This window comes from Arachis ipaensis, chromosome B10 (genome assembly GCF_059453495.1).
Source record: "Arachis ipaensis isolate K30076 ecotype BB chromosome B10, ASM5945349v1, whole genome shotgun sequence".
Classification (NCBI taxonomy): domain Eukaryota; kingdom Viridiplantae; phylum Streptophyta; class Magnoliopsida; order Fabales; family Fabaceae; genus Arachis; species Arachis ipaensis.
In genome coordinates this window covers 129,999,633-130,071,721 of record NC_142435.1, presented here as the reverse complement: position 1 = coordinate 130,071,721, position 72,089 = coordinate 129,999,633, and the positions used below count along the sequence as shown (strand labels likewise).

At 33.8% G+C, this 72,089-nt stretch overlaps 3 protein-coding genes, 1 non-coding gene and 1 pseudogene across 5 annotated transcripts; all 5 read left to right on the top strand.

Annotated features, from left to right (window-relative positions):
• The first annotated feature begins 3,521 nt into the window (after window positions 1-3,521).
• LOC148581711 (small nucleolar RNA R71) lies at window positions 3,522-3,629 on the top strand. Its single transcript, XR_015895758.1, has one exon. It is a non-coding gene; the product is annotated as a small nucleolar RNA R71 (small nucleolar RNA).
• A 27,628-nt stretch (window positions 3,630-31,257) lies between these two features.
• On the top strand, window positions 31,258-34,867 carry LOC148581710 (uncharacterized; annotated as a pseudogene).
• Window positions 34,468-39,960, top strand: LOC107623624 (GTP-binding protein BRASSINAZOLE INSENSITIVE PALE GREEN 2, chloroplastic). Of its 2 annotated transcripts, none has more exons than XM_016325962.3 (5): window positions 34,468-34,828; window positions 36,344-36,501; window positions 36,608-37,947; window positions 38,210-38,377; window positions 39,227-39,960. In XM_016325962.3, the coding sequence occupies exons 2-5, from the start codon at window positions 36,396-36,398 to the stop codon at window positions 39,587-39,589; spliced, it is 1,977 nt and encodes a 658-aa protein (XP_016181448.2). In that variant the 5' UTR covers window positions 34,468-34,828; window positions 36,344-36,395; the 3' UTR covers window positions 39,590-39,960. The 2 variants fall into 2 exon arrangements, with proteins under 2 accessions (XP_016181448.2, XP_020968609.2); XM_021112950.2 differs by having other exon boundaries at window positions 34,506-34,828; window positions 36,603-37,947.
• Window positions 39,961-43,625: 3,665 nt separating this feature from the next.
• Window positions 43,626-44,021, top strand: LOC107621107 (uncharacterized). The gene has a single exon (XM_016323145.1). It carries the CDS (start codon window positions 43,626-43,628, stop codon window positions 44,019-44,021), a length of 396 nt encoding a protein of 131 aa, XP_016178631.1.
• Window position 44,022: 1 nt separating this feature from the next.
• On the top strand, window positions 44,023-45,187 carry LOC148581709 (uncharacterized). The gene is made up of 2 exons (XM_088493272.1): window positions 44,023-44,497; window positions 44,625-45,187. Exons 1-2 carry the CDS (start codon window positions 44,023-44,025, stop codon window positions 45,185-45,187), a joined length of 1,038 nt encoding a protein of 345 aa, XP_088349398.1.
• The last annotated feature ends 26,902 nt before the right edge of the window (window positions 45,188-72,089 follow it).

Sequence of the window (72,089 nt, the reverse complement as noted above, 5' to 3'; positions counted from 1 at the left end):
CTCAGATACTTCTTGCAGGTTGTCAAAAGGAAAATTATCATCTATAGGAGTAGAATCATCCTTAATATGTTCAAGGCGACTCAAGTGGTCTGCTACTAAATTTTGATTACCACTCCTATCCTTTATTTCTAAATCAAATTCTTGTAACAGCAGTATCCAACGTATAAGTCTTGGTTTGGATTCCTTTTTAGCTAATAGATACTTTAGAGCTACATGGTCCGAATATACTACTACTCTAGTACCAAGTAAATAAGCCCGAAATTTATCCAGAGCAAAAACAATAGCAAGTAGCTCTTTCTCAGTAGTAGTATAATTAGACTGGGCAGTGTCTAAAGTCTTAGACGCATAGGCAATAACAAAAGGATCCTTACCTTCACGCTGAGCCAGCGCTGCTCCTACTGCATGGTTGGAAGCATCGCACATGATTTCAAACGGCTGGCTCCAGTCGGGTCCTCTCACAATTGGGGCTTGAGTTAGAGCAGTCTTCAGCTTATCAAATGCTTGTTTGCAATCTTCACTGAACTCGAACTCAATGTCCTTCTGCAGTAATCTGGATAAGGGAAGTGCTACCTTACTAAAGTCCTTAATAAATCTCCTGTAGAAACCTGCATGGCCAAGGAACGAACGGACTTTCCTCACAGAAGAGGGATAAGGTAAACTAGAAATAACATTCACCTTTGCTGGGTCTACAGAAATGCCATTATTAGATACCACATGTCCTAATACAATCCCTTGCTTTACCATAAAGTGGCATTTTTCGAAATTCAATACAAGGTTTGTGTTAACACATCTATCTAATACTCTAGATAATCCATCTAAGCAAAGGTTAAAAGAATCACCATAAACGCTAAAATCGTCCATAAAAACTTCCATACAGTCCTCAATAAGATCAGAGAAAAGACTCATCATGCACCTTTGGAAGGTGGCTGGTGCATTGCACAAGCCAAAGGGCATTCTCTTATAAGCATAAGTCCCAAAAGGACATGTAAAAGTAGTCTTTTCCTGATCCTCAGGAGCTATATGAATCTGGAAATAACCTGTGTAACCATCTAAAAAGCAATAATGTGACTTACCTGACAGGCGATCCAGCATTTGATCAATGAATGGAAGTGGGTAGTGATCCTTACGGGTAGCTTGGTTGAGACGCCTGTAATCAATGCAGACTCTCCAAGCATTCTGAACTCTAGTTGCTATGAGCTCTCCATGCTCATTCTTCACTGTAGTGACTCCAGACTTCTTGGGCACCACTTGTACTGGGCTTACCCATTCACTGTCTGAAATAGGATATATGATACCGGCCTCCAATAGTCTGGTCACTTCCTTTTTGACAACTTCCAAGATGGTGGGATTCAATCTTCATTGGGGTTGACGAACAGGTCTTGCTCCCTCTTCCAAAAATATTCTGTGCTCGCATACTTGAGGGTTAATTCCCACTATGTCTGCCAAACTCCACCCAATTGTCTTCTTATGCTTCCTCAGTACATCAAGTAACTGCTCTTCTTGTTGAGAAGTCAGTTCTCTTGCAATAATAACCGGAAGCTTCTACTCATCCTCAAGATAAGCATATTTGAGATGTGGAGGGAGAGGTTTCAATTCTAACTTTTGATCATGGGCGGGCTCTGGATTATCTGGGGCTTGTGAAAATGGCGAAGTGTCCTCATTGTCAGTTAAGAGGGTCCCCACACTTGGACCTTGTCCAGTGTGCCTCTCTTCAAACTCTTCTTTTTGAACTTCAGCCACACTTTCGTCTATGACATCACACTGGAAGATAGAATGATCTTCTGGGGGGTTGTTAATGACTCCATTCAGATTGAAGATCACTATGCAGCCATCTATTTCAAAGGAGTATGTTTCTGAAAAAGCATCCAATTTGAATTTTGATGTTTTCAGGAATGGTCTTCCAAGTAGGATTGATGATGGCTTATCTGAATCATTGTGGGGCATCTCCAAGATATAAAAATCAGTGGGGAATGTGAGCCCTTTAATGTTCACCAAAACATCTTCAGCAACTCCAGCCACTGTAATAATGCTTTTATCTGCTAACACAAAACGAGCTGCCGACCTTTTTAAAGGAGGGAGCCTTAAAACATCATATATAGACAAAGGCATTATACTGACACATGCTCCTAAATCACACATGCAATCATAAATTACTAGACCACCAATAGTACAACTAACTATGTAAGGACCTGGATCACTACATTTTTCAGGTAATCCTCCCATTAAAGCAGATATGGAACTACCTAAAGGAATAGTTTCTAATTCATTAATTTTGTATTTATGGATACATAAGTCTTTTGAAACTTTGCATATTTAGGTACCTGCTGAATAACATCAAAAAGGGGAACAGTTACCTCGACCTTTTTGAATATCTCTACCATTTTAGGATCAGGTTCCAGCTGCTTCCTGGGCTTCCTTGCAAGTTGTGGAAATGGAATGGGAACAGTGGGTTCCGTGGTGCCTGCCCCTTTTGGTGCTTCTTCTTGTGGTTGAGCTATCTCTTCTTCAGCTATGTCCTGTATATCCTCTTCCTCTTCAACATCTTCGACTTCTACCACCTCTTCAGCTGAGGCGTATTCTGGTGAGCTTGCTTCCTCCTGATTCCTCTCCTGCAGTGTAGTTCCGGACCTCAGGTTGATGGCATTAATGCCTCCCTTTGGATTGGGTAACGGTTGAGAGAGGATTCCAGTGGTGCTTGAAGGTTGGTTACTGGAATTTTGTGCTGAACCAAGCTGTGTCATAAAAGCTTGCAGAGTAGAGGTGAGACCATTTAGACTGGCGTTAATAGTGTTCACGATGGTACTTTACATGGCCAGTTGTCTTTTCTCAAAAGCTTGTAATAAATCTTCATTAGAAGATACCGAAGAATGAGTAAATTGAGAGGTTTGCTGCTGATTGTTCGGTGGTCCTTGGTTTTGCCTCAGGTGAGGTGCTCGGTAAGGTTGATTTTGCTGCCTGTTGTTGTTATTATTCCACCTCTGATTTTCCTGATTATCTCTGCCTCCCCTGTTATTGTTGTCCCTCCAATTCTGGTTTGAATTGTCCTGCCATCCATGGTTATTATTTCCACTTTGATTGTACCCTTGGTTGGGGCGGTCATAAAAGTTGTGAGTGGATGCCACCATGTTGTCTTCTTGTTGGAGCTGCGGGCATTCATCAGTGTAATGGCTGTAATTAGCACAAATTTCGCAAATTCTTTGTGGGACTAGTTGTTGGTTTTGCTGCGGTTGGGTTTGCTGAGCTTGTTGATTCAACTGCATTTGCTTCAGCAGGTTGGTCATCTCACAGATGCTTTGAGTTAGAGCAGCAGTCTCTCTGCCAGAAGATACTTCTACAACGGCTTTTGAACGGCCTTGCTTCTGTCTGTGGTTCCAAGTAGATTCAGCTAAATCACTGATCAATTGCCAAGCTTCATCAGTGGTCTTGTACTTCTTCATAGACCCATTGTTGGCACTCTCCAATGTGGTCTTATCTTGGGGCCTCGTACCTTGTGTGATATAGCTGAGTAGCACGATCGTGTCAATCATGTGGTGGGGGCATGCTTCCAGAAGATTATTGAAGCGCTCCCAGTATTCAAAGAGAGTTTCATTGTCATCCTGAACAATTGTAGAGATATCCTTCCTCAGTTTATCAGTAACTTCAGATGGAAAGAATTTCTCCAGAAACTCCTTTCTGAGTGTATCCCAGTTGGATACATTTGCTATAGGTTGAGTGTAGTACCACTCTCTTGATTTTCTCTCAAGAGAGAACGGAAAAGCTTTCAGCATAATTGAAGTTTCATCAGTGCCATCACGCCTGACAGTAGAACAGGCTGCCTGGAAATCTCTCAAGTGCTTGATAGGCTCTTGAGCAGGTAGGCCATGAAACTTGGGCATCAAATTTAACAGTGCGGTCTTTATTTCAAAATCCGTAGCTACCGCTGGATGATGCGCTTGAAACGGTTGCATTGTAAAATTAGGAGCTCCTTCCTCCTGAATGGTAACTCTTCTAGCTGCCATGTTTTCTGCACGTAAAACAACCGAATCAGTAGAACGGGGGCTGGTTTCTTCCTCAGATTCACTTTCAGATCCGCCCTCAGAGCGAGCTAACCTACGCTGTTCTCGCCTTATTCGTGAAATTGTTCTTTCAATTTCAGAATCGAATATTAGCAAGCGCGGATCAGGAAGTGAACGTGTCATTTGACGGAAGAAACATGCAGCTCATAGTAGCAAAATTAAATAAAATGCAAGTAAATAAATTCCAATTAATAAAATTAGCACTCTATTGCAACTCCCCGGCAACGGTGCCAAAAATTGATGGGAAGCAGAAGCTGGTGAATTAAAAATTTATTAAAATGGTTACGTTGCAAGTATAGTTCTTAACTCACCGAAAATCTGCCTATCAATTTAGAAATATGTCACAGAGAGTTTAAATTAAAATTACTGGGAGTTTTAAGTCCTAGGTCGTCTCCCAACGAGTTGCAGAAAAGTGTGCTATTTTATTAATCAGATGTTCCAAGAAGTTGAGCTAAGTAAATTGGAATTTAAATTGAGGAATTTTAAATAATATAAATAAAAGCTTTGACTGGGAGTTGATTTGTTAGAATCTCTATCATTGATGGAATGATTTTTAAGATTGATTTATAATTAACGGTTACTCTGTTTGGTTATCCTTTACTAGGTAAGGGAAAGTCAAACAAGTTGGAATGCCAGATCTGTTCACAAGTTGCAACCCACTTAGTTCAAAGGGATTGGCGTTGGTGACAGGATAGCAATCCAACATGTAACCCAACTACAAATTTTTCCTTCAATCATTCCAACTCAAGAGTTCCTTTTAATCAACTCCCCATCAAGTAAGAAAACTACTCACGCATTGTAAATAAAGAATCCATAGCACATGAAAGGGAATTAAAAGAAGACATGATTATTGGAATTGAAATTGAATTAAAAAGAAATAATCCTTGCATTAATTAATCATAAAAGTATCTGAATGACAAAATTGAACATAACAAAGAACATGGAACAATAGATCCAAGTTAAGAGAACAAACTAGAATGATGAAGTCTTGATGAGGGAATAACTCTTCTCAATGTTCCAATGCTAAGACCAATTGAAAATTAAAATTCTAAAAACTAGAGAGAAAAATCTAAGAGAGTAAAACTAGATCTCAAAACTACTGAATGAATGTGTCTGTTGTTTCTGCATATTCTCTGACTCTAGTCTGCTGTTCCGGGCCAAAAACTGGGCCGAAATAAGGTCCAAAATCGCCCCCAGCGAAATCTGTAGATTATGCAGATCGCACATGTCACGCGATCGCGTCCTCCATGCAGATGCGTCGCTTGCGCTTTTTCCTCTCCACGCGTTCGCGTCGTCCACGCTACCGCGTCGCTTGCGCTTTCCAATCCGCGCGGCCGCACAAGCCATGCGGCCGCGTCACTACGATTTGCGCTCCTTCGCGCGGTTGCGTGAGCCATGCGACCGCGTCACTTCTCGCTGGTTATCTCCTCAAATTCTTGTGTTCCTTCCATTTTTGCTAGCTTTCTCTCCAATCTCCATCTCATTCATGCCCTATAAAGCCTGAAACACTTGACACACAGATCACGGCATCGAATGGAATAAAAGAGAATTAAAATTAAATAATTAAAGTCTCTAGGAAGCAGTTTCAAACATGTACTAAATTTAGGAAGGAAATCTAAATGCATGCTAAATTGATGAATAAGTGGGTAAGGATCATGACAAAACCACACAATTAAACACAATATAAACTATAAAATAGTGGTTTATCATAGGGCACAAAAGGTAACGTCCTATTTTGCTTCAAAACTCACCTACTGAAGCATTGTCAATGGATTCTCAAGTACAAAAGGAGTTTGATAAAGCTAGTGCAACAACAAACTTGGAGAACCAACCTCAACAGAAGAATGATGGTTCTGCGGCGCAAGTCCACGAGAAGACACTTGGAGACAGGGGTCCATCGACGTGAGGTAGAATGATTATACATTCCAATTATTTAATTTATTTTTATGGATTGTGACCATTTAAATATTATTAGTTGGAATGTAAGAGGACGTCAAATAAGATGTCTTGGGTGCACTGTAAGGAGTTGGTACGAAAATTTCAACCAACTTTTTTTATTTTGGTGGAAACTCATATTGGGTTGAAACTATGAAAGAATTTTGGGGGAGATTAGGATATTATCCTGTAGGGATTGTAGATGTTGTTGGACACAAGGGAGGAATTTAGTTTCTCTCTGCTAATTTAAAATTTTCTTGTAAATTCTTTGGGCTATGAATCAATGTGTAACTTTGGAAATTAATAGTGGTGGGCGAAGATGGATCTGCAGTGCAGTTTATGGCAGCCCTCAAGCCACTAATAAAGTAGAATTATGGAGTCATCTACTTGATATTGGGTTGTGCATTCAGGACCTATGGGTGGTGGTTGGGGGTTTTAATGATATTTTGAGTGTTCATGAGGTGAAGGGGGTAATTTCTATTCGAATCGCAGTAGTATCTTTGCAAGTACTCTAGATTCTTGTGGTCTTTTTGATCTGACAACCTCTGGAATATGGTTTACTTGGTTCCGTAAAATTTAAGAAAACAAAGAAATTGCAAAGAGATTGGATAGAGCTTGCTGTACTATAGAATGGCGCCTTCTTTTTCAAAAAACTTTTGTTGAAGTTCTCAGCCGTTCCCACTCTGATCATTGTCCCCTGCTTATCCGATGTCAAGGAGTTCCTATCAAGAAAGGAAACCGGCCTTTTAGATTCCAAGCGACATGGGCAACGCATCCTGATTACAAGGCCATTGTTCAGAAATCTTGGGATAGTACAAACTTTGGCATCCATAGGAAGTTGTTGGGGGTTCAAGAAGCTTCGTTGGAATTCAACTCTACGGTCTTCGGCAATATTTTTATTAAAAAGAGGAAATTGGAGGCTTATTTGAATTGTATTCAACGGAAGATGGAAGCTGACGATGATCCGATTTTGAAGCACAAAGAGGAAGAACTGAGAGCTGAGTATAATCTAGTTTTGGCCCAGGAAGAATTGCTTTGGTACCAGAAGTTAAGAGATCAATGTGTTCGGTATGGTGATAGAAATACTAGCTTTTTCCATCTGCAAACCACTAACAAGGTTCATGGGTTGCTGGTCAGTGATGGGTCCTGGTCTGATGATTCGGAAGTTTTGCAAAGAGAGGTTGTTCATTTTTTCAAAAATATTTTTTGCTCTACTGAGCCTGTTGAGGTTAATTGCATGGGAGAAATTCCTATGCCATATCTTAGCCAGGATGCATATGATAATTTGTCTAAACCAGTAACAATATTTGAGGTTAAAGAAGCTCTGGATAATATGAGCTCGTTCAAAGCTCCTAGGCCGGATGGTTTTCAAGTTTTTTTCTTCAAGGAATATTGGAATGTGGTGAGTCATGAGGTGTGGCGTACTGTTCAGAAAGCATTCTTAGGGGAGATGTTAAGCCATTCTTTGTTGGAAACTTTGATTGTTCTTATCCCTAAGTGCGACCGTCTAACTAGATTGAAGGATTTTTGGCCAATAAGCCTTTGTAATGTAATTTATAAGCTAGTGACTAAAGTGCTGGTTAATAGATTACGACCATTTTTGGATGAGATTATTAGCCCAACCCAGAAAGGATTTATTCATGGTAGAGGAGCGCCTGATAATATTATTGTGGCCCAAGAAATTCTTCACTTTCTTAAGCGGACAAAGTCTAGAAAAGGAGCTCTGGCTTTTAAGATTGATTTAGAAAAGGCTTATGATAGAGTTGATTGGAATTTTCTTGAGCACACTCTTGAAGTTTTGGCTTTCCTTCTCTAATTATTTGGCTTGTAATGAATTGTGTTCAGGCCTTAAATCTTTTCATCCTTTGGAATGGGAATAGATTGGACAGCTTCCAACCTCGCAGAGGGCTCAGGCAAGGAGATCAAATTTCTCCTTATTTATTTGTTTTGTGCATGGAGATATTAGCGTGCTTCATTTCCAAACAAGTTGATGAGGATATTTAGGATGATGTGGCTGTTTCTAGAGGGGGACCTAGAGTTTCTCACTTGATGTTTGCAGATGACCTCCTCCTTTTTTGTAAAACGAAGAAAAATCAAGTTTAGAATGTTGTGCACACCTTGAAGTTGTTCTGCAAAGCTTCAGATGCAAGTGACTCTTTTTCCTACTTCGGTTTGTCAAAAGATTGATTCTGTGCTTAGATAATTCAAGTGGAGTAAATTTGTCACTCCAAGAAAATATGGAGGCTTGGGAATTAGAGATACCCAATGTGTAAATTTTGCTTTATTAGGAAAGCTTGTTTGGCAATTACTGCATAATACATATAAGCTTTGGGCAGGATGTATCAATCCTTTTGGTATCATGCTTGGCGACCATGTGGAACGCTAGCTCCTTTGGTTTCTTTTGTGCACATATCTGATTCTCACTTGAAGCTAGAAGATGTCTGGCACCATGGACATTGGTGGTGGGATATTCTTTGCACAATAATTCCGAAAGAAGTTAAACTTGATTTGATGCTCTCTGATCCTATCAAGCAGGCAGGAGATAAAACAGGTTGGTTTTGGACAAACTTAAATACTCTCACCTACTTGACTAAAAGCGGGTATGAATGGCTATTGAACAAGAAATTTGGCTGGAATGATAATGAAAATTGGCTTTAGTTTTGGCGCTTGAGAATACCAGAGAAGATAAAGTGTCTGCTCTGACTTTGTCTCAACAACGGAGTTTTCACAACTAGTTACCGGTTTCAAAGAGGTCTTGCTACTTTTGATTTTTGTCAGAGATGTTATCTTGCTCTAGAGGATATTAACCACTGCTTTAGGACTTGCCAAAAAGCTCGTCAGATTTGGATTAGCTTAAATTTGGGAGTGACCGCTGAGGACTCTAATTTAGATTTTGTGTCTTGGATTCGTTCTAACCTCAAGAAAAATGAGTTTCTCTTTGCAGCGGCCTTTTGGTGGATTTGGAGGGACAGGAACAATGACATCTTCCATCAAGATGATCCATGGAGTAAGGAGAAAATTGTTCACTTAGTTAAACATGCTGCTCGAGATTTCTCTAAGGTTGTTACCAACCAAGAACATATTATTCCTTCCTCTTTGCAATATAACTGGGAACCACCTCCAATGAATGTCTGTAAAGTGAACTGCGATGCAAGCGTTGTTGAAAATGAGCAATTAGCTAGCTTTGTATTTATTATTAGAGATAGCATGAAAATTTGGATGAAAGGTTGCCCTGCCAGTATACCTCTTTCTAGTGTTCTCTGTTGTGAGTTTCATGCTATTTGGAGAGGGTTTGTTATGGCTTGGGATTGTGAGTGCAAAGAGGTCATATATGAAACTGATAATCTTGATGTGTTTCTTCTTGTTTTGCGAGGCACAACCAGCATGATTAGGAATGTCTCTGATCTGCTTGACAAAATCAAAGAGGTGTTTCAGCACAATTGGACAGCTACTTTAGTGCTCATTCAGCGCACAGCAAACAGAGCGGCTGATTTAATGGCTAAAACTGCTGCTTTAAACAAGCAGGTGTACCTAGAGTGGTTACTGCCCCCTAATAATTTAGACATTATTATTAGAGAGGAGTGCTACTCTTTTTCTTAGGTCCTTTTTCTTTGTGTTATGTTCAGTCACCAAAAAAACATACTTTTTCTTAAATAATAAATTAAAATAGTACAACATATATGATATTAGTTGAAAATTTGAAATAAAATATAAAAAAATATTTACTTATTTATTTCTTTATTTTTGCAGATATACGGATATTGGTACAAAATCCGCAATTTGATCCGATTAGTATGCAGATCGGATCGGATCTGATAGCCTTGCGGATTAGATCCATATCTGCAATTTTTGGATCAGATTCGGATAAATACCGCAGATATGCGGATCAGATCCGATTCATAAACACCCCTACTCACACTCCTCCTCCGTTCCTACGCTCTTTCCCCGCCCTGCGCTCTTTCCTCGCCACGCTCCTCCTCGAGCTGTGCTCTTCCCTCGTCATATGCTCCTTCCATCTTCATTGTGCTCCAATTTTCTTTCGGAATTTGGATATATAACGCGCTCTTCCTTCTCTAGTAAAAGATTCTATCTTTCTAATATATATGTTTTTGTTTGTATTTGAGAGAGAAAGTTTTGTTCTTGTAAAAATGACTTTGAAACTATCATAGCTAAATAAATATAATAACTGCTATTTTCACGTACATCTTTTTAGATTTTTGATAATTTTAGTTGTGTTTACAAAATATTTGATTTGTTATTTGTTATTTTAGATGTGTTTATTTAATTTCACCAAAGAAATTTATAATATATGTATTTTCGAATGTGTTTTAAAAATATTTTATTTATTATTTATTATTTTAGATGTGTCTTGAATATAATTAAAAATTATATCATAAATCAAATAACTTTTTACAAAAGGCACCACTAAAAAACTATAAATAACACTTTTTTGGCCTCTTATGGTAAAAGATTTTATCTTTTTAAATCTATTTTTTTATTTGTATTTGAGGGAGAAAGCTTTATTCTTGTAAGAATGATTTTGAAGCTATCATAGTTAAATAAACATAGTAACTGTTATCTTTACGCTTGATAGTACCCATCTTTTTATTATTTTTGATAATTTTAGATGTGTTTATAAAATATTTGGTTTGTTATTTGCTATTTTAGATGTGATGTGTTTATTTAATTTTATCATCAAAATTATATTATATATATTTTTAGATATGTTTTAAAAATATTTTATTTATTATTTATTATTTTGAATGTGTATCTAACAATATTTAACAGAAAAAAATAAATAAATAAATAAAAATTCTATAAAACCAAGTGCATATAAGAAGATAGTGGTATATGTTTAATTGGTTTTGAGATATTTTTTTTTTCTAAAAAAATGTGTTTTTAACGTTCCAAGATAAAATAACTAACAAGAGCTTAGAAAGTTTAAAAATGAGAGAGAATTAAGGGATATAAAAGTCAAACTAAATCTTAATAGATACAATTTTTTAAAAAATAAAAAAATTAATGATTAAAAAATTATTGTAATTAAATTATTAGATTTAAAAACTGTTTAAAGAATGATATTTTAAAGGATGAATAGCGTTTCTCTAAATATATAATTTAGGGTGAATACCCGTAGGAAAAACCTTCACATAAAAATGATCATTTGTAACGATTAAATAGTTTAATATATTCATTAAATTGTTTAATATAATATTTATTATTTTTACATAAAAAGTTTTAACGAGTAATCGTATCTAATACTAAGATAAAAATTTACATCCAAATATTTTTGGGAGCCACTCACATGCATAAAGTCATCTAAAATATCTTTTTTTAAGATATTTTTTAGCAATTAAAATTCAATATATGTAATCGATAAAATTATATTATTTTTGTTAAAATTAGACCGGACAAATTAGTTTGACTGAAAAAATGACAAACCAAACTTTGAACAGGTCTAAATTAATATTTTTTTATAAAAAAAAAACTACAATACCTCTATTATAGAAAATGATTAAAATACTTCTATTTTAATTTTGAGAATTTTAAATCCTAATCATTCTCTTCTCTCTTTGCGGTCATAGAATTAGGATTTAGGATTTTTAAAATTAATATATATAAGGATTTAGGATTTTTAAAATTAATATATATAATAGAGATATTTTAGTCATTTTTTATAATAAGAGTATTATAGTCATTTTTTATTAAAAAATTATTTTTATATCGGTTCAAAGTTTGGTTCACTGATTTTTCGGTCAAACCGATTTATCTAGTCTAATTTTGACAAAAATAATACAGTTTAATCGATTATATATGTTGAATTTTAATTAATATAAAGATATTTTAAGCATCTTTATTCTGAGTGGCTCTCAATATTTTTGTCTAAAATTGATAGTAAAAAATATTAGATGACAATTTAGTCAAAGAAATCAAATTATTTAATGATTCTTAACTATCAACTTTATATAAAGACAACGACATGTAAATTTTTATTTAATACTTATTTTGTATTTTTCTTAAAAAATATTCATTTTTTAAAATTATAGAAAAACTTATTTTGTATTTTATTCTTAAAAAATCATAATTATCAAACTCGGACCAGACTGACCAGTTTGATCGAAAAATCGGTAAACCGAATCCCAACCGATCCGATCCAAACTAAAGACCATTCTTGCTATTGAATCGGTCAAATTTGGTATGACCAAATGAAAACCGGTCAAACTCGGATGAACTGGACCCATTCTAACCCACCCGGGTCTAGGTGCACCGGTGCCTCAGCAGAAGCGTGGAAGAGACGTTGATGTGGTAGTGGACTAGTAGAAAATAAATCCAAAATGGGGTGGCCAAAGTTTGAACCAAGGATCTTATCTAACAGAAATCCCAACTGATCCGATCCAAACTAAAGACCGTTTCTGCTATTGAATTGGTCAAACCCGATATGTCAGAACAAAAACCGGTCAAACTCGGATAAATCAGACCCGTTCTGACCCGCCCAGGTCTAGGTGCACCGGGGCCTTAGCGTGGAAGAGACGCTGATGTAGTAGTAGGCCAGTAGAAAATAAATCCAAAATGGGAAGGCCAAAGTTTAAACCAAGGATCTTATCTAACCGAACCCTAACCGATCCAATCCAAACTAAAGACCGTTCCTGCTATTGAATCGGTCAAACCCGGTATGACCAAACAAAATCGGTCAAATTCGGATGAACCGGACCCGTTCTGACCCGCGCGGGTCTAGGTGCACCGGCGTTTCAGCAGAAGCGTGGAAGAGACGCTGATGTAGCAGTGGGTCAGTAAAAAATAAATTCAAAATGGGGTGGCCAAGGTTTGAATCTAGGATCTTATCTAAATGAAACACTCTTTTGCTATTGAACTACATTGCTTGTTATTACTATAAGTGCTAATTAACATATATATTGCAAACATTCAGTTATATTACATAATTTTTTTATTTTATTTTAATTTTAATTGTATATAATTATTAATATAAATATAAATTTTATTAAATACTAATAAATTAAAAAATAAATAAATAATCCTTTTATTATTCACAATTTATTTTTTTATTATATGATGTATAGTAATATTATTTTTTCAATAAATAATTATAGTACTAAAAATATAATAAGTATAAACTAATTGATAAATTATTAAAATTTAAAATAATTTAAAAAATACTTATTATGAAAAAGTTAAAATTTTATATAATTATTTAATTATAACCAGACCGACAGTTCAACCAGTGACCCAATATTCTGACTGGATTAATTATCGGTTCAATTATGATAACTACATAAAAACTACAAAATGAATGAATATCTAAAAAAAAGAGTTTATGTCCTTCTCATTTTTAATAATTGAATAAATTTGCACTTTTATTTTTAATATTAAAAAAGTATATTTTTTGCTGTATTATAAAAACGAGAGGTATATCACGAAATTATAGAAGATAATTAAAAAAAATAAAAAAGTTAAATTTGGATATAAGAAATTTTAAAGTCAAATTTGTGTTTATAATTTTTGTTTAAATCAAAAGTCTAAAAATCATATTTGTGTATATAAAATTTTTACGTAAATTCTACTTAACTCCCTCTAAAATAACATAGAAGTTACTCTTTATGATGTGTCAAATTTTAATTGGTCACTATCTTAACTATAATTGGGTTATTTTGTAATTTATTCATTGAGATAGGTAATGATATAATTTCTTAAAATATCAAAACCCCAAATTGAAGCACCTTTCCACTCTTCCGTCTTCCTTTCAAGCATCGCTGTCGCGCCATCGTGACAAGAAGCGACGCCAACTTCGTCGTCGTGACGACGTTGAATTCTCGTCGTCTGAAACTTTGCCGTCCTTCACGTCATCGCTATCTCCTATCCTCTCACTCGATCCCTCTTTCTGCCTGCGGATCACTCCTTATCAATATAATTAATGGTAAGTTTAGTTATTAAATTTTTTTTATTAAAAAAAGTATCTTTATTTAATTACATGATGGAACGTATATTCATATGTAAAATATAATATAATAAAATAAATCTATTCAGAGTACTTAAAATTATAATTAAAATAAAAAACATACAAATATAATAATAAAATTTGTATTTTAAATAAGTAAACATATCTTTTATCATACATAAATTATTTAAAAAAAGAGTAAAGTATCGTTTTTGTCCCCAACGTTTGGGGTAAATTCTATTTGTGTCCCTAACGTTTAAATCGTCATATTTGTATCCCTAACGTTTGTAAAAGTGATTCAATGTTATCCTGCTGTCAATTACACATCATGAGCGCTTTAGTTTGAGTTTTAAAAATCTCTTCTTGAAGTTAGAATACAAATACCTGGGATAGAATCAATGATCAACTCCGAAAAATAGCTCATCAAATGTTGAAACTAATTCCTACAACATTTACATAATTCATTTTTCTATGGACATAATTGAATCTAAACACAAATAGTGGGTATAATATTAAAATCGAAAACATCCAAGTGAGACCTAACTGAGAATGAATACATCCAAGTGAGAATAATTGAAAAATATAATCTTATTTGTTAGTATAATTGATAGTAGGATAACATTGAATCACTTTTATAAATGTTAAGGATACAAATAGGACGATTTAAACGTTAGGGACACAAATAGGACTTACCCCAAACGTTGGGGATAAAAACGATACTTTACTCTTAAAAAATGAATAAATGGTTAAAATTAATAACACAAGTCTAAAAAGATAAAATCTAACTTTTTTACAAGTATTTTTTATAGTATTTTTATTCTTTTAAATTTTAATTTATTAGTACTTTATTATTTACTTAATAATTAAACAAATTATTTTCATAAGAAATTATTTTTTATATTATCTTAAAGAAGAGACCAATATAACACTTTAAAAAATAATGTAAAAATAATATTTTAAATAAAAAATAGTTAATATTAAAATTTTTAAATACAAAAATAAATTGTATAAATATTTAAGAGATAAATATAAAATACATGCCTAAAATAAATAAAACAGACAAAAATATTTTTCTATTTCTCAAGAGTACTTGTATTTATATGTTTTATTTATTTTAGACATGTATTTCATATTATCTCTTAAATATTTATACAATTTATTTTTATATTTAAAAATTTTAATATTAAATATTTTTTATTTAAAATATTATTTTTACGTTATTTTTTAAACTGTTATATTGATCTTTTCTTTAAGATAATACAAAAAATAATTTTTCATAAAAATAATTTGTTTAATCATTAATTAAATAATAAAGTACTAATAAATTAAAAACTAAAAGAATAAAAATATTTTAAAAAATACGGTAAAAAAGTTAGATTTTATCATTTTAAACTTGTGTTATTAATTTTAACAATTTATTCAATTTTTAAAATAATTTATGTATGATAAAGCATATGTTTACTTGTTTAGAGTACAAAATTTACTATTATATTTATATGTTTGTGATTTTAATTATATTTTAAGTACTTTGAATAGATTTACTTAATGTGCTCAAGGCGATTCAAGTGGTCTGCCACTAAATTCTGGTTACCACTCCTATCCTTAATTTCTAAATCGAATTCTTGCAGCAACCGTATCCAACGTATTAATCTTGGTTTAGACTCTTTTTTAGCTAATAAATATTTTAGAGCTGCATGGTCTGAGTATACTACTACCTTAGTACCAAGTAAATAGGCTCGGAATTTATCCAGAGCAAAAACAATAGCAAGAAGCTCTTTTTCAGTAGTAGTGTAGTTAGACTGAGCAGCATCTAAAGTCTTAGATGCCTAAGCAATTACAAAAGGGTCTTTACCTTCGCGCTGAGCCAGCGCCGCTCCTACTGCATGGTTGGAGGCATCACACATAATTTCAAATGGCTGGCTCCAGTCTGATCCTCTTACAATTGGAGCTTGAGTTAGGGTGATTTTCAACTTATCAAACGCTTTCATGAAATCTTTACTGAATTTGAACTCAATATCTTTCTGCAGCAATCTGGATAAAGGCAATGCTACCTTACTGAAGTCCTTAATGAATCTCCTGTAAAAACCTGCATGCCCAAGGAACGAACGGACTTCCCTCACGGAGGAGGGGTAAGGTAAACTAGAAATGACATCTATCTTTGCTGGATCTACAGAAATACCAGCATTAGACACAACATGTCCTAGTACAATTCCTTGTTTTACCATAAAATGACATTTTTCAAAATTCAATACAAGGTTTGTACTAACACACCTGTCTAATACTCTAGATAAACTATCCAAGCAAAGGCTAAATGAATTACCATATACGCTAAAATCATCCATAAAAACTTCCATACAGTTCTCAATAAGATCTGAAAAGATACTCATCATGCATCTTTGGAAAGTAGCCGGTGTATTACATAAGCCAAAAGGCATCCTTTTGTATGCATATATTCCAAAGGAACATGTAAAAGTAGTCTTCTCCTGATCTTCAGGAGCTATATGAATTTGAAAATACCCTGTATAACCATCTAAAAAGCAATAATGAGATTTACCTGACAGGCGATCAAGCATCTGATCAATGAATGGCAAGAGATAATGATCCTTGCGAGTGGCTTGGTTGAGACGCCTATAGTCAATGCAAAACCTCCATGAATTCTGCACTCTAGTTGTCAGGAGCTCTCCATGCTCATTTTTTACTGTTGTGACTCCAGACTTCTTGGGCACCACTTGTACTGGACTGACCCATTCACTGTCTGAGATGGGGTAAATGATATATGCTTCAAGTAGCCTGGTTACTTCTTTCTTGACAACTTCTAAGATGGTGGGATTCAATCTTCTTTGGGGTTGACGGACACGTTTTGCTCCCTCTTCTAAGAATATTCTATGTTCATAAACTTGAGGGCTGATGCCTACTATATCCGCCAAGCTCTATCCAATTGCTTTCTTATGTTTTCTCAACACACTGAGCAGTTGCTCTTCTTGTTGAGAAGTGAGTTCCCTTGCAATGATAACTAGAAACTTCTGATTATCTTCAAGGTAAGCATACTTGAGGTGTGGAGGAAGGGGCTTTAATTCTGATTTAGGCTCTTGGCTAGGCTCTAGATCATCCGGGGCTAGTGATAATGGCCAAGTGTCCGTATTGTGTTCAGAGGGTGTCCCCACACTTGGACCTTGCTCAATGTGTTTCTCTTCTATTTCTTCTTGGTGAACTTCAGCTACAGTTTCATTAATGATATTGCACTGGAAGATAGAATGATCTTTCGGAGGGTGCTTCATAGCTTCATTTAAACTGAAACTCACTGTTCTGCCATCTATCTCAAAGGAGTAAGTTCTTGAGAATGCATCTGATGACAAGTCATCTTAGCCTAGTTTCACTAGCCTTTTTCTTTTGTTTTCAATTGAATTATGCACTTTCTTGAGCCATAAGCAAGCCAATTGGGTAGATTTTCATGTTTCCTTTGATTTAATCAACCATAGATATATTAATGCAATTTCATGAGGATTTATGCTATAATTGCCACATATTATGAAAGAATGACAATCTCATGATTTTGAGCATAGCTTTGATGTGTTTGGTTGATTAATGATAGGTGAAGAAAGCTTGGAGAAAGGTTGAAGCAAGAAGGAATGGCTAGGAGCAAGACAGAACAAAAAGTTTGAGCAAAAGTTTGCCTCAAACTTTAGCTCAAACTTTCGGAATAAGTGAAAACACCCCAGGGAACAAAAAGCTTGAGCAAAAGTTTGCCTCAAACTTTAGCTCAAACTTTTGGGAAAAAAGCTTGCGCCAACGTTTGCCTTAAACTTTTTGGCAAACGTTGGCGCCATCAGCAACACACCCTGGAGACAAAAAGTTTGCGCCAACGTTTGCCTCAAACTTTTTTGCAAACGTTGGCGCCATGAGTGTGCATAAGGGGGTCAACGTTTGAGCAAAAGTTTGACCCCAAACTTTAGCTCAAACGTTGGTAGCAGCAAGAATGGGGCAGCTGGTGTAAAAAGTTTGAGTAAAAGTTTGCCTCAAACTTTTACTCAAACTTTTACTCAAGCTTTTATAATTCCCAACCCGGTTCACTTCGGTTCTCTCTCCAACTCCAAGAGCAATCAACCAAGGCCTCTATCAACCCAATTCCATCAAGAGCAAAGGCCCAATTCAAAGCTTGAAGACCATTTGAAGAAAGTGTATAAATAGCTTAGGATTTAAGTTTTAAGGGGGCTTTCCTTTAGTTTTCGTAGGGAGTTTTCGGAGAGCTTTTGGTGTTGAGTGATTTTTAGTTTTTAAGTCTCGGGGAAGGAGAATTGAATTCCCTTCCTCTTAGTTTTCTTGCTTTCAATTTCAATTAAATTTGCTTTGATCTTGGGTTGGAGAATTGAAGGAATTCTGTTTCAATCTCATCCTGAGATCTCTCTGTTCACTTACTGCATAATTGAATTTCAGTTTCTGTTAATTGCTTCTTCTTCTACTTTCTCTGCAATTTACATTTCCTTTGCAATTGCTCTTGTTGGATCTAGGAAGGCATTGAGATCTAGACTTGGTTATCTAGTCTCTTGAGTCATGAGATCTGGATTTCCCATTCTCAATTTCTCTGTTTACTGCTTTTCAAGCTCTTTTATATTTCTGTTTTAGATCCGATTCAACCCAAGGCATCTTCTACTCTTCTGTGTGTTGAATTTTACTCTTCCTTGTTTAATTTCTGCAAATCCAATTCCCAATTCCCTTTACAATTCAAGCCATTTACATTTCTTGCACTTTAAGATTCTGCAATTTACATTTCTTGCGTTCTAAGTTTCTGCCATTTAATTTATTGCCCTTTAAGATTTAGCACTTTAATTTTCAGTTCTCTTTAATTTCATGCAAATTACCCATTACCTTTATTTTCCATGCAATTTAAATTCTGCAAATCACAAATCTCTCAACCAAATCTTGATTCGCTTGACTAAATCAACCACTCAACTAAAATTTCTCAATCCTTCAATCCCTGTGGGATCAACCTCACTCCCGTGAGTTATTATTACTTGATGCGACCCGGTGCACTTGCCGGTGAGTTTTGTGTCAGATCGTTTTCCGCACATCAAGTTTTTGGCGCCGTTGCCGGGGATTGATTAGATTGACAATGATTAAGTGAGGTGGTGATCTAGATATAGCATTTTTATTTTCTGTTTCTCTAATTTTTGACTAACACACTAACTGTTTGAAGTTTTGTCTCAACTGACTACACTCAATTTTCAAGAATATCACTGTGTGTTCCGTTTGTTGATTTATATGTCACAGGAAAGAAGAGAGGCCAGAGGGAAGGATATCATTGAAGAAGGAGTTTCTGAGAAAGAAGAACACCACAACATGAAGCCGCAACTCATTACACTAATCAAGAACAATTGTTCCTATGGTGGAAATCCATTGGAGGATCCTAAACAGCACTTATCCCTTTTTCTGAGGACTTGTGGTGCTGTCAATCTCGATAGTATAAATCATGATACCTATAAGCTCTTGTTATTTCCTTTCTCATTAAAGGATGAAGCGGCACAATGTCTTGAAACCTTTCCCCAAGGAAGTATCACTAGTTGGGATGATTTGGTTGCCAAGTTTCTAGCCAAATTCTCCTCATCCCAACAAAACATCAAGATGAAAGAGGGAATACATCCTTTCATACAAGGAGAGGAAGAACCATTGTTCAAAGCATGGGAAAGATACAAGAAAGCAAGTGACAAAGTGGGTTTCCAAGCGTTCTATGAAGGATTAACCCCAGAAACAAAAAGAGCGGTGGATTACTTCTCAGATGGCCTACTCAACGCAACAGCAACCATCCAAGGAACTGCAGAGTTCAAAGACAAAAGAGCCAATAACCAACACTCATTTGAGACACCACGGAATGCAATTTCAGAAAAGGAAGTAATGAATCTTGAAGGAGTGAGGGCAATCATGAATCAAAACAAACAGCTATACCAGCAAACTCAGCAACAATTGGAGTCAATAGCTAGACAAATTGATTTTCTACATTCTGCCACAGTGAATGCACAATTTCCACCATGGAAGCCGCATTCTTATCTAAGAATGAGGGAATCTCAGCATCAGGAACAAAGGGACTTCAACTATAACAACCCTAACTTCCCAAACCTGCAAAAACACCACCATACCAACAACAATCACTACATACCACCACACTACCCACCCCTCCAACCCCAGATACCTCACAACCAACAAATTTCACAACACTTTCATAGGATCACCAATTTAGAGATCTTAATAGAGAGAATGATGGAGCACCAAGAGGAGATAACACAGAACCAGAAAACCTCACTCAGAAGAATTGAGAGGCAAATGCAGCAACTGGCTAAGAACCTCACAGAAATGGGTGAGAAGAGGGCTGAAGGAAAAGAATCAATCATCCAGGATGAGCATCACAAAGCAAAACTTCACTTAGGAGGAAACCAAAGGCAACAGAAGCCTCAACTTCCATGATCAAAGAATGAAGGATGTCAAGCTAGTGACAATAAAGAAGCGCTTTGTTGGGAGGCAACCCAACCTGAGGTAACTTTCTTTTCATAGCTATTTCAATAAAAAGGTTACTTAGTTTTATCTATATTGCAAGAAGCTAAGTTTGGTGTTGCACACCAAAACAATCTAAGGGAGAATGAAGGATTCTAAGTTTGGTGTTCCACCAAAATTTCATCATAAAACATATTCTCACCTTTTGCATAATGCCCTTCTGCATAATGCTAGCTTCAAGCAGTTAGATAAACTAGTCAACTATTTTGCTATTCTTTAGTTTTCAGTTTTGTCACTTTTGAAAAAGAAAAAAAAGAGTTTTACACATGGTTAATCTGATGCATGAGAACCATTGGCAAGGTACTAAGTTTGGTGTTCCCACACCAAAGTAAGTTCAAAAGCCCACAAATAAATCATGCATGCTAACCATTGTTTCTAAGTGCTTGGAGAACAAGCAACTTTCAATATCACTGCAGAGTACCATACAAACTTTTGGAAAGATTTAGCATCATCAATCAAAGAGGTGAAAGAGGAATGTGAAGACCAGCAATGATGATGAGGAAGAGGACAGCAAGTAAACTCCAAAAGGTTGTATTGTTCATTATCAGATATTGCCATGATTAAAAGTGATATTATACCCCTATCTGTCCTTCTGTCTAGTATAGTTTCTCTGCAATTCAATAAGCAAGATGCTTGATCATTTACAACACTATCTCCAAAACTTGTTTGCACTCAATAATTCAAAAAAAAATGCATCACATGAAAGTTCTTTGAAAAGAAGGGTTGAGGAATTAAACAATTTTGAGGCAAGCAAAAGATTAGGAGAAGTGGCGGTTCCAGTTGTATGATAATGTATTGAGGTCGCATGCTTATGAAAACTTGCATGGGAGCTCATAGGCAGGACATGAAGTTCAAAGAAGTATTATGGAGATTCTCAAAAATTTATTGATCCAAGAAGCAGCAAACAAAATAAAAGAAAATAAAGAAAATACAAAAAACAAAAAGAACATGGCCCAAGGCTCTGAGCATCAATTACTAGGCAGAAAAGAAAGAAGAAACAAAAACTCAAAGAGTTGTTATCCTAGTAAATGCTTGTGGTCGAATTGTGTCAAAGAAAGAGGCTTGAGCAAGTAAATCCTTAGGGGTGCTTTAACACCTAATACCTTAAAACCAACTGGTTTAGGAGTATTGATTGAAAGCTTATCTAAAGAGCCACTTTGAGACATGACACTTAGAGTCAAGGCCAAAGCAAGGAAACCATAAGCTGCTTAAAGGTGATTACATATAAAGAGACCTCCATGATACCATTTGGATGAAAATCCTAAGACCTAAGACTTCCAAGATGTAGGGACTAGTAAGCACTGAGGTCCTTGCATGAGCACATGATTTAGAGTTCACCCCACTGTCACTTGATCACTTCACTCACAGGATAGTACATGTAATTTTTCAAATCCATTCTGATTGAAAGAACCTTCTCAATAATTCCTTTCTTGCTTGGGGACAAGCAAGCTTTAAGTTTGGTGTTGTGATGACAAGTCATCTTAGCCTAGTTTCACTAGCCTTTTTCTTTTGTTTTCAATTGAATTATGCACTTTCTTGAGCCACAAGCAAGCCAATTGGGTAGATTTTCATGTTTCCTTTGATTTAATCAACCATAGATAAATTAATGCAATTTCATGAGGATTTATGCTATAATTGCCACATATTATGAAAGAATGACAATCTCATGATTTTGAGCATAGCTTTGATGTATTTGGTTGATTAATGATAGGTGAAGAAAGCTTGGAGAAAGGTTGAAGCAAGAAGGAATGGCTAGGAGCAAGAGAGAACAAAAAGTTTGAGCAAAAGTTTGCCTCAAACTTTAGCTCAAACTTTCGGAATAAGTGAAAACACCCCAGGGAACAAAAAGCTTGAGCAAAAGTTTGCCTCAAACTTTAGCTCAAACTTTTGGAAAAAAAGCTTGCGCCAACGTTTGCCTCAAACTTTTTGGCAAACGTTGGCATCACAAATCAATACCCTGGAGGACAAAAGCTTGCGCCAACGTTTGCCTCAAACTTTTTGGCAAACGTTGGCGCCATCAGCAACACACCCTGGAGACAAAAAGTTTACGCCAACGTTTGCCTCAAACTTTTTGGCAAATGTTGGCGCCATGAGTGTGCATAAGGGGGCCAACGTTTGAGCAAAAGTTTGACCCCAAACTTTAGCTCAAACGTTGGTAGCAGCAAGAATGGGGCAGCTGGTGTAAAAAGTTTGAGTAAAAGTTTGCCTCAAACTTTTACTCAAACTTTTACTCAAGCTTTTATAATTCCCAACCCGGTTCACTTCGGTTCTCTCTCCAACTCCAAGAGCAATCAACCAAGGCCTCTATCAACCCAATTCCATCAAGAGCAAAGGCCCAATTCAAAGCTTGAAGACCATTTGAAGAAAGTGTATAAATAGCTTAGGATTTAAGTTTTAAGGGAGCTTTCCTTTAGTTTTCGTAGGGAGTTTTCGGAGAGCTTTTGGTGTTGAGTGATTTTTAGTTTCTAAGTCTCGGGGAAGGAGAATTGAATTCCCTTCCTCTTAGTTTTCTTGCTTTCAATTTCAATTACATTTGCTTTGATCTTGGGTTGGAGAATTGAAGGAATTCTGTTTCAATCTCATCCTGAGATCTCTCTGTTCACTTACTGCATAATTGAATTTCAGTTTCTGTTAATTGCTTCTTCTTCTACTTTCTCTGCAATTTACATTTCCTTTGCAATTGCTCTTGTTGGATCTAGGAAGGCATTGAGATCTAGACTTGGTTATCTAGTCTCTTGAGTCCTGAGATCTGGATTTCCCATTCTCAATTTCTCTGTTTACTGCTTTTCAAGCTCTTTTATATTTCTGTTTTAGATCCGATTCAACCCAAGGCATCTTCTACTCTTCTGTGTGTTGAATTTTACTCTTCCTTGTTTAATTTCTGCAAATCTAATTCCCAATTCCCTTTACAATTCAAGCCATTTACATTTCTTGCACTTTAAGATTCTGCAATTTACATTTCTTGCGTTCTAAGTTTCTGCCATTTAATTTCTTGCCCTTTAAGATTTAGCACTTTAATTTTCAGTTCTCTTTAATTTCATGCAAATTACCCATTCCCTTTATTTTCCATGCAATTTAAATTCTGCAAATCACAAATCTCTCAACCAAATCTTGATTCGCTTGACTAAATCAACCACTCAACTAAAATTGCTCAATCCTTCAATCCCTGTGGGATCGACCTCACTCCCGTGAGTTATTATTACTTGATGCGACCCGGTGCACTTTCCGGTGAGTTTTGTGTCGGATCATTTTTCGCACATCAGCATCCAGCTTGAACTTTGAAGTCTTCAGGAATGGTCTTCCAAGCAGGATTGATGATGGTCTGCCTGAGTCATTAGGAGGCATTTCAAGGATATAGAAGTCAATAGAAAATGTGAGCCCCTTAATGTTCACTAATACATCTTCAGCAATTCCAACTACTGTAATAATGCTTTTATCTGCTAACACAAAACGAGCTGTCGACCTTTTTAAGGGAGGGAGCCTCAAGGTATCATATATAGACAATGGCATTATACTAACACACACTCCTAAGTCACACATGCAATCAGAAAATATTACACCTCCAATGGTACAGTTAACCATGCATGGACCTGGATCACTACATTTTTCAGGTATACCCCCCATTAAAGCAGATATAGAACAACCTAAAGAAATAGTTTCTAACTCATTAATTTTATCTTTATGAATGCATAAATACTTTAGAAACTTTGCGTATTTAGGTACCTACTGAATGACATCAAAAAGGGGAACAGTTACCTCAACCTTTTTGAATATTTCTACCATTTTGGGATCAAGTTCCATCTGTTTTCTGGATTTCTTTGCAAGGTGTGGAAATGGGATAGGAATGGCGTCTTGTACAGCTTCAGCTTCCTTTGGTTATCCATTCCTTGGTTTAACTGCTTCTTCTTCAACTATGTCTTGTATGTCCTCTTCTTCTTCAGCATCTTCTACTTTTATCACATCCTCAGCTGGGGCGTGTACTTGTGGGCTTGGCTCCTCATGGTTTCTTTCTTGCAGTGTGGTTTCGAACCTCAAGGTGATGGCATTGATGCCATCTTTGGGATTAGGTAGGGGTTAAGAAGGAATTCCACTGGAGGTTAAAGGTTGGTTAGTGGAATTAGGTAATGAATCTATCCTAGAGGCGAGAGCTTGTAAAGTGGCATTCAGACCATTTAAAGTAGAGTTCAGCTGTGTCTGCATGTCTTGTTGTCCTTGTGCAAAAGAACGAAGCATCTCGTCATTTGATGAGGAATTAGGGTAGGTGATCTGAGGAACTTGTTGTTGGTTATGCTGGGATCCTTGAGATTGTCTTAGGTGAGGTGCTCTGTAAGGCTGGTTCTGATTCTGCTATCTGTTGTTGTTATTTCACCTCTGGTTTCCATTGTTATATCTGCCTCCTCTGTTATAGTTGTCTCTCCAGCCATGGTTGGAATTATCCCTCCAACCTTGGTTGGAGTTGTCCTGCCATCCTTGGTTATAGTTTCCACCTTAGTTGTAATTGTCGCCTTGTTGATTGTATCCTTGATTCAGGCGGTCATAGAAGTTATGAGTAGCTGCCACAGTGTTGTCTTATTGTTGGAGCTGCGGACATTTATCAGTATAATGACTATAATCAGCACAGATTTCACATACTCTCTGTGGGACTAACTGTTGGCTCTGTTGTGGTGGGTAAGGCTGAGCTTGTTGTTGTTGGTTCCAGTGCATTTGCTTCAGTAGGTTGGTCATCTCACATATACTCTGTGTAAGAGCGGTAGTCTCAATGCTAGAGGAAACCTCTGCAACAGCTTTTGAGTGGCTGTGCCTGTGCCTGTGATTCCTAGTGGACTCAGCTAAGTCACTGATCAGTTGCCATGCTTCATCTGCGGTCTTGTACTTTTTCATAGAACCATTACTAGCACCATCCAGTGTAGTTTTATCCTAGGGCTTCATGCCTTGTGTGAAGTAGCTGATTAACACCAGTCTGTCGATCATGTGATGGGGCATGCGTTTAGAAGGTTTTTAAAGTGCTCCCAGTACTCATAAAGAGTCTCTGATTCTCCTTGAACAATACAGGAGATCTCTTTTCTCAGTCTATCTATAACTTCAGCTGGGAAGTATTTTTCTAAAAATTCTCTCCTGAGCGTATCCCAATTGGTAACAGTCGCTTCAGGTTGGGAGTAGTACCACTCCCTCGCCTTTCCCTCAAGAGAAAATGGGAAGGCGGTTAACAGAATAGAAATTTTATCTGCACCATTACGCCTAACAGTAGAACAGGCTGTCTAGAATTCCCTTAAGTACTTGATAGGCTCTTGAGCAGGTAAGCCATGAAACTTGGACATCAAGTTGATTAGTACAGTTTTCAGTTCAAAATCTGCAGCCAGAGTTGGATGATACACTTGATACGGCTGCAGTGTAAAATCTGGGACTCCAGCCTCCTGGAGAGTAATCCTCCTAGGTGCTGCCATGCTATCTGCACGTGAATTAACTGAATCAGAAGTAAAGGAGCATGTTTTGCTCTCAGATGGCGGTTCAGATTCGCCCTCAGATGAGACTGGTGAATCGATAACAATCACTTCACCACCCTCAGAGGCTATCCTGCGTCGAGCTCGCCTAATGCGTGAAAGAGTTTTTTCAATTTCAGGATCAAACGCGGCTAAGCTCGAATCAAGTAGTGAACACGTCATTCAATGAAAGAAATATATAGCTCATGGTAAAAATAAAAATAAAATATGCAAATAAAATAAAATATGTACACTAATTAATAATTTAGCACACAATTGCAACTCCCCGGCAACGGCGCCAAAAACTGACGTGAGGGCAGAAGTCGGCTAATTAAGAAATCAATATAGAGAATGCGTTGAGAGTATAGTTCTTAACCATCTAAGATCCGCCTTGTCAATTTAAAAAAGTTGTCATGAAATTTAGAAATAAAAATACTGGGAGTATGAGTCCCAGGTCATCTCCCAACGAGTTTCAGGAAAGGGTGCTAACTTATTAATCAGGAATTTTCAAGAGAGTTTGAGTTTGGATAATGAGTAATTAAATAATTATAAATTAAAGCAATAAACTAAGAATGGTTATTAATATTCTAATAAAAAGCCTTGACTGGGGGAATGATTAATTGGAAGTTCTATCCTTGTTGGGATCTCTTAAGTGTAGTATAAAAAAGATTGTTGTTTTCACTTAGTTAACCCTTACTAAATAAAGGAAAGTCAAGTGATTGAGATAATCCTTATTCGCAAATCCTAGTCCTTTCCCTTGGGAAGGTCTAGTGTTAGTAAATACAGAACTAGCCAATAACTTCCAATTTAACCAACACTTAAGCCTTCCAACTCAAGTGTCTCCTCTTAATCAACCCCATGTCAAGTTGGGAATTCTACTCCATTGACATGGATATAATACTCAGAAAAATATAAGAAGACATAATAAATTAATTAAAATAAAATAGAGACTTAAAATTAATTAAAAGTAAAAGTAATCCTTTTTTATCAACAATCTATAAAAATAATCTAATTAGAACTCTAAATAAAATAAATAAGGATATGGAAGAATAAGGGACAAAGTAAACAAACTAGAATAATGTCTTCAACGGAGGTAATGACTTCTTCAATATCCAAAAGCATAAGCTAATTAACTATGAATGTAAAGAGAATCTAGAGGGAAAGTAATCCTCTCTAAATTCAGATCTAAAAACCTAAAAACTATCCTAATGTGAATATGTGAATGTGTATTGATGTGTATCTAATATGTTTTTGAGTCTCTGCGTGTTCCCTGGCTTTATTCTGTGTTTCTGGGCCGAAAACTGGGTCAAAACGCGGCCCGAAATCGCCCCTAGCATTTTCTGTTATTTCTGCAGATCACGTAGGTCACGCGTACGCGTCGTCCACGCATTCGCGTCATTCAGAGATTTTCCTTGTCACGTGTACGCGTCGTCCACGCGTTCGCGTCATTCGTGCAGACTCCAATCCACGCGTACGCGTCAAGCACGCGCTCGCGTCGCTGCGTTTTTCTCCATTCCGCGCGCTCACGTGAGCTATGCGCGCGCGTTAGTGTTCGCTGGTTATCTCCTTAGTTTTAGTGTTCGCTGGTTATCTCCTTAGTTTCTTGTGTTCCTTCCATTTTTGCAAGCTTCCTCTCTATTCTCTAAGCCATTCCTGCCCTATAAAGGCTGAAACACTTAACACACGGATCACGACATCGAATGGTATAAAGGAGAATTAAAATATACTAATTAATGATCTCTAGGAAGCAAGTTTTCAACCATAAACAATACTAGGAAGGAAAATGTAAAATCATGCAATTAGTATGAATAAGTGGGTGAAGACTTGATGAAACCATTCAATTAAACACAAGATAAAATATAAAATAGTGGTTTATTATACAACACATGGGCTCATACTCTCCCTGATGTGATCTTTGGCTAATAACTCCTCCACTTGCCTTTAAAGCTGTTTTGTCTCTTCAAGGTTACTCCTATAGGCTGGTCTATTAGGAATACTAGCACCAGGAATAAAATCAATTTGATGCTCAATCCCTCGTAATGGAGGCAAACCACGTGGCACGTCAATAGGAAAGACATATGCAAATTCCTACAACAAAAAGACAAAGCTATTTGGCAAATTTAGGTTAAGTTCAGTGTCAGAAAATAAAGTATCACTAAACCGAACCATAAACAAAGCTGTCTTGCTATTAAAACACTCTTTAAATCTCTCTCTTTTGCAAAAAAACACAATTTGCTCTCAACTCTCTCATTTTTCTTTGTAGCCGCACTATTTTCAAGACATGTACTCTTTTCTTTCTTTTAACTCACCTTTGGGCCTTTTGCTATATTTTTTTCTCTCATAGCCTTTTTTCTTTCAGATTTTTCTGTGATCTCACTTCCCATTTTCCCTTGGTATCCCGTTGAAGCTTCAAATAGTCATGGTAAACCTCCTTAGGTGATAAAGGAGCAAGAGTGATCTTACGACCATTAAAATTAAAGGAGAACCGATTCGTGTGACCATCATGAAATGCTCGACGGTCGAACTACCAAGGTCTCCCCAATAATAAATGACAAACTTGCATTTGCACCACATGATAAAAGAATAAACAGAGCAGAATAAAGAGACAAAGAGAAAAGAGTAATATGATAAAGAGCAAAGGACCTGTTGAAAGGTCATTTGTTGCATTAAGGCAACCCTATAGATATCTATATGTTCATCTGCTGCATTGAGGCAGTCAGATATTTAGTGGTGCGACCACTAAGAACGCTTTCCTGTGGTACAGATTCATATTCCATTTCTGTAAGGCAGAGGGGTTATTTCCTGGTGCACTTACAAAGCATTTGTTCAACGTATCTTGAACCCATTTTTTTTTTACAAACTATATTAAATCCTGCTTTGGTTAACTTAATTTTTTATCGTCTAAATTATTAAGTGTTGTTGGTAGCTAAGTCCACTTAATTTTGGTGATAAATCAATGCAATAATTAATATACCATGTGATTTACAGTGTATGTTTATTGTTTATGATAGTGAGCTTTGGAATTGAGTTTGGCATTTAAGAGTTGGAGATAAGTGTCTCATAACAAGGTATGTTTATATTGCGTAAGGTGAAACCATATTTTTATTTGCGGCATTTAGTTTCGTTTTTTTTTCTTCAACAAATGAATTGTTAGAATGTAACAACATATGTTACTTTTTGTTTACTTTTACTATCGATATGTCCATTCTAGACATTATATTTTCATAGATGGATAACGAAAATATCGAAGATGCGAATTTAGAAGATAGAACGAACGTCATACATGACTTAGAAATTCAAGTACATCAAGTCACTTCTACTGATGTATATCAACCGAAACCAATAGAAATCTTAACTCGTGTCAGGGAAGAGTTAGAAAAGAGACAGCATATTTGTGTCACATCTCTTTCATGTGTTACGGCGCATACATTGTATACTTTAGAATTATTATCACAATATAGGCCTAGACAAATTAATGACGAAAACTTGGAAAGAGAAAACAGGCGTACTCAGTTAATGATACAGTTACTGAAGTCTGACAAATGCCGAGATGTCGTACGTATGAGCCCTAAAGCATTTCAACTGTTGTGTCAAAAGTTAAGAAGGACTGGTAGAGTAAAGGATTCAACTTGATCTACGGTTGAAGAGCAAGTAGCTAAATTCCTACATATTATAGGGCACAATGTGAAAACTAGAACCATGTCTTTCTTCTTTCACCGCTCAGGGGAGACAATTAGTCGTCACTTTCACAACGTCCTACATGCTATTCTATTGTTAGAGGGAGACTTTTTCAAGCAACCGTCTGGTGAGGATGTTCCTTATGAAGTGCTTCATAATAGTTGATTCTATCCGTTTTTTAAGGTATTAAATCTTTTAATTTACTTGGTGAATTTTATGCAACTGTCAACGAAATAATTATAAAACTGTTATGTTAATATGTCAATATCCTTTTTAAAAAAGGACTGCATTAGAGCCATAGATGGTACTCATAGTCTTGTGAAGGTACCAAGGGTGGAAGCCCCTCGTTTTCGTGAAGAAAAGATCACCCCACACAAAATGTGTTAGCTGCCTATGGATTTGATATGAAATTCACTTATGTGTTGTTTGGTTGGGAAGGAACTGCCTCTAACTCGAGAATTTTAAAAGATGCTCTAAGTAAGGAATATCCACTTCGAATTCTCAAATGTATGTGATAGTGTAATTTATAAAGTTGTCTACATAAATTCAAATTCATAGACACAGTATGTTATACTTTAATTTGTGTATGCAGCTGTTGTAGAAAAATTTTATCTAGGCGATGCTGGATTTATGCTAAAGCCTAGGATACTTACACCATATAGAGGTGTTCGGTATCACCTAAAAGAGTATTCAGTACATAAGCCCTAAAATTCGAAAGAACTATTCAACCACCGCCATTCTTCATTACGAAATGTCATCGAAAGATATTTCGGAGTTTTAAAGAAAAGATTTCCAATTATAGCTGGCGACACTGAACCTTATTATTCATTTGAAACTATGAGATATTTTTTTGGCATATTGTATACTGCATAACTTTTTGATGGGTGTCGATGTTGGTCAATCTATAATTGATGCGGATGACCGAGAATCGCTACAAGAACGTAATATAGATAGATCACAATCAAATCAATAACGTGATGAGGAATATAGACATGCAGCATTGCTACGAGATAATATTGCAACTAAAATGTGGAATGTGTATCAAACTTTATGAGTGATTATATGTTTCATATATATGAATATGTATATATATGTATTTTACAGGCAGAATTGTTTAATTAGATTTTTTAAGAAAATTTTTTACAAGTTAAATAATGTCAAATAGAGGAAATAAAACAACAGAAGCTAATCAACCTTCTAAAGACAACTTAAGATGGTCTGATGAGATGGATGAAGTTCTGCTGAATGCATTAGCAGAAAAAGAATTGAAAGGTAATAGACACGATAGCTCATGGACAACTGAAGCATATGCCACTGTTGTGAAGACTTTGAGCATAGCAATAGTCCTGCACATAACAAAGAATCCCATCAAGAATAAAATAAAGACATTGAAAGATTATTTTGCTGAGGCATAGGACTTATTTTATCACTTAAGTGGATTTGCGTGGAATCCTGTTACTAGAAAGTTTGAAGCTGAAGAAGAAGTGTGGCAAGATTTTATTAAGGTATCTTATATACTTTTTTATTACTTATACGAATAACCAAGTTAGTCACAAAATAATTTTAACATTTCTTTATGCAGGACAAACCACATGCAGAAAAATGGAAAAAAATGTAAATTAAGCATTATGATACTTTGAAGGAGTTGTTCGGAGCTGATAGAGCTACTGGTAACGGGCTGCTACTTCACGAGAAAGAATTCAACAACTTGATAGAGATCCCATTTGCTTGAATGACTCGTTTGAAAATATTAGATTTTTTGACATAGATGTTAATATGGGACATGATACCCCAATGCTTTATGCTAATTTAGATTCACCAAGTGCTCCTTATAGTCAACCAAATCAATTAGGTGGGACTTCAACGTTGTGAGGAACAAAGCGTAAGTCTCCTATGAATAATTTTTTGGAGGCACAATATGAGAAAGTTGCTTTGGAAATTACTACCATGGCTGATACTGTGAAAGAAGGTAGTTATCTGTCTAGCAAGCTACATGACGTGGTTTAGAGGCATGTTGAATCAGCTGAGAGACAAGCTTTTGTGGCTGAGAGGCAAGTTTCGGTTGCTAAAAAACAAGTCTCATTAATTGAAAGACAAGTTGCAATTACTGAAAAAGGGTTGGCTATTATGCAACAAAGTAGGCCTCGCCTTTACAGCGAATCAGATGTATGGGATATGTTGACTGAATTGGGTCTGGTAGGTTCATATCGGATGCAATGTTATCAGTTTTTATGTGAAAATGAGCAGAAAAAGTGCCAAATTTTTGGGATCCCACCTGAAATGCGATTAGATGCTCTTTTTTATTTCATGACAACTGTTGGTATTTGCTTAGAAGATATGGTACTTTCAAAAAACATTTATCATTACAGGTATAACTTTTATACGCACTTAATTTTTGGTTAATTTGAGGTTATTGCTTTTAATAATTGGTTATGTGTTTCTTATTGTCGTATAGTATGGGTATATCTTCATGTATTTGAAGAAGATATCATTTTCTATTTTATTTATGTTAACACATGGTTGGAAATTACTTTATGTATATATACTTTGAGATTGATTGGTTTTTTGAATAGAAAAATATCGATAAAATAGATTATCATGATCAACTCTGATCTTTGTGTTAATTTGTCTTTGTTGTATATGTTCATGCAGGAATCATAATACTTGAAAATGTTTGGGAACAATGAGTACACTGCTTAATACAAGTAAAAATCGATTATGTGTTAATATTTTTAACTCGGAAAAACTTTATTTTTTTGAAGTAGATGGGTACATATGGCTCAAGCTATGTAGAATTGATTTTTTGGAAGTAGGCGTATGCTGATGACTCTGATCATGAAGAATTATCCTTTTGAAAAGTGTTGTGTGGTGATAAAATATATAGTACTCTCCTAGAATTCTGGTTGTCGTTATTTTTTTGGCGTTTTGTTATATGTTTATAAAAATTGTATATAATTTTTTGTCGCACGTAGTAAGAAAGAAATGCTAGCCACTTTTGATAGTATTTTATTTTATAAATATAATTTAGTGAAACTTTTTCTTAAATATGATTAAGGAGATTAATGATGTAAAGTATAAGTAGTTTTTATTATTCTTTTAGAAAATTATTTATTTGTATATATTTAAAAAGAATGATATATATTTTTATTTATGACATTAAAAACAACAGAAAAGGATAAATTCAAAAAAATATTATTGTTAATAATGATAACACATTAAAATTCTGAAATATAATTGGGATCACTTTTTTTATTAAAAAAATAATTTAAATACATTGATATATAATATAAAGAAGGGTATTAATGTAATTTCACTTGGTTATGATTTTCTCTCTTCTTACTTTTCCTTCCATCTAAACAAAAGAAAAATTTTTTCCTACTTTCTTTTTATCTATTTTCTCTTCATCCAAATAACATAAAAACAAACTTTTCCTTTCATTTTCTTTTCTTTTATTTTCTTTTCTCTCATTTTTCATCTTCCATCCAAACAAAATGTAAATTTACACATCGCTCTTTGCCAAAAACTTACACTTTTTTGGGACACCGTGAGCGTACAAAAAAGAATAAGCACACACCCCGAAAATAATGGTTAAAGTCTAGAAACTTGAAAGTTGAATAATTACAATGTTTTTACACATTTGATTGCTCATGTTGATACTAGCAATATGAGCAATAGCTCAAATTGCAAAATTTTTCCATATTTACCTAGAGATTGCGGGTTCGAGTCTCATTCTTAACTTTGGCAAAAAAAGAAAAGAGTGAATATCCAACCCGGTTCTTCAAAATATACTTCTGTGACACATTGATCACTAACAACAATATAAAAATCACTAATATTTCTTACTTTTACACACTAAATTTAACTAATGTAAACAATTTTGATAATTATCTTTAAAAGATAACAAAACTCCCAAAGTTCTTAATGGATAAATCAACAGTTTAACATGCCATATAGACTTATTCCGTTAATACCAATAAAAAATATTGACAGAGGAGTCAATCAGTCTCATAAAAATAAAAATTAGAGACTAAAAAAGATTTTTTTTTTTTGTTGAGAACCTCGTTGTCTTTCGAGATAATTGTTATGAACTGTTTAGGATTTTTTCTGAAAAAAAAAAGGTCATTTCCATAATATATAAGAATGACTTTTTCACCGGACTAATATTGTCTTTAATATTCTATATACCAATCATTATATATATTCTCTCAAATCAAGAATTGTCATCATATTTATTTAATTTTAATTTTTATTTTATATTAATTTTTAAATTAATTATATTTTTAATTATATATGATTATTAAAAAACAAAAAATATTTTTATTATTTATAAAATAATTTTTATTTACAGTTATATGATATTTATTAATAATAAAAAATTACAAAATATAATAAATATAAATTGACTAAAAAATTATTTAAATCTAAAAGTAACCATTAAATAAATATAAAAGTAAAATAAATAAAATTATTTATTATAAATAGAAAAAAATTATTTTATATTATTATTTAGTTATTATCGAATCAAACGGATCAATCGGTCATTCAACGATTGAAACCAGCAATCCCATTAATCTATTATCTACATCTGATTAATTATCAGTTAAATTCTAATAACTATAGACAAAATTCTTTTAAGGTACGAAAATTCCTGTGAGGGCTGCCCTAAATGGAGGGATAATTTTTTTCGCGAGAACGGTAATGGCGGACAAAATTTTTCCTAGATAGGCGCGGATCTGAGCAAAGCCGGTCTAATTCCTGAAATTTATACATTTACTTAATTACCCTTAAAATTTGTATTTACTCTAGGTTTTCTGGTCATTTCGGATGGTATATCCTCATTTGTGTCTTCCTTTGTTTATCACGCTGCGCCATTACCAGTTCACCACTTACCTCTCTGCAGCCATCTCCCTGCTCATCGTGCCGTCACCGCTCAACGCGTCATTCTCTCAGTTCGAGGCGTCCATTCTCTTCTCCTCTGCGTCCATTCTCCTCTCCGCCGCTGCTCCGTGCTCTTCTCTCCGCTCGCGTACGCTGCGCCGTCCCCCACCTCGTCCAACTGCTCCGTGCTCTGCGTCGCCGCTCATCGTCCGCTCGAAATAAGACCGCAGTCTGCCGTCGACAGCATCGCCGCGCAGCCGTTGGTTGCCCCTTCTCCTCCTCCTCCTCCTCCTTCTCCACTTCAGGTTGGATACTCTCGCCCTCTCTGTAATTTATTGCGCTGAAGGTTAATTCTGCAATTTTTGTGCTTGTTTGTTCTGAATCTTGGTGATTATCAGCATACCTGTGCTGTGAACCTTGCTTGATTTTCCGCAGCCGCAGCATGCTTGTGGTTGTTTTGTGCATTTTTTTGTGTACCTGTTTTCCCCTGAATATAACTATATAAGCATTAAGGAACTAAAAGCTTTTAATTAAAAAAATGATTTAATAAGCAAAAACTTTCAAAAGAAATTTTAATAGTCTAAATTTTAATCTGTGCTCCTAGTAAAAATTATTTTTAAATTATTTGGGTGGCTAAGGTTTTTTAGTCGGTAATGGCTTGGCTTGTGTGCACGTGTTCAAGTTTTAAGCTTTGGAGTCTTGAGTGTACAAACAATGCATTAATTTTTATTTGGATTTGAATTTAGTTTGGTGCATTTTAAGGGTTAGAAAGGCTAGAATTTTCGTTAGGTATGTTCAGATGGACAACCAATAGGGTTGTTTCTCCTTAATTTGTATTCACATGATAAATGTTTGGTCTTTAGCTATATCTGAAAAATGATCTGTTTTAGTATCTGTTGTTTGTGGTGCCATAAAATGATTGTTGCAGTGAAGAAATGAAAAACCTTTTGTAGTTGGTGCATATAATGTATATAGAGTGTGTGCTTATTGAATTCCAAAAGTAATGTGCTAAGGAAAAAAAAATTTTAATTGTGATAGTATTATAAATTCTTCATCTATTCTGCAGGTTAATGTAATTGTTCAACTTCACCATCTCTCGTTTTATCTTTTTCTTTGTGTTTTTTATGGAGCTTATTATTCATTTTTATGATGCTAATGTGTGAACACATATTAAGCTTGACAAATTACAAGTCTTTATGGTTGAGCAAAGAGTTTTAGTCAAGCAAATATAGGGGCGTGGAATCCATTAAGAGAAATTAAGTCTTTATACTTTAAATAGTATTTTTTTTATGATGTATCTCGTCATATTTACGTATTTTGTTATTTTAATAGAGAACTTGGAGTTGTATGTTGGAAGTTGTACTTTGGCAATGGGAGAATATTTGAAGTTAGACATTTTTAGAAATTTAATTTGTGTTAAAACTATTGAGAAATATATGGTGTGTTACTTTATCTTTTTGGACATGATATTTGAATTTTAATTAATTTCTTAGACAAGATGTTTTGTATGTTCTAATGTTTTGTGATTTTTTATCAATTTAATTTTTTTTATTAGAATTTCTATAGAAATTATCAACTTCGTAGATGCCAAATGGGGTCCCGTGAGGAATGCGGGAAATGGGGATGGGGTAAATATACCCCCACGTTGGGAATCGGGGCCGGGACGGGGAGCAGGAAGGTATCCCTCGCCCCCACCCCGCCCCGCCCCGTTGACATCCCTAGTAAGAAGCCGAAGCCCAAATTGGGTCCAATATTTTTACTCTTCTTTCTTCTTCTTTTTCATGTTGTTATAATCCTTTTCTTATTTTTCGTTCTCTCAGCACTGGAACTTGAACCTATGTTTTTCTCTGCTTCGCTTCATGATTGGAAGCCATGGCGATATTCTTCTCTGTAGCTCCGTTTAGTTTTTCTGGGTCCAAGCATTCCTTCTTTAACAATGCACCTAATCAAGCACTTAAGAGTTTGCGCCATTTCACAAGTAAGAACCTAGAACTTCACTTCATGTTGTTTTAGTTTATCGCACTATGCTCTTCGATTTTTGATACTCATTTAACTGAAGCGACGTTTTACTTAATGGAGTGTAGATAATTGTGTTGGGGCTAGAAAAGTTTCTTGTCTTATTGCTTTTGCGGTAAACGGCAGCTCCACTGTTCAAATGATACAGAAAAGAAACACATCAAGGAAAGAGGGTAAGAACCCGTTTTTGAGTGAGGGAAGAGATGCGGATGAGAGTCGTGGACCAATTTGCCCTGGTTGTGGGGTCTTCATGCAAGATGAAGACTCTAACCTTCCTGGGTACTATCAACAGAGGAAGGTGAAAATGGAAGATGAATTATTAGATGAGGATGATGATGTTTTTTATAATGTTAGTGTAGAAGAAGATGTTGATGGTGATGGTGATGATGATGATGATGATGATGTTGGGTTCCTGGATGGCATTAAAAATGAACTTGGAGGAGATATTGAGGTATTACCAGATCATTTCAATTGGGATTCTAATGAGTGGAAAACTAAGTTGTTGGGTGTAGAGGATGATGAGACTGATTTAAATGGCTTTGTGCCTGCAGGGGTTGGGTATGGTAACATCACTGAGGAGGTCCTAGAGAGAAAGAGAAAGAAGAAAGTATCAAAAGCTGAGAAAAAGAAGCTGACTAGGGAGGCTCAGAAGGTAAAGGAAGATGGTACTGTGTGCGCCAGGTGTCATTCTTTGAGGAATTATGGGCAGGTGAAAAATCATACTGCTGAGAATTTGATACCCGATTTTGATTTCGATAGGTTGATTTCCACTCGGTTGATGAACCATTCTGGCAATGGCAGTGCTACTGTTGTTGTTATGGTTGTTGATTGTGTTGATTTTGATAGTTCTTTCCCTAGGATGGCAGCAAAATCGTTGTTTAAGGCATTGGAAAAAATCCAGGATCACTCGAAGAAGGGTAAGAAATTGCTAAAACTCGTTCTTGTGGCTACAAAGATTGATCTCCTTCCATCAGAGGTTTCCCCTACAAGGTTGGATAGATGGGTTAGACACCGAGCAAGTGCTGCGGGAGCACCTAAACCAAGTGCGGTTTATCTTGTAAGTTCTCAAAAGGATTTAGGCATAAGGAATCTGTTATCCTTCATAAAGGAATTGGCAGGTCCTCGGGGGAGTGTGTGGGTGATTGGGTCTCAGAATGCAGGGAAGTCTACCCTAATCAATGCATTTTCAAAGAAACAAGGAGCTAAAACTATAAAACTCACAGAAGCCTCGATTCCTGGGACAACACTTGGGATCTTGAGAATTGGAGGAATTTTGTCAGCTAAGACTAAGATGTTTGACACTCCAGGGATCCTGCATCCTTATTTAATGTCGATGAGATTGAACAGGGAAGAGCAAAAGATGGTTGAGATACGCAAGGAACTTCGGCCTCGATCATATAGAATCAAGGCAAGTTATTTAATGGCTTACTGCTATTGATGCTCTCTAAGTTGTCATTAAGCCTTTTTTATTATGTAGATTATATGTATCCTTTATGCACATTGTTTATCCATTAAGGGGTATCATGGACAATAGTTTTATTTTCTTTATTTTCCCAAATAAATGGAAACTCCAGTTAATAAATTGAGATAGCAATTTCTTTGGTGTTGGTATGTAAATTTCAAAAATAAAGATGTGGTTTGGAACTTTACATACTGGTTTTAACTTATAGGTAGGGCAGGCAGTGCATATTGGAGGCTTGACAAGAATTGACTTTATTAAAGCCTCTATTGAAACAATATATGTGACAGTTTGGGCATCACCAAATGTTTCTCTTCACATGGGAAAAGTAGAAAATGCTGAAGAGGTTTGGAGTAATCATGTTGGTGTTAGGTTGCAGGTAAGCATTTTTTTTTTTCACAAATCTAAACATGACTACATAAATCATTTTAGTATTAGGGTTTAAATTTGCATTTTACCTGAGCTTCAAATATGTTTTTCATTTGATTAACTGCTCTTTTATGTTACTTTTCAGTTGATTTTGTTAGATTATAAAAAGGAAAGGTAGAGACATTTTGACTTTATTTGTCAAAGAAATGTACTTTATAATCCAGAAACAATCCTTTGGTTAGGAACGGGATGAAAACTACCATATTTTTTGTAGTGTGGAATCGGATTTGATAATGGGACTTGATAGGTTAAAATAATAGTCAATTAGTTGGAAAAGGGTCAAAAAAGAGTGTGTTGAAGTCTTGAAGATGAAAAAAAGTCTCACTTGAGAATTTAAAAATTTAGAGTTACGAAGCAAATAATCTATGGAAACATCCCGAATTCTATATATCAAATTCTTTTGGAAATAAAACAGCATTTCATGTGCATAGTATATCCATTACGTTATTTCCTTCTTTATATCAATGTATGTAGATATAATTTGCATTTAAATACATTTTTGTCCAAAAACGTAACAAAAACAAGGGTAATATCCTAAATCAATGTTCAAAGAATTTTTATATCTTATTAAATAATGATAGGGATTTATACAAAATCGGATGGGTGACTAAGTTGTCTAACAAAACAAAAGGTTGAGAACTGATATGGTAACTAAGATTTGTTGGGAGTTAAAGTGTTCGTCTAGAAATTACTTAGAGACTGATTTGAGGATTACTAAATATAATCTATTCTCTCTTCCCCTAAAATACATGATATCTAATTTTGCTCTAACTTCATTTCTATTTGCATCTTATTTCAGCCTCCCATTGGCAATAAACGCGCTGCTGACTTAGGCACATGGCAAGAAATGGAAATTAAGGTATCTGGAACTAGTTGGGAGGTCAACAGTATTGACATAGCGATAGCTGGCTTAGGTTGGTATTCTCTGTGCCTCAAAGGGGAAGCAACCATGAAACTGTGGACCTTTGATGGTGTTGAAGTAACCTTAAGAGAGCCATTGGTCCTTGACCGGGCCCGGTCCCTCGAGAAACCTGGTTTTTGGTTAACAAGAACTATCTCTGATGCTATTGGCAACCAAACCAAACTTGAAGCTCAAAAAAGACAAAAACTTGATGATCAAGATACAGATTTTGTGGGGGCAGGTTTCGAACTATCACCTTGAGCAGAAATTTTTAATATCTTTGCAAGAGTACTTTTAGGTGAAAATACAAGATATAACTGAATTTGACATGGTGCAGAGGCAATAGCATGTTTTTAGCTAGAAGTTTTTTGTGCCGGTCTCTCTTTGCTAGTTGGTGTGAGAACCCGCTGCCAATTTATAAATAGAAAGTAGAGATAAATGTAACCCTTCTTGTTTAAGTGTTATGTTAAATGATTTTGTAGTATGTATGTAGTTTGTATGTAGGGGTGCCCTTCCAATTTATAGGTAGAAAGTAGAGATAAATGTAATCCTTCTTGTTTATGTGTTACATTTATTGATTTTGTAGTATGTATAAAATTTGTATGTAGGGACTAGGGGTGTTTAGTTTGCAATTTGGTTCTTTTTTTATGAAATCATCCAAAACAAACCAATTGTAATAGATTGCTTTGGTTCGATTTTTCGTTTTTTAATTTTTATAGTAATTAAAAAGAATACATGTTCTAATCATATCTAGGGAATTAAAAACCTTCTTAAATTATTTTCAATTAATAATACGTAACAAAATACCAAGTACTAGCAAATAATTAAATATTAACATAGAATACAAAAAGTCCGTTACAAAGTGACATTGCAACCATGTTTGATAAAGAATACATAAGGTCCAAGACACTTGGTTTAATAGAAGGATTTTTTATTTAAATAAATTAATAAGAGAACCAAATTACTTTATTTCTCTAAATGAATTTTGAAAACGTGATTTTTTTTAAACCATATAATATATAAATCGGCTTAGACTTTTGTGTTTTAAATAATATATGAATCATGCTACTCTGGGACGATTTATGCATGAAATGCATTGGCCTATGTGTGTTACAAAATATATATAAATCATCTTAGGCCACCATGAGTTACGCTTTTTACCCTAAAGCTCATCACCCTAGCACGATTTACGTGCAACTAGCCACTCCTCAAGACTCTAGCACAATTTATATGTTACTATGGTAAGGCACGTTAGGCTGGGACGATTTACGTTCAAAAACACAAAAACGTAAATCGTCCCAGCCTAATGTGCCTTACCATAGTAACACATAAATCGTGCTAGGATATTGAGGGGGGAGGGGGGACCGGTGAACCGCTTGAACCGGATGATTTTTTTTCGGTTTTCAATTTAAAAAAATAAAATAAAAAATATATAAACCCCCTCCTCTCTCGCACACACCCACGACCTAGTCACACCCAACCCCTCTCTCTCTCTCTCTCTCTCATCTCCACATGAAACCCTAGCAGCTCTCTCTTCCGGATCGCCAGCAGCAGCAGCAGCCAGCGACTAGCGCCGCCGTCACCGACGAACTCTTCTCCTCAGCCAGCGTTGAATCCCGCCGTCGCGATTCTCTTCTCCTGGATCGCTTCACCGCGCGTCGCTAGGTATTCTCGCAGTTGGCGTCGCTGCCTCTGTCCTCGTCGTCGTCGGCCACCTTGAAATCGTGTCTCCGTCCTCGTCGTCGTCGATCCCTCTCTCTCGCGCATCAAGCCTGTCTTCGATCCCCTCTGTGCCCGGCTCACTTCCCTTCTTCCGTTGCCGTCACTTGGATCCCTCCTTTGCCACCGATCTTCAATTTAATTTTGCTTGTTTTGTACTTTTATTTGGTCTTCTGATTTCTGATTCTGAGGTTACTAATTTTTGCTTATTCTGAGTTACTGAATTTCTGAGTTTGTAAGCCTCCATTCCTACCCTGCTTCAGTTTCATTTTTGGGAGTTAATTGCTGTTTTTTTAGATTTAGGCCCAGTTTGGGAAAACAACTTAATTAAGCTCTTTTTAGAAAAATAGCTTAAACAATAAATTTCTATATTAAAATTAGCTTATAAATAAGTTATTTTGTGTTTGGATTTTTAATTCTTAAAGTGCTTATTTTATAGAAATGTGATAAAAAGTAGTAGCATTATGAGAGAAGTAATTTTTTTAACTTCTCTATAAGCTCCTAAATAGCTTCTTAGAAAGCTGCAATTTGATTTTGAAAATTGCACCAGACATTAATACTACTACTTTTTATAAGTCAAAAGCTAAAATAAGTTACTTTTGAAGCTTCTCAAATGGGCCCTTAATTATGTTGATTGTTGCTTGTTTTTCTGGGTTAATTGTTGTTTTTTGATTGCTGTCTTCTGTATTTAATTTATGTTGATTGTTGTCTTCTGATTTTTAAATTTTTTTATTTTGTTAATTAAATGAATTAATTCTATTTTTGTAAGTATTAAATTATGTTTTTATTCTGTTTTAATTTGTTACTGCAGTTTGATTTCATAGTTTGTTTGTTTGATTTCATATGTTTTTGTAATTCTGTTTGTTTGTTCCAAATTTAAATTATGATTATGTTTGCAAATTCAATGGTTGGTGGTTATTACTGATTTGTTTGTTAGTTTTGATTATTAGGTTATAAATTGAAATTTTAAATTTTGAATTTTATTAGGTTAAAATTTATTAAAATTTAAATATTTAAAATTATATATTAAATTTTTTATAATTTTATTTAATATTTAATTAAACCGATCGTACTTTGATTTTGGTTAATTATGAATACTAACATTTTTCAATTAATGTTTTATACATTTCAAGAACAACCAACAACAACATTGACCAGTCCTTAGTTCTAGATCTTAAGGACATGATCGATCAACATAATGTTCTTGCTCACACATTTAGGATAGTGAGAAACTACCTGAATCAAGAAGATATCACAAATATAAGGCTACAGTTGTACCGAAAAAGATCAAAAGACGCAAGAGTCTATAATTTACCATCTTCTAATGAGGTCGCAGCTCTAATAGTAGGAGATTTTGATTCTAGAGATGCAAGGCGTGATATTATAGTTCAATTAAAGTTCGAACATCTACAAAGGATTCATGAGACACATACCGCATTTATTCCTCTTCAGTATCCTATGATGTTTTCTTATGGTGAAGATGGCTACCAAGAAGACATTTCTTTGTGAGAATCTCATAGGGCTGATGAAAATAGAAAGAGACCGCATGTGAGTTTAAGGGAGTTCATAGCATTTAGAATACAAGAGAAAAGGGTCGAGTATGTAACCATTGTCAATGGTGGACGACTATTTTAGCAGTTCTTGGTTGATTGCTTTTCTATGATTGAAGCACAAAGGCTGACCTACTATCAAAATAACCAAACCAAGCCGAGGAGTGATATATACAAAGGGATTCAAGATGCAATTGTTAGGGGTGAGACTCGTGCTTCCAAAGTAGGTAAACGTGTCATCCTACCCGCGTCCTTCACTGGTGGCATGAGATACATGCTTAATAATTGTCAAGATGCTATGGCAATTTGTAAGAAATATGGATATCCAGATCTTTTCATCACAATGACATGTAACTCGAGTTGGCAAGAGATTGGCAGGGTTAACAATCCAAGGAACTTAAAGGTTGAAGACTGGCTAGATATATTGTATAGAGTGTTCAAATTAAGCTTGACATGATAATCTCGGATCTTAAGCAAGGAATTCCATTTGGAGTGCTAGATGCAGGTATTGCTCATTATCCAACCTTATTTTTAGAGAAATATTCCTTTAGATTGTTATAAAATAAATGGCAAAATATTTTCTTACTTAACATATTGTTGATTTTCTATTATCACCCTTAATTTATCAAAGCACATATATAAAATAGATAGTTTATTTATAACATTTTTTTTGTCTTTTTGGTATAAGGGATGTAGGTGAAATTCCAAAAAAGAGGTCTACCACATACTCACATTCTTTTATGGTTAAGTGGAGACCATAAGATAACAACGACAACTCAAATTGATCGGTTAATATCTTCAGAGTTGTCAGATCCTGTTCGGCACCCAAAATTGTTTAGAGCTGTATCTACATATATGATTCATGGACCATGTGGTAGAGCTTTCTCAAAATCTCCCTGCATGAAAGATGGGTACTGCACTAAATATTATCCTAAAACATTCAGTAGAACCACAGTTATCGATGATAGTGGATACCATCATATAGAAGACGAGGTACATGAGTGATTACTGAGAAGAAGGGAGTCCATATGGATAATAGGAATGTGGTTCCATACAATGCATATCTGCTGATGTCTTATCAAGCGCATGTTAATGTAGAGTACTGTAACAAGTCAAATGCTATCAAATATTTGTTCAAGTACGTGAATAAAGGTCCAGACAGGGTAGCAGTTGGAGTTACAAAGGAAGCTTCCAGTGGAGAGGATGCTCACGTTATTGATGAGATCAAACAATTTTATGATTGCAAATATTTGTCTGCATGTGAGGCTGTGTGGAGAACTTTAGCTTATGATATTTATCAGAGGTGGCCTTCAGTGATGAGATTAACCTTTCATTTGCCTGGAGAACAAAATATCATCTTTAAGATGATGACGATCTTGAAGAAATCGTGGAAGAAGAGGAAGGAAAATGTACGATGTTCTTAGCATGGATGGAGGCCATAAAAAATTTGAATCAGGTCAAATTTTGATATATGCTGAGTTTGCAAATCAATTTGTTTATGATAGAGAAGTAAGGGAAAGGAATCCACGCAAAAGAGGGTATTCTATCGAGAGGTTAAACTATGTTTCATCGAGTACATGTGATATTTATTATATGAGAATTTTGTTAGCTGTTCAGAGAGGTTGCACAACATATGAGTCTATTAGGACAGTTAATGGAATTACATATTCTAGCTTCCAAGATGCTTGCTATTCCATGGGATTACTATGCGATGATAGGGAATTCATTACAGCTATTAATGAGGTAGCTGAACTTACATCTGGTCATCAATTAAGAAAATTATTTGCGATGCTACTAATATCTAATAGCATTAGCAACTCAGAGCGTGTTTGGAATGCAACTTGGATATTATTAATTGATGGAATACTATATGAGAGGAGAAAAGTTTTGAAAAATAAAGGTATTTTACTATATCTTTTTTTTATATCAAGATTGTGTTTTCTTATTATTTTTATTAATAATATTAATAGTTTTATTTTGGAATTACTTATTAAATATTTTATAAAACCACCATGTGCTTTTACTAGGACTAAACATGACTGATGACGAATTGAAAAACCTATGCCTTATTGAGATTGAGAAGATACTCAACAGCAATGCTAAATCTTTAAGAAACTATCAATCAACGCCATATCTTGAGATGTCTGATGTTCGCCTTTTTCATAATAAGCTAATAGAGGAGGAGTTAGCATATGACACAAATGAGTTGACTCATACAAACTTATATACGGAACAAAAGATGACTCATGAGCAAAGGTTAGTATTCGATGAGATACTCAATGCTGTTATTACAGACTCTGGTGGTTTTTACTTCATTTATGGGCATGGTGGGTGTGGTAAGACATTTATTTGGAATGGACTTTCTTCTGCTATTCGGTCTAGAGGAAAGATTGTTTTAAATATCGCATCCAGTGGAATTACATCTTTACTCCTACCTGGTGGCAGAACGGCTCATTCTAGATTTTCAATACCCATTACAATTACTGATGAATCTACTTGGAATATCAAGCATGGCAGTTTGAAGGCTGAGCTACTCATCCAAAGTAACTTAATAATTTGTGATGAAGCTCCAATGCTTAATGTGCTTTGAAGCACTTCATCGGACACTCAGGGATCTTATGTCAGTTACCGATTAACATAAGACACATCAACCATTTGGTGGTAAGGTTGTTGTTCTAGGAAGTGATTTTAGACAGATACTTCCGGTGATTCTGAAAGGGAGTAGACACGATATATTGACATCAGCTATTAACTCATCCCATTCGTGGTCGTTTTGTAAGGTTCTGAAAATGCATACGAACATGAGGCTTCTAATGTCTTCTTCGGATCAAGATGAAGGTCAAATAAAGAGATTTGCTAATTGGATACTTGATGTTGAATATTTGATGTTGTCATGTTCAAACAAGTTTTTAATAATATTTAGGTAAGAAAAATAGTATTTCATTTTAGTAACATGTTATGATTTATAATTTTGTACAAATATTTGTCGTAAATTTAACTAATTTATCTATAACTATACTTTTAGACTTAAAATAAAATGTGTAACATAGAGCACAACATCATATGACAATTGTTTATCTAACGATGTTATTAAAATATTATATTGTCGATAAACTTTTGTTAGATTTTTTGGTATAAAGTTTAGTGCAAAATTGATATGCTACCAATACAGTTATATACATTCTTATCTTTTTAGGTCTCTTTTTTTATCGTTCAAGAATATTATAAATTTTAAACTGTTTTATTTGTATTTTATTTTAAATAAATATAAAATAACATATTCAATACACTTATTATATAATAACGATGATAGTATTATACTAAAGTTAAAAAATTTATGGTTATAAAATATTATTTTAATTTATCATGTCAAATTAAAATATAAGCTCGTGCATCGCACGGGTTTAACACTAGTAGCAATACAAATAGAAAGTTCTTATGCTGATGTGGCGCTCATACATTGAGTTTGGAAATTTATTTGCTTAAGAGTCGTCACTGAAAATTTTTAAAATTTTATTTATAAATTATCACTTATTATTTGCTTAGGTTGTTACCTTTTGAATTTTTAAATACGCTTTCTTAGGTTGTTGGGTATTTAGTTTTTAATATTGTTGAACTAATAATTTGCTTAGGTGTCATCACTAAAAATTTTTAAAATGTTATTTATAAATTATAATTTATTATTTGCTTAAGTTGTTACTTTTTAAATTTGAAACAATTTTTTCTCCAGACCGAATACAAATGGGGAGACTTTTTGCTGACGTGGTACTCATATGTTGAGTTTCGAGATTATTTGCTTAAATGTCTTTATTAGAAATTTTTGTAATTTTATTTATAAATTAATAGATTATTTGGTTAGATTGTTAGATAATAATAAGGATTTAGTTTTTTAGTTTATTAACAAGATAGTTAGATATTTAAATCTTAATATTATTGAACTAATTAAAAAAAATTAATATATAAATTATTCGGTTAGGTTGTTAGATATCAATAAGAATTTAGTTTTCGAGTTTATTAGCAAGGTAGTTAGATATTTAAATCTTAATATTATTGAACTAATTTAAACAAAGTTATTTATAAATTATTTATAAATTATTTTAAAATTAGGACGGTTGTTTAATAATAAAATCAACAATTTAAAAGTAATAACAAAACAATAAGAAGCAAGTAGTAGTAAGAAACAAAATAATAAGAGCTTAAATTTGAAAACGAAAACAAAACATTATTTTAAGATAAAATAATAAAAAATCGAATTTAAAAGAGATTGTTACTTTTTAAATTTAAGTTATTTACTTAAGTTATTTTGTTTAGGTTGTTATTTTTTTAATTTTAAATTATTTTGCTTAGGTGGTTATTTTTTAAATTTTAAGTTATTTACTGATTACTCTTTTAAATTATAAATTATTATTATTTGTTTAAGTTGTTACTTTTTAATTTTAAATTATTTGCACATAAATTAAAATTAAAAAAATTAAAAAATACATGCTTCGATTAAGAGGACTCTTGTGTCTTGATTGATCATGAATTTGCTAAGAGAAGTTGATGACGGATAATCAATTATTATTTTTTAAATATAAACCCTTACACATAATAGATGAGTAAAACGAAATCTAGGAATTTTAATATTAACTTCAATGTAAGTTTATTTATTTGGATTTGTTTCAAGATTTCATTCTATATATTCAAATTTATTTGTTTTAATATTTTGTATTTAAATTGTTATTTTAACTTTATTTTGTTACAAAAAATTTTATAATATTATTTTTTTTGTACTTGAAAGATTTTAATTTGTAAAAAAAAAATTATTTTTGTTGAAAATAAATATTTTTCTATCTTTTTATTTAAAATATTATTATTGATATGTTAATATTAAAAATATAAAAAATAAACATACTTAAAAAAAATACTTTACGTTGTTTGATCTTATAAAATTAAAATAATTAATTAATTATTAATTTTTAAATTGTAACTATTTCTTCGACAAAAAATAATTTCTAATTTTTTTTTCAAATTTTATGAATTTATTAATTTTTAAATTTTAAAATATAAAATATATATGTATATAGTTTGGTACAATTTTTGTTGTTGTTATTTTTAAGTTGTAATTAGTTTTTTTAAATATAAACACTTACACATATTAGATGAGTAAAACGAAATTTAAGAATTTTAATATTGACTTTGATATAAATTTATTTATTTAGATTTATTTTAAGATTTTATTCTATAAATTTAAATATTTATTTTAATATTTTTTATTTAGATTGTTATTTTAACTTTATTTTGTTATAAATATTTTTGTAATATTAAACTTTTTTGTACTTGAAGAATTTTAATTTGTTGAGAAAAAATTATTTTCGGTGAATAAATATTTTTCTATCTTTTTATTTAAAATGTTATTATTGGTATGTTAGTATTAAAAATATAAAAGATAAAACATACTTAAAAAAATGTATTATGAGATCAAATAATTTTATAATTGTGGCACGGGAGGCTGTATAGAGAACTTTAGCTTATGATATTCATCGGAGATGGCTTTCAGTGATGAGATTAAGTTTTTATTTATCTGGAAAGTAAAATATAATCTTTAAAGACGATGACAATCTTGAGAAAATCATGGATCAAAAGAACAGAAAAGGTACTATGTTCTTAGCATGGATGGAGACCAACAAAGAATTTGAAGTTGGTCAAACTTCAACGTATGCTGAGTTTCTAAATCAATTTGTTTATGATAGCGAAGAAAGGGAATGATATTCACGCAAGAGAGAGTATTCTATCGGGAGGTTAAACTATGTTCCATTGGGTACATGTGATGATATCTACTATATGAGAATTTTGTTAATTATTCAAAAATGTTGCACAACATATGAGTCTATTAGGACAGTTAATGAGATTACATATCCTAGCTTCCAAGAAGCTTTCTATTTTATGGGACTATTGTGTGACGATAGAAAATTCATTACAGTTATTAATGAGGTCTGATCATCAATTTAGAAAACTGTTTGTGATGCTATTGATATCTATAGTGTTAACAAATCAAATCGTATTTAAAATGCAACTTAGACGTTATTGGCTGACAGGATACTATATATGAAGAGAAAGATATTGAAAAACTAAGGTATTTCACTATGTGGTAAAGTATTATCACATGTAGGACTTTACTTGCCAAAATCAGTGTTCACTAATGGCTAACTTTACATTGCTTTGTCAAGAGTTAAGAATCGCACTGGTCTGAACATTTTAATTCTAGATGAAGACAACAATCTAAACTCATCAACAACAAATGTCGTGTTCAACGAAGTTTTTAATTATATATATTTAGATAAGAAAATAGTATTTTCATTTTAGTAACATGTTATGATTTACACTTTTGTACAAATATTTATCGTAGATATAACTAATTTATTAACTATACTTTCAGACTTGAAATAAAATGTATATCATGAAACACAACATTATATGCCAATTGTTTTTCTAATGAGGTTAGTAAAATACTAGATTGTCTATAAATTTTTATTAGCCTTATAATATAAAGTTTAGTGTAAAATTGACATGCTACTATTACAGTTATATATGTTCTAATTTTTTTAGGTCTCTTTCTTTATGGCTCAAGAATATTATAGTCTTTAAACTGTTTCATTTATATTTTACTTTGAATAAAGATAAAATAACATATTAAGTACGTTTATTATATAATGACGATGATAGTGTTATACTAAACTTGAGAAATTTATAATTATTAAATATTATTTTTGATTTTCCATGTCAAATTAAAATGTAAAATTCGTACTCGCACGAGTTCAATACTAATATTTTTAAATATGAAGATGAAGTACTTTGATATATATTATTCAACGAGGAATTAATCCCTGTTTTGAACAACCATAATAATTTTGTTGAAAGTACATTAACTTTGATTTAAGCATTTTTGACAAAATAAAATATTTGAACAAAAATAAAATTAAAATAATATTTTATTATATAAAAAAATAGTACTAAAACAAGGGCGGCAATGACGTCAATGGGCCATTGATTTAAATAGCAAATTCATAGGCCTTAGATCTAACTATGGTTGCAAACAAAGTTATACATGCAAGCTTTGTTCAAATTTCATATCTAAATCATAACGGCAAATACAACATCTAAGGATGAGAAATATTTTTATACGGTCATGATAGGTACGTAGATAAAAAAAAATTATCGAAATTTGTCTTATTTAATATTTATTAATTATTGTTAAATAAGTTAAATTCGGATTAATTGTAGATAATTTTTTTAATTATTAAATATTTTTTATTTTTAAATATAAATTTTTTTGTGACATTTTAAATATGATTAAAGATAGAGTACTTTGATATTATTGAATAAGGAATTAATTCTCGTTTTAAACTACAGGTAATCTTCTTGAAAAATACAAAAATTTAATTTAATTTTATCAAACCATAATAAAAATATATTAGGATAAAGTATTATTTAGGGTAAATTATATTTTGATCTCTAATATTTTAATCGTCATATTTTATTCCGAAACGTTTAAAATGGCATCAATCTTATCTTATCGTCAAATCCTTCATTAATACTTAACGAAATTGATGTATTATTAATAATGTTTTTGTTAAAGCTACGTTTGTTAGTTGCGGGAGTAGTACTCCTCATCTAGCGCCCCATGAGTTCGTCCATGCTCTGCTAGGGTTTCACTGCGCTGCCTCCATGGTTACACCTTTCTTTGTCTTTTCTTCGTCAAAGTCTTTTCCATCTTATTCTACTTTCTTCTCTTAATTTCTTTCCCACTTAGTTCCCTAATTTTCGTTTCCTCTCCCAATTCATTCCTCTTTTAATTCATTCCGTTTTCTAATTCACTCATGCCATATATCTTATTTCTCTCTGGAATCATTAAATACCAATTCTGACTTTTTTACACCATGAGCAACAAATTTAAGACTCAAAACCCTCATATAATTGATAGTGATCAGGAGGATGATTTGATCGTTTTAGCTTATGAAGATGTTTCCGAAGGAATTTAAGCCTGTACATTGAACCTGTCCGAAAGGATGTTCTCAGATCGGATCTTTTTCATAGGTACCATATAAGGAGCTCTCTATGCAATATAGAATAAACCAGAAGGATTCAGAGTAGTAAAAAAATTCAGGAACCAGTTTTAATTTTTCTTTGAGAATAACTCTGATGTGACTCGAATTGAGAGGGGTTCGCCTTGGTTATTCCAAGAGTTTTGTTATTCATGTTCGCGGATGGAAGCAGTCAATAAACATGGAGGATAATCACATCTCTTCTTTTCCTGTATGGGCACAATTTTGGGGATTGCCTGAACAATACAAAACGCTTGAGGTTGGCCCAAAATTGGGTGGGAGACTTAGTCAAATTGAAGATATTGCTCTATTTGAAGTTAGAGGCAAAGATATACGCATAGTGAAGGTTAAAGTAAAACTGAACGGTGATAAAAGAGTGAGGGATACACTGAAATTGCTTGATCCTAATAAGAAAATATTGGAAATTGGAGTATGCTATGAAAGTATAGGTGTGTTCTGTACTTATTGTGCAAAATTGGGGCATGAATCTAAGAACTACCAATTTTTATTGATGATTCTGCCCAAAATAATATAAAAAAAGATAGAGTTGGTGAATGGCTTAAGGCAGATCAAATCGGTAGGTGTTTAATTGAAAAGAGAGCTTCCTTCAATCCTAACCAACCTTGGAATGGTACTATTCTAGTTCAACTGAAGAAAAAATCTCCACCTGCTTGGCTTTTTGATAGTTTTCCAAAATTGAGTGTGCAAGATGATCGGAAAAAATAGAATAATGAAAAAATTGCTGCTAATTCGAGTTCTAGAGCAAGAAATGAGGGTGAATCAGAAAACACAGGTACGACTGTTGATACTAATTCTTCTTCTAATGCTTTATTGGAGATATCCTATCCCATAAATAATGCCAACACAATAACAACGTCATATCCAAGCTTAGAAAGGAGAACAAAAAGCCAAACCTGAAACAACTTGCCAGAAAGTCTGTGATAGGTTTCAAACGGAGGAGTGGAGGTAATGGTACTGAAGATATTTCAAAGAAAATTTGTCTCAATAATATTGTCTCTGATGCCATGACGGTGGAGGGTGACAGCCTTCAAGTGGCACCCAAAGAAATATGAAACTGCTCTCGTGAAATTGTCGGGGTTTGGGGAGACCCCTGACAATCCACAATCTTAAAGGGATTTGCAAATCCTACTCCCCCGAGGTTGGTTTCATCTGTGAAACAAAAAATCAATCTCGATAAGTTGAAGGAAAACTAAGATCTTGTGGTTTCAAGGAATGGTTTATTATGGATTCGGATGGATTTTCAGGGGGTTTGGCAATGGCATGGAGGGATGGTTGCACTGTTCAGATTTTACAGCATGGTAGATTCTTCATTGCGGCATCAGTTCTGACAGCTGATTCTAATGATCCCTATAGTGTTCTAGGTGTTTATCTCAATTCAAATGATCAACATAGAATAACTCAGTTTACTGAATTAACTTCAGTCACTCAACAGTTCGATGGTAAGGTTGTGTTAATAAGTGATTTTAATGCTATTTCTAATCAATTGGAGAAAGCAGGCGGGGGTGCTAAATCTTCTTCTATTGAAACCTTTAACAATTTTATTGATGATAATTCCCTGATTGATATTGGTATGGTCGGAAGACCATTTACTTGGTCGAATAGATGGAATGGTGATGAGTTGATACAGGAAAGACTGGATCGATTCCTGGTAAGAGTTGATTGGCAGCAACTCTATCCCAATACAACGGTTCTTAGACTGTCAGAATCAGGGTCGGACCACTCCCCTCTTCTCTTAGACTCTAATATGAGAACTGAGAGATCTAAACGGCGATTCAAATTCCAAGATGGTGTTTCAATGATGAAATAAGGCAGATTGTTAGAGAGGTTTGGCACGAACAGATTGATAGTTCAGCCATGTATATCCTAGCTCAAAAAATAAAGCATTGTCGGCATAAGATTGTCAGATGGCAGCAAGAACACAGATCTAATTTGAAGGTGGAGATTGATTTACTACAGTCTAAATTAGAGGAACTTCGTTTAAGAGGAATTCATGGAGGCGACATCATTTCAGAAATAGAGGACAAACTTGAAAAAGCATTGCAAAATGAGGAATCTTATTGGAAAGATAAGTCTAGAGTCAAATGGCTCAAATCCGGCGATCAGAATACAGCTTTCTTCCATCATAAATTTAGAAATCGAACCCGAAGGAATAAAATTTGGCAACTAACTGGCAGTGATGGTGAAGTAGCTAGTTCAAATGCTGGTATTGCTTCTGTGGCTGAATCTTATTTCAAGAACATATTTTCCTCCACTTGTCATGAGAACACTGAACCTCTGTTTACTGATTTTGAACCTAAGGCTACAACTCATATGAACCGTAGGCTTCAAAGACCAGTGACTATGGAGGAAGTGAAATGTGCAACATTTAGCATTCATCCTCAAAGTGCTCCAGGAGATGATGGTATGACAACAAAATTTTTTCAAAGCTTTTGGAACATACTCAGTGGTGATGTGTTTTGAGGAGTTAAGAGCTTCTTTTCAGGGGGCAGAATTTTGAAGGGTTTTAACCATACTCAGATCTGTCTTATTCCTAAGATTTCTGATGCTAAAGATATGACTCAGGTAAGACCAATAAGCCTATCCTCAGTCTTTTACAAGATTATCTCTAATGTATTTGTACATAGACTTCAGGGTATAATGAATAGACTAATTAGCCCTACGCAGAGTACTTTTATTAAAGGCAGATTAATCTCTGATAATATCCTAATTGCTCACGAGTGTATGCATTACTTGAAGAACAAAAAATGGGGACTCGAAAATTAAATGGCGCTAAAATTAGATATGAGTAAGGCATATGACAGGATGGAATGACACTTTCTTTGGTTTATATTGGAGAAGTTTGGTTTTGACTTCCGGTGGATCATGTGGATTCGAGAATTAGTGACAACTGTTTCTTATTCTGTTATTGTGGAAGGACAACCCTATGGTTTCTTCAAACCAAATAGAGGTATTCGACAAGGAGATCTTCTATCTCGCAATCTTTTTCTTTTCTGTGCAGAAGGTCTCTCTTTCTCGCTACATAAGGCAGAACAAAACAGACTAATTCAGGGTCTTCAAATACATAGGCGATGTCCCAAGGTCAACCACATCCTCTTTGCTGATGATTCCATCTTATTTTGTAAGGCTAATCCTGAAGCATGTTTAAACATCCTGTATTTATTAAATTCTTATGAAAGCATCAGTGGCCAGAGGGTAAATCTTAATAAATATACCGTATTCTTTAGCCACAACACTCCCTCCACTACTCGTACACTACTGGCTAACTCTATGAATATTAATCATATTGGGGCTCAGGATAAATACCTTGGTTTGCCTTCTACAGTGTCTAAATCAAAAAAGGCTTCTTTTAGTATGATTAAAGAGAAGGTTCGGAAAAGAATCTAAGGGTGGAAGTGCAATCTTCTATCGTCAGGTGGTAGACATGTATTGCTTAAGGTAGTAGGAGAAGCTATTCCTATTTATACATTGTCTTACTTCAAGTTGCCTGATGGTTTAATTTCGAAAATTCACTCTCTACTTTCTCAGTTCTAGTGGGGACAAAAAGGTTCTGAAAGGTGGATGGCTTGGATTAGCTGGGACACTATGACTCGCCCACGAAGAGAATGAGGCCTTGGATTTAAAGATCTCATAATCCAAAATCTAGCGCTTTTAGGCAAACAGTTTTGGCGACTCGTAACACAACCTACTTCTCTATTATCCAAAATCCTAAGAGGTAAATACTTTAGCAATGGCAATTCTATAATGGCAGAATTTGGAGTCTTACCTTCTTGGAGATGGAGGAGCATACCGAAAGGCCGAAAGATTGTTAAAAAAGGTTTTAATTGGGCTGTGGGTACTGCAGAGAATATCTGAACCTTTGAGAATCCTTGGCTGCCTCCTCCGTATCCTTTAATGATTTCTGACATGCCAAATAGACAGACTATTTCTGAGTTGGTTCCAAGAGTTAAAGATCTAATTATTGAAGATAGGAATTGGAATCAGAATCTCATTCAAGAATTATTTTTCCAAGACGTTGCAAACAGAATTTTGTCAATTAAAATTCAACAGAGTAGGGACAAATTGCAATGGGATTTGAACAAATCGAAGCAATATGATACAGCTTCAGGTTACAGAATTAGCTATTTATTTTACCATCCGCCTCTGGAACTTTGCTCTAATTATATGCAGCAGAAAAAGCCATGGATTGATCTATAGAAGTTGAACTTGCCTCATAAAATTAAGCTATTTATCTGGAAAGCTCTCTATGGTCGGCTTCTGGTGCTTGCTCAGATTCATCACCGCATCCTATCTATATCACCAATATGCCCCTGCTGTCATGAAGCAACAGAAACAGTCACTCATTGTTTGATCGATTGCTCTAGAATTAAAGATGTATGGTCTCAGAGTTATCTTCGTGACTGTCTTTCCCTCAGAGTCCTAACGACTTTTGGACATGGTGGACTGCATCAACAGAGATGCTTAACCCATTGAAGAATGCTAACCGTAATCTTCAATTTCTTGCCATCATTTGCTGGAACTGCTGGAAAGCTCGCAACCAATTGATTTTTGAAGGTTCTACTTCAATGCCGTCTGCCATCTAGCAAGCTCTGTCAAGTTGCTCCGTGAAATCCAAAGAGCTTCCAGTTTAGGCCAAAAACTTGGTGTGAAATTTATAACCCACAAACTAACCGGCAAGTGCACCGGGTCGTACCAAGTAGTACCTCAGGTGAATGAGGGTCGATCCCACGAGAATTGATGGACTAAGCAACAAAGGTTAAGTGATTTACTTAGTCAGACAAACAGAAAATGGTGTTTGGGTCTCAATTGCATTACCAGTAAATTCAAAATATCAGAAAACAAGCTGTAAATAAGTTGTGAATAATATATGGAGAAACAGTTAAGGCTTCAGAGAAATATATTTTCTGGATTGACTTTTCTTACTAACTATTTTAATCATGCAAGATTTAATTCATGGCAAACTATATGTGACTAAACCCTAATTTCTTAGACCTTTTTAGTCTCCTCTAAAATTCATTAGCCGCCAATTCCTTGGTCACTTAATTCCAATTAGAGGGTGAAGTTCAATTCTAGTTTATATGCCACAAAAACCCTAATCACCCAAATATAAGAGAATTATATGTCACGTATCCCGTTAAGTCCAGATAATTAGTGATTTAGGAGAATATGTTCTCAAGCTGTTGTTCAAATAAAGAGCTTTTCCAAGTTATACAAGAACTCATCAATTAGAACAAGGGTCATACTTCCGTTCCACCCAAATTCATAAGATAAAAAACAAAAACAATTCTTGAAATATAAATTAGTACATGAATTAAAATAGAAAAATAATAGTATCAATTCATACAATAGACAGAGCTCTTAACCTTAACAGTGGAGATTTAGTTGCTCATGGTTCAGAGAGAAAACTAGGATTCTGTAAAACTGTAAAGTGCGGAATGAGGTCTGAGAAGAGATTCTAGCCCGAAGGGCTGATTCCTTTCCCTTTTATATCTAATACTAATTAATGTAAAATATATTTCCTAAAACTAAAATAATATCTTTTACTAATTATAAATAAAATTAAAGTTTAACTAAAATAAATTAATTGATTCTCGTAACCTTTGGAACGCATTGGGGACCACTCCTTCATTAAGGTCCACACTGAACTTGAGAATTCCCAAGTTCAGCGTGGAGGAGGCAGTGGCTAAACTCGTGCTTTTTCTTGAGTCCACGCTGAACTTGGATTAACCTAAGTTCAGCGTGGAGTGATGCGCACAAACTTTCTTTGGAGCTTTTGATATGGCACTGAACTTGGAGTTCCTCAAGTTCAGCATGGGGTTGTACGTACGAAATGTCAGAAAAGGGTATACTATTATATATCGTTGGAAAGCTCTTGAAGTTAGCTTTTCAATGCTGCTAGAATCACGTCAATTGGATCTCTGTAGCTCAAGTTATTCTTATTTGAGTGCAAGGAGGTTGGAGTTGACAACATCATTCGCTTTCTTCCTTTTCTGCTACAAAATTCCATCAAATCCATCCGAATGCTACCTGAAATAAACAGAAATTGAAAACAACTCAACAATTTGAATGCAAATTCACTAGGAAAAGATAGAAAGGATGCTCACGCATCAGTCGTCTTCTCCATGAGGCAAACTCTTAGTTTCATTCAATTTAATTTATCATTCTTTCTTCTTTAAGATTTTTCTTCGTTTTTCGACCACGCACCGTTGGATGAATACCTTCAGTGTAGTATTTTTGGGAAATCGCCACCTTTTATTATGCTGTCCTACTTTTAGACATCTTTGTATTTTATTTTTCAATAATTAATGAAATATAACCTACTATCTTTGGGGAAAAAAAGCTACGTTTCAACGCCTCTCTCCCACCTTCACCCTCTCGGCAAGTCCAAATCCTATTCTCCTACTCCTTTCTTCATTCTCCTCAAACTCTTCTTGGAGAATTAATAGTGTAAAAGAAAATAGGAGAATGAGATTTAGATTTGTTGAGAGGGTGAAAGTAGGAGAAGAAATAGTACATCAATTCCATTAATTGTTATTGGCAGCGGGATAATATTAATACCATTTTAAATGTTTTGGAATAAAAATAGGACCATTAAAACGTTAAAAACCAAATAAAATTCACTCCAAACGGTAGAGACCAAAACATTACTTTATCCAATGTATTATTTTACATTCAACAAACAAATATCTCTAACCTGTCTAATAATACCTTATAAATAAAGTTGAGTTCATTTGTTTTTGTTCAGTTCTATAAATAATAAAGTAAAATGAAGGTGATCCTTTGTTTTTATTTCTGGTTAAACTATTATTCTATTAAATATTTTATTACATTTATTTATAGAATAAATACAGCATTACGTTTTTTCATATATTATATGTACATACATATATAATAACCATAACGATAATAATAATCTAAATTCCTTATAAGTTATAACCCAAATGAGACCTTTCTTAACCTTTCTTTACAACAATAAATAATAATAATAATAATAATAATAATAATAATAATAATAATAATAATAAGAGATAACTTCTAAAATACAAGAAAGAAACAAAAAACCTAAAAGAGAATAACATAGGTTTTAGGAAACAAATAGATGTGGCCACCAATGATTATCCAATGGAAAATTGGAAGAAGAGAGAAGTTGGAAAAAGAGAAACAGGGTGGATGATGAAACCTTTCACCTGAACAAAAAAACTTTTCACATGCTTCATCCTTTCTTCTCTTATTAATTATTAGCTTTTACTTTTGAACCAAATTTGATGAGTTGGTCAGACACATAAATACCCTAAATTTCTCACAACTACCCAAACTTCATGGCCTACGACCCGATGACTACTTGTTAGAAACAAAATATATAATGAGTACCAAATGTATATTATTAGAAACTATTATTGCTCAAGTGATCTAGTATTTGTTTATGTAAACTTAGTTTGGATCAAATTACTTTTTTTTAAACCTTTTCCATTATAAATATAAAACGGTAATAAGTTAAATTTTTTTTAGCGACGGTGTTCCATGTATACTAAAATTAGCCACTAAAATTAGTCAATAGTATAAAATATATATTAAAATATAAATATATATTAAAAATAAATTAAACCACACATGTATTTATATACAAATATATTGATGACTGATTTTAGTGGCTAATTTTAGTTTACAAATAGCATTTTTACTTTTTTTAGTATGTATTATTGGTACAATTTATATGTTCAAACCTAAGTTATTTTTTACCTTTCAGTAGCAGATTTTATATAGAAAAATATTTAAGTATGACAGAATTTATTATTTTTGACAAATATTTATAATTAATTTAGTCTAATAATCTAACAACATATTTTTGTTTATACTCTTAAATTTTGTTAGTTAATTACTGATTTAAAATGATAAATTCTATTAGTTCTTTAGCATTGCTTTTTTATATCTTCAGTAAATATGTGTTTTTTCCTTCCGTTTATTTTCTCAAAGTATTTGTCTATTTTAATATGTATCTTTTCGTCAAAAAAGTATTTATTTTTTAAGGGTTTTCAAAATTTTTAAAAGTAACTAGTGTTTTAGGGTTTATTCTTAAGCGTTTTTTATTAAATAAAGAGTATTACATACACTCCTTATAAATTAGACAAATGTTAAATGTTCATTTTGTTATGTTTATATAAATGGTTCAAATCTAAAATGGGATGAAAAATGCTTATAGTTGCATCTTGCATGTAACATGATGATTTCGCTACTCCTTGGTGCAAAATGCAATTTAATTTTGCAAGGTAATATTTTATTGTGTACGTCTAGAAATAATTATTTTTTAAATTTGTTTAAATAAAAAATCCAAAATCTATTAGTTTAGATTGTAGATCTTATTTCTAATAAGAGTTTTTTTTAGTGAGCTGTGCGCTCCGCTCTTTTTTTTGGGAGCAAATTAACATACTCATTTAATTAATATTTAAATAAAAAATATTATATAATTACTGTATCATATATATATTAAACAGCTTTTAATTGATGTGTCATGCATGTATCAACCGAGAAAATGATTTAAGAATTAAACTACTGGAATTAAGAATTAAACTTCACATACACGTGACCAACAATAATTCTCCGTGACACCATGAGCATTATAATGTTGAGTGCAAATCCAGCGTTCCAAACATGTCCAACTTGACATTCAAATTGTTCGAGACAAAATGAACAAGAGGTTGTCACATGTAGTTCACATTGTAGTTTGAAGGAGTGTGTGAAGGATCAAGAAAACCAAGATTGATTTGTTGTTTTAGCTAGACAGTTATGTTAGTACAAATATATCTAATGGTGCAGTTCATACACACATCTCAGATTAATTCAATTAGTCTTCTTTATCAATAGCAGTGGCAAACAGAAAAGTTCGTTCTGCTCCATCTAGTGAGGTGGACTTGAATTTTTCTTCTGTTCTATCTATCAGCGGGTTAGCGAGTTGGCAGAACAAGTCCGCCAAATCATTTTTTTTAATAAACCATTAAATATTAAATAATATATATAATTATTTTTTTATTAAATCAATATATATAATTATTTCACAATCATTTCAATAAATTTATAATTTTATAGACATAAAAAAATTATAATTTCTAAATTCACAAACATTAAAGTCCTTATAATTATAAATATATAATAAACATAATCATAAATTAAGTTTTTTTAAATAAAATAATAAAACCAACATTATCCAAAGCAAAACTAATATTGTCCAAAATATATAATTAAACATCTTCAAGTTTATAATCAATCAAACATAAAACATAAAACATAATTCAAAATATAACTTAGAACATCTTCAATTATTATTTTCATCTTCTTGTAGATCAATAACATCATAGAAATTTGTAAAAAAATATAATGGTTCTGAACAAAAAAACACCTGGCCCTCCGAAGAAGTCCACTCTGCCTTGCTGAAGTCCACCAAAACCCACAAATTAGACGGTGCAGATTAAACGGACTTTTTAAATTTGGTGATTTCAAATTTTTAGTTCAACCCGTCTTTTTTGACGGATTATGCGGACCGATCCGACATATTTCAACCTGTTTGCCACCCCTATTCATCAATGCCTGTTCTTTTTTCAATTCTCTGTTCCTAAGCTTGCTTTTCTAAAACCTGTCAGTTTTCTTACTGCACAAGTAAAGATTCTTTCATACCTAATAATGTTCAATCTTTTATTAGGTAAATTTATTGGATCATTTTGTATACACTTTGAAGTTTCAAAAGTAACAGTAATCAAAGCTATAACTAACCCTAATAAGCGAACAAATTCTCACACCTTTGAAGGCTGATATATGCCTAAATTAACTAAAGTTGATAATTAAGCACTATAAAAAATCTGACCGATAGATAGTGGCGATTCTGAAACTAGATAGATATACTATATTGTAAGACCGAGACTTAAACACACATTTAAAATGTTTTTTAAACGTCTTTAAATAAAGGCGTTTGATCTCGCCCATTAAATAGATTTTTTTTAAAATCAAATACAGGTAATTTTATTTCCAATAGAAAAAAAGGTTGGTCCAATACATGGACAACAATACATCAAAAGTGGGTTTTCCCAAATGCATAATCAAACATAGAATAGTCTAGAAAAAAAGCCTTCAAGGTTCAGAGGAAAAAAATTGAGTAGTTGAACGTAATGTTCAAAGAAAAGGAAGATCATCTTGGCAGAGAAGATAACATAGCAAACTCCATTGCAACATTTTCCGCCTGAGATAGAATTTTCTCAGGTGAAATTCTTTTCTCTTCAAATATCAGCAGATTTCTTGTCCTCTATATGCCCCAAAGTGTGGACATGAACTATAAAATTAGTTGTTTATTGTGGCTCTTTAATTGAATTAGGTTCAGACTCTCTTCCATCCATTGCCATGGAGCTTGGTGTTGGTGCTCTAACGAAACCAGATTCTGGCCTAGCTTGGACCAAACATCAGCTGAGACTGGCATGCAAATAAGCAATGGAATGCACTCTCCTCTTGACGATCGCACCAAGGACAAATTGGAGATATGTGAGACAATCTAGAGTCGATCTTTGACATGGTAGGTAAGCCATCATGACCTATCTTCCATAGAAAATACTCTAAGTTTTGGTTGGCATTTAATATTTCAAATTGCATTCCATAGCTTTGAAGCTCTGAATCTGTGATCTAACTGCTGCTCATGGCGATGGTAAAAGTAGAAAGCTAAGTCATACCCTGTAGACACTGAGTAGATGTCGTTCTTTTCCTTACTCCAAATTAACTTATCTATCTCATGTCCTTTGGGATACGGTAGATAATTTGAGCTTCTGATTGGTTGACATTGTTGTTGATACATTGCCGATTCTAGTTTCCATCCTCTATCAATAACTGTTTCACCCAAATTAGAGCTGGGTCTAGGTTATTGTCATGAGATACTCTAAATGGTGGTGCGTCACAGAACCAGGGCTCCTCCCTAATTTGAATAAGCGCCCCAGACCCAATCTGCCATTTAAGACTTTTTTCCAGAATCTTTCTTCCCTTTATGAGACTTCTCCAAGCCCAAAAAGGGTTGGAACCAATTTCTGCCTTTATAAAGGAGGAGAATTTGAAATATCTACCCTTGTATATCTTAAACATTAGTGAATGTTCTCTGGTGATCAAGCGCCACCCTTGCTTAGCAAGCATGGCAAAATTAAATGCTTTCAAATCTTTGAAACACATTCCACCTAATATTTTTGGCCTACACATCACATCCCAATCTATCCAGTGCTTCGTCTTTTATTGTTTCGTTGTCCCCACCGAAACCGCATCATAAGTCGATGAAGCTCATCAATCAACGTATTCGGAAGCTTGAAACAACCAAGAGTGTACATCGGAATCGCTGTACCAACAGCTTTAATAAGAATTTCTCGCCCGTTTGCCGACAATAGGGAACGTTTACAATGTTCTAACTTTTTAGAAACTTTTGCCTTAATATAGTCAAAGTTTTGTTTCTTTGATCTGTTGATGACTGTCGGCATCCCTAGGTATTTATTCTGTGCACCCACATGAGAAATACCCAATGTCTCTGCTAGTTGGTATTGAATTAATAAAGGAGTGTTTTTGCTGAAAAAAATTGAGAACTTGTTTAGATTCACTTGTTGGCCACTGACATTTTCGTAGTCTAATAATAGTCAGAGTAGGTTGTCACAACTAAGAGGATTAGTCTTACTGAATAAAATTGAATCATCAGCAAAGAGTAAATGGCTGATTGAGAGGCATCTAAAATTCAGCTTTAGACCATGAAACATGTTACTCTGTTTTTTCTTGTGGAGCAGATGGAAAAACCCTTCTGTACAAATGAGGAATATGTAGGGTGAAAGACAATCTCCTTGTCGGAGTCCTCTGTCGGGTCTAAAGAAATCCATTAATTAGCCTTCCACAATAACAGAATACGAAAATGTTGTTACACACTCCTAAATCCACTTTATTCATCTTCTTCCAAAGCCTAATCTCTCCAATATAAATCACAAGTAACTCCATTCCACTCGATCGTAGGCCTTACTCATATCAAGCTTCATTTCCATTTCAGAATCCCCAGTTTTGTTATTCTTTAGAAAGTGCATGCATTCATGAGCAACCAGCACATTGTCACTTGAGTCTTCTCCTGATAAAAGCACTTTGATTCTCACTTATAATTCTTATTGTAAAAGGTTGCATTCTATGCACAAGAATTTTTTAGATTATTTTGTAGAATGTAGTTCTTAAAGATATCAGTCTAATTTGTTGCATAGAGGAAGCATTGTTCACCTTTGGAATTAAGCAAATTTGGGTATGGTTGAAGCCTTTTAGAAGTCTTCCTCCTGAAAAGAAACTCTTAACTGCAGATTTCACATCCTGACCAATAATACCCCGAAAATGTTAAAAGAATTTAGCCGATAACCCATCATCCCCTGGGGCTGCTTCAGTAGAGATAGAGAAAACTGCCCTCTTGATTTCTAGATTAGTTAATGGCCCGTGGAGATTTCTATTTATACTAGCAGTGACTTTAGGCATCAAATCTTCCAAAAACATGTCAGGATTATTCAGATTACTTGAGGTAAAAAGGTTTTGGTAAAACTATTGTGCCTGTTCACCAATTTCCTGATCTTTATAAAGCCATCCTCTATGTCCATCTTCCAATCTTCGTATTTTATTATGTCGGTTTCTTATCTTAAATTTTGCATGAAAAAATAGTGTATTTTGGACTCCCATTGCAGCCAGTTAATCCTAGATTTTTCACGCCAGTATCTCTCTTCCTCTTCTACCGCATGAGCTAGTTGTTCTTCCAACTGTACTTTTTCTTCCTTGTTGTCCTCTGCAACAAATTATTTTTTTCTATGAGTTTTAGAGAAATCTCCTCTGTGAGCTTTCTGGAATTTGTGATTTTAATTTTCTAGCATTCTACTAGTCTGTGCCTACTTTAGCTTCTGAAACAGAATATACATAGCGAAACTTGTAATAGCTTCTTTCCAAACCTCATCAACAATATATTTATCTCAAAATTACTGCACCACTACTCCTAGAATCGGAACCTGCATTTATTTTTCACACTTTCAGAATCGGTTGAAAGCAAAATAGGTCGATGGTCCGACCCTATATCCTCCAAGTGAGTTATGGATGCCAGAGGAAACTCCATTCAGAATCTGTTTGATAAAAAACCTCTATCCAATCTCTCTCTTATTGCTCGAGTGCCATCACTTCGGTTCCACCAAGTGAATTTGTGGCAGTATAACCCATGTCACAAAGTTCAGCCACATTGATAAATTCCTAAAACTGTTGAATAGATGCTGGTGCTTTATCTCTTCCCTTTCCTTCTCAAGGTTTGACACAATAGCATTGAAATCTGCCATGACTACATATCTTTCATTTTTCCGTGGAAATATGTTGCATTATTGCCTCAAATTATTGCTATTGGGTTGACTCTTGGCTATGCAAATGAACCATAAAGGTATGTAATGGAATTGGGTCATTTGCATCTTCCGTGGTGAAATAGATAAAAAAACTCAGCATGTGTTTTGACAGTCAGCTTGACTCCCTCCTTCCACCAAACTGCCAAACCTCTCGCACTTCCATTTGGAGCCACACAAAATCCAAACTCATAGCCACATTTTCTTCTTTGCATCTCTACAAATAAAGTGATATTCTTAGTTTCACAAATGAAAATCACTTCAGGAGAATGAGATTTTTATTAAATAGATTGTTATGGGCTTTTTTACCTATATACGCAGGAAAAAAATATTTATTTCCAAAATACGCATCCATGGAAAGAGTTCTCAAATTACGCAGCTCCATTTCAACTGAGGCACCTACGAAATGGTTTAACCCACCATTTCCATCCTGCTCCATGCGAAATGGGGAGAAGCGGACTTGTGCATGTTAGAGGCTGTATATCAAGCCAGGCAATCACGAAATAGAGCACCTCAGACGGGGCACCCACGAAATGGCCCAATCCGTCCCTGACACCTGCGAAATGCAAACCTCCGAGGAACCAGCCACGAAATGGCCCAACAAGTGACTGGCTTCGTTCTTTTCCTTCTTCACAATTTGCTATACAAGATGGCAAAAATATTTTATCATTAAACAAGAGTGCTCAATGAGACAAGTTATGAAATATAGAAGAAGGATAAACAAAAAAGGTTAATTACCAACATAGTTCTAAGTTCTAAGTTCTAACATAGGAGAAAATATTCTTAGTGAATCTTTGCATAACTTTAGTGGGTGTATAGTTAATCAATACTTTTTCTTTGCATATTCTAACTGATTTAGGGTGTGTTTGTGAAATATATTGGAGAGGATAAAAGTGCAGTTAAGTGCTTTGAACGCTGTTCTTTGATGTTTGGCAACTTTTCTTTTCTGAACACTAACGTAATGTTGCTAGTTATTATTTGTTTTTCATAATTTTTTCTAAATAAAAAATATTGAGAGTATTAAAATAATTATTCTAATTTTTGTGCACTGTTTACTATTTTAATTTTTGATAATATGTATTATTGTTCATATTAAAAATGATAAATTAAATAAAAAATTAATTATAAATAATAATAAAAATATAACAAATAAAAAATTAGAACCTAAAATAATAATAAAAATAAGATTATTAAGAGTACTTAAAAAAGTATTAAAATATGTTATTTTATATATTATTTTTAATTTAATAAATAAATATTAATTTTTAATAAATACTTAAAAAATTATCAATTTTTATATGTTATTTTTAATTTTATAAATAAATATTAATTTTATTATAATAATAAAAAATTATAATATACTAAAAAATAGAGTACTATAAAAAAATACTATATAAAAATACTAAAAAATATAAAAAAAGATTAAATATACTTAAAAAATAATATTATAATTTAATATTATATTTTTTAGTAATTAATTAATTATTTATCTAGGACTGATTTTAACTAATATTATTTAAACAATATTTATTTTATCAAAATCAATTTTGGTAAATATTGCCAAACATAAATTATGTTGGCACAAACTCACTTCTATCTAAAATCAATTCTACAAAATCACTTTTATTCAAACTCCAGTTTGACCAAACGTGAATCCAAACACACACTTGGTCTGTCTATTTCGCGTCTGTCGTCCCTGATTTGGTCTATCCATTTCGTTACTGCCATCCATGAAATGGGATCTCCATTTCGTGCCTACTGTACCTGACATGGTGCTCCCATTTCGTGGGCACCTAACCTGAAATGGTGTTGAAATCCATTTCGTGGCCGCCATATATGAAATAGAGCTGCCCATTTTGAGAATAGTTTTCACCTATGCACATTTTGGGAATAAATAAATTTTTCATGCGTATATGGGTAAAAAAGCCGATTGTTATGTATTAGATTTTTGACATGTTACATAAATTAAAAGTATTATCTTTATTAAAAAGTATTTCTATATCTTAAAATTGATAATTTGACTTTGATACCAATTTTTTAATTTGTTTAAAATTTGAATTTTGAACAAAAATTTTATTAGAGGATTGTTTTATTTTTTTATAAATTTTATAATATTATTTTTTATTTTTATTTTATTATTATTTTGATACTTTTTCTTATTTTACAAATTTAATAATTCTTTACGAGTTGAGTTTTTATTTATATTTTTATAATTATTTTACTAATTTTTTTCTAACTTTTAAAGATCTATATTTTAATCTACTAATTTTTATTGCTAATTGTTCTATTTTTAATCTAATAATTCTTATTTATTTTTGAATTTTTTGAATAAAACTTACCGTAAATTTGAGATTTTAAAAAATTAATTTGTATTTTATTTAAGAAGTGACGTTTGAATTAACATTAATTAGAATCATTAATATAATTGTGTTCTTTTAGATCTTTAATTTTATTCATAATTTATATTTTTATAGGTTTAGCTAACTGTGTCCTAGTTAAGGTTGCAAGTAGTGACGGATTCAAAAAATTTTAATAGTGGGAGCAAAATATATATAATATGACAATAATTTTTATAAAAAATATTATGTGTATATACAAAATAAATTAGCTACCAAATCATTTATTATGTATTCGTGTATAAATATATATGTTATTTAACTCATTTTTAATGTATATTTTCTATTTCAATATGTATTCTTACGAATAGTTATTTTTTATATAAACATAGCATAACTACTACTATTATAAAATATGATTAATCTTTAAAATGTCTAATTGTCAAATTAAAATACTAAAATCTAATTTAAATAATAACATATAATTTAAAATTTTATTTTTTTAAAGTTTTATATTTTAGAAAGATTATTGAATAATTTTTTCTTAACAATACAATTGAAATATCTCTTTTTCTATATATGTCACTAATTAATCATTTAAAAATTCACATCCCATACAATTAGCTCTTAATGATATTCATAGTTTATAAAGTTTTTTTAATTAATGCAGTTGTTACCTTAGTTGTCAAAACCGAACTGATGATCGAACTGGTCAGGTTATTGATTTATTGGTTCAACCGATGAGTTACTGGTTTAACCGGTAAAATCGCTCTCACATAAATAAAAAATAAAAAATAGTCAAAAACCTAAAAAATTTGAAATATATATTTTTACTAATATTTTAAGAACAATTAAGTCGAATTCTATAAATAACTAATACAAAGATAGACATATAATTAGTTCATACTACTATATAGTATCTTAATTAGACACAATAAGAATAACAATCTATGAATTATATCCAAAGAATAATTTCAAGGTCTAAATATTTTTATATAATTAAATAATTATATAAATTTATTTTTTTCAGAATAAGTAATTTTTATATTCATTATTAATTTTTTTATTAATTTGTACTTCAATTAAAAAATAATTAATTTAAAAAATATTGAGTTAAGTATTTCCATATATATGTGTGTGTGTGCGCGCACGCGCGTGCGTGTGTGCGTGTGTGCGTGCGTGCGTGTGTGCGTGTGTGTGCGCGCGCGTGCGTGCGTGCGTGCGTGTGTGTTAGTTAGAAAAAATTGAAATATATATTATAAAAGCATCTAAAGAAACGGGTTAGTGCAGTGGTTGTCAACTTGGTCTTTATTTCAGAAGAGCCAAGTTCGACTCCTACTCCCCGCATGCTGACGTCATCGGCACGCAGGTTGACCGTTGACTGCGTTGTTGACTGGACCGGTTCGGTTTTGGTTCGTGTCAGTTTTGACCGATTTGAGCCAGTTTGATCGGTTCATACCAGTTCATTTCCTTAAGCGATCAATATACTAAACCGAACCGGTATAAAATTCGGTTCACCGGTTTTTCGATCGAACCAGTCGGTCCCATTCGATTTTTATAACTATGGTTATTACAGGAGAAACTAAAATTAATTTCAAAAGAAGAAATATCAATGGATAAATAATATTATTTCGAGTCGATTTCTAAAAAAAAAAAAATAGTAATATCATTTAAATTTGAGAATTGATAATTATAACACTCATCTTAATATGAAATTTTCAAATTGAATTTCAAGTTCCAAAAGTTAAGTAAAATATTATTATGGGGTCGAAGTTAAATTATTATTATTATGTATTAAAAAAATTTTTAAATTATAGTGAAGACACTTACTCTCACACCAATGTAAATAGAACTCTCTCTAGTTGCTAGTGTAATAGAAAATTTTAAATAATTTACTTTAATAAATACACAACAAATATTAAAAATTAAATTTTATATCATTTTCTATAAAAACTTTTTTAATTGATAACTTAATCATGTGCTGTTAACTAAATCCTACTTTTATTATTAATTTATATATTTTAGAATGTATTTTTTAACTGTGGTAAAATAATTAAACAACTTTAAAAAAATTATTTTTGTCATCGTTATACGAGTAATGTTCATATTGTAATACAATTATATTAAGTTTATATTAAAATCAAAATTAACTATTAAGATATAATATATATTAAAATATAAAATACACATTAAAAATAAATTAAACAAAAAATATATTTATATATATATAAACACATGAAAGAGGAATCATATATAGATAGAATTATTAATTAAGTGGCGGGAACCCCGTGTATATAATATATACACCCCCCGTATCAGAAGCATTAAAGGAAGGCTATTTTTTTGGAATTACAAATTGTGTGTGTTGTGTCTCGTTCGTTATGAAGATTGGTGGTGCTAGATATGAATGTAGGATAACTTTTTTTTGAATTATAGGATAAAAAAATCAGATCGTTTAATTTTTTTGTTAAAAAAAATTAGGTATACAAATCGGACGGTTTAATTTGTGAGAGAGAAAAAATTTGAATTTTGGTGTATTTAATCGGACCGTTCGATTTCAATATAGTTTTAATTTTTTTAATTTTGAGAAGATCAAATCGGACCGTCTGATTTAATTATTATATATGTTATTTTAATGCGTCAATACAAATCGGTTGGTTCGATTTGTTATATATATGTGTGTGTGTAAGTCGCATACGAGTTTGCAGATCTCCTCTCCTTCTTTTTCTTCTTCTTCTTCCCTCAGCTCTTCCACCCAGATCTATCTCTATCATTTCGTATGAGTTCAAAAAAAATTGACAGTGAAGTTCATATTCATGTGAGTGAGAAAAATGGATGATAGAGTGGTGTACGAAATTGTGATGTCCAGGCTCGAACAATCCATGGCAACGTGAGCAACTTGGTACGCATAATCGTGATTACACTGCAATTATATAAAATTCATGGCTCTTTCTTTCCCTGGCAATGGCGCCAATATCATGGTGCCAATACCATGGTTCACAACTTCGATACAACTAACCAGCAAGTGCACTGGGTCGTCCAAGTAATACCTTACGTGAATAAGGGTCGAATCCCACGGAGATTGTTGGTATGAAGCAAGCTATGGTCACCTTGCAAATCTCAGTCAGGCAGATATAAATGGATAATGGTGTTTTCGAATTTAATACAATAAAATATGGATAGAAATACTTATGTAATTCATTGGTAGGAATTTCAGATAAGCGAATGGAGATGCTTTCGTTCCTCTGAACCTCTGCTTTTCTGCTATCTTCATCCAACCAGTCTTACTCCTTTCCATGGCTGGCTTTATGCAAGGGCATCACCGTTGTCAGTGGCTACATCCCCTCCTCTCAGTGAATAATATGCTCACGCACCCTGTCACGGCACGGCTATTCATCTGTCGGTTCTCGATCATGCTGGAATAGGATTCACCCTCCTTTTGCGTCTGTCACTAATGCCCAGCACTCGCGAGTTTGAAGCTCGTCACAGTCATTCAATCATTGAATCCTACTCAGAATACCACAGACAAGGTTTAGACCTTCCGGATTCTCTTGAATGCCGCCATCATTCTAGCTTACGCCACGAAGATTCTGGTTAGGAAATCTAAGAGATATTCATTCTAGCTTATTTCATGTAGAACGGAAGTATTTGTCAGGCACGTGTTCATAAGGGAGAATGGTGATGAGCGTCACACATAATCATCACCTTCATCACGTTCTTGGGTGCGAATGGATATCTTAGAAGCGAAATAAGATGAATTGAATAGAAAACAGTAGTAACTTGCATTAATCTTTGAGGAACAGCAGAGCTCCACACCTTAATCTATGGAGTGTAGAAACTCTACCGTTGAAAATACATAAGTGAAAGGTCCAGGCATGGCCGAGATGGCCAGCCCCCTAAAGCGTGATCAATAGTCTCCTAAGATGAACAATGGATTAAAACTGAGACCAAAGATGCCTAATACAATAGTAAGAGGTCCTATTTATAATAATCTAGCTACTAGGGTTTACAGAAGTAAGTAGTTGATGCATAAATCCACTTCCGGGGCCCACTTGGTGTGTGTTTGGGCTGAGCCTGAGTGTTGCACGTGCAGAGGCCATTTGTGGAGTTGAACGCCAGTATTTGTGCCAGTTTGGGCGTTCAACTCTGGTTTTGGATCCTTTTCCGGCGCTGGACGCCAGAATTGGGCAGAGAGCTGGCGTTGAACGCCAGTTTACGTCGTCTATTCTTGGCCAAAGTATGAACTATTATATATTGCTGGAAAGCCCTGGATGTCGACTTTCCAACGCAATTGGAAGCGTGCCATTTCGAGTTCTGTAGCTCCAGAAAATCCACTAAGAGTGCAGGGAGGTCAGAATCCAACAGCATCAGCAGTCCTTTTTCAACCTCTGAATCTGATTTCTGCTCAAGTCCCTCAATTTCAGCCAGAAAATACCTGAAATCACAGAAAAACACACAAACTCATAGTAAAGTCCAGAAATGTGAATTTAACATAAAAACTAATGAAAACATCCCTAAAAGTGACTAGATCCTACTAAAAACATACTAAAAACAATGCCAAAAAGCGTATAAATTATCCGCTCATCACAACACCAAACTTAAATTGTTGCTTGTCCCCAAGCAACTGAAAATCAAATAGGATAAAAAGAAGAGAATATACTATAAATTCCAAACTATCAATGAAACAGAGCTTCAATCATATGAGCGGGACTTATAGTTTTTTGCCTCTTGAATAGTTTTGGCATCTCACTTTATCCATTGAGGTTCAGAATGATTGGCATCTATAGGAACTTCAGATTTCGAATAGTGTTATTGACTCTCCTAGTTCAGTATGATGATTCTTGAACACAGCTTCTTTATGAGTCTTGGCCGTGGCCCTAAGCACTTTGTTTTCCAGTATTACCACCGGATACATAAATGCCACAGACACATAATTGAGTGAACCTTTTCAGATTGTGACTTAGCTTTGCTAGAGTCCCCAATTAGAGGTGTCCAGGGTTCTTAAGCACACTCTTTTTTTGCTTTGGACCTTGACTTTAACCGCTCAGTCTCAAGTTTTCACTTGACACCTACACGCCACAAGCACATGGTTAGGGACAGCTTGGTTTAGCCGCTTAGACCAGGATTTTATTCCTTTAGGCCCTCCTATCCACTGATGCTCAAAGCCTTGGGATCCTTTTTAATTGCCCTTGCCTTTTGGTTTTAAGGGTTATTGGCTTTTTCTGCTTGCTTTTTCTTTTTCTTTCTAATTTTTTTTTCTAATTTTTTTTTCCTGCAAGCTTTGTTCTTTGCTGCTTTTTCTTGCTTCAAGAATCATTTTTATGATTTTTCAGATTATCAAATAACATGTCTCCTATTCATCATTCTTTCAAGAGCCAACATATTTAACATTCTTAAACAACAACTTCAAAAGACATATGCACTGTTCAAGCATTCATTCAGAAAACAAGAAGCATTGTCACCACATCAATATAATTAAACTAAGTTCAAGGATAAATTCGAAACTCATGTACTTCTTGTTCTTTTGAATTAAAACATTTTTCATTTAAGAGAGGTGATGGATTCATAGGACATTCATAACTTTAAGACAAAGTTACTAACTACTAATGATCATGTAATGAAGACACAAACATAGATAAGCACATAACATA

What these genes read in the sequence shown, in the direction of transcription:
- LOC107621107 (XM_016323145.1), top strand. Translation starts at nt 43,626, where the DNA reads ATGGATAATAGGAATGTGGTTCCATACAATGCATATCTGCTGATGTCT.
- LOC107623624 (XM_016325962.3), top strand. Translation starts at nt 36,396, where the DNA reads ATGGCGATATTCTTCTCTGTAGCTCCGTTTAGTTTTTCTGGGTCCAAG. An exon ending in GAGTTTGCGCCATTTCACAA is followed by an intron (nt 36,502 to 36,607) that starts GTAAGAACCTAG and finishes AATGGAGTGTAG; the next exon opens with ATAATTGTGTTGGGGCTAGA. An exon ending in ATGTTGGTGTTAGGTTGCAG is followed by an intron (nt 38,378 to 39,226) that starts GTAAGCATTTTT and finishes ATCTTATTTCAG; the next exon opens with CCTCCCATTGGCAATAAACG.
- LOC148581709 (XM_088493272.1), top strand. Translation starts at nt 44,023, where the DNA reads ATGGATGGAGGCCATAAAAAATTTGAATCAGGTCAAATTTTGATATAT. An exon ending in AAAAGTTTTGAAAAATAAAG is followed by an intron (nt 44,498 to 44,624) that starts GTATTTTACTAT and finishes TGCTTTTACTAG; the next exon opens with GACTAAACATGACTGATGAC.